Raw genomic sequence first — 72,089 nt, 5'->3', positions numbered from 1 at the left:
CCAATCGAGGAATTCAACCCTACGAAAGGCAGGTTCGAACACATTCACATGGATTTGGTCGGACCATTGCCCCCGTCAGAAAACATGTCATACCTACTAACAATTGTGGACCGATTCGCAAGGTGGCCAGAGTGCTACCCGTTAAACGATATAACTGCACCCACAATAGCTAGAAAATTCGTTGACGAGTACATCTCACGTTTTGGCTGCCCAGCAGTTATTACCACCGATAGAGGTAGACAGTTTACTTCAAAGCTATTCAACGGGCTTACGCAAATAATGGGAGTGCACCATATTAAAACAACAGCATATCACCCCCAGTCAAACGGCATGGTGGAGCGTTTCCACAGACATTTAAAGGAAGCAATCAAGGCAAATGAAAACACCAATCAGTGGACAAAATGCCTACCGTTGATACTTTCGAATCAGAGTCGCTTTTAAAGAAGACCTTGAAGGCGCACCTGCGGAAATGGTCTATGGCCAGAACCTGAGGTTACCTTCTGAAATATTTACCCCATCACAAGACAACTGCTTGACGGATCTAACAGAATTTATCAAAGATTTAAAAGAAAAATTTAGATCGGTGAAACCAAAGACCCCAAGGTACGATCGTCAACAGCACGTTTACTTTCCAAAAACCTTAGAGGATTGCAAACAAGTGTATGTTCGAGTTGATAAAGTGAGAACAGGACTTACTACACCATATGAAGGACCCTACGACGTTATAAGAAGATGTCGAAAATACTACATCGTAAAAATTAACGAGAAAAACGAATCAATTTCTGTTGATCGGCTGAAACCAGCGTTCGAATTGGAAGAGAGCCCAGACATTGTAAAATCACCAACCTCACTTCCGGTTTGTCCTTCCAGAGGCGCAAGGAAAAAAACAGTCCGTTTCAAATGATACAATTGTCAGGAGATCGGATGCGCCGATCTAGCTGCTTTCTTTTTTTTTATTATTTTTTATTAGTATTTCGCTGTCCTATCTCAATCCCTACATCCTACGTCACCTCTACTCTTAATCAACAAATATGGTACATTAGTGTATTTTTGAATCTTTCTTATATGCGAATGTCTCTCTTAGGTCTAGCTTCTACATTGTTTCTATTATCGGTAGCTTGTTGTGAAACAGACATTGGTAGCGTTGTAAAACAATCTTCCTCTGTTAATCCCTGATCCTCGACTGAAGAGTTATCACTGAAATTTGGAACGCGCTTGACATCTCGGACATTTCTAGTTAGCTTATTCCCGGACCCGTCTACGATAACAACCTTGGCGCCTTCTCTCATTAATACCGTGTACCTTTCGTTGGAAAAGGTAGTATCGGTTTTTGTTCTTTGAGAAGTAACTGTTAAAACTATGTCGCCGGTTGCGATGTCATTTTCTTTTGCTCCTCGATGTTTGTCTGCGTACTGTTTACTTATTAGTTTTGATAAGTTGTCATTTTCCCGTACCTCGTCTCTATCCGGTTCGTACTTGGACCTCCACAAGCAAGGAAAGGTGCCTCGATACCGCCATCCCACTAGCAGTTCAAAGGGTGTTATTCCCAAACGCGAGTGATGTTTTCGTGTGTTATGAGTATGGACGCACTCGTCCAATGCTATTCTCCAGTTCCTACCTTCTGTTTTTGCTGCTGCTACCGCCTTAATGACACCTTGGTTCTGTCGTTCTACCTTTCCGTTCGACTGTGCGCTTAGGGGTATTGATTTTCTAACCCTAACCCCTTTAGCTTCCCAATATTGAATAAATTCCGAACTCTGAAAAGGAGGCCCATTATCGCTTTGGACGATTAACGGCAACCCCCATATTGAAAAGACTTTAGATAGGGCTGCGTTGGTACTCTTTGTAGCAGATTTACTGCTAACAGTAGTTCAAACACTACTTAAAAACACTTTAACAGAATTACAGTTAAAAGTTGAACCACCTCAAAAAGCCACCTTAACATAATTGTTGCTTACCGAAACCATCCAACTAAAAACACATCCAAATTAACCAACAATCGAATCAGGTGAGACAGAAAACTTACCATGCAATAAATGCTTAGGATACACAAATCGTAGCACAGGAAGCGCGAACCGACAACTTATAAAAACATAACACGGCGGTAATATGAAACGCGCCTCGCAACTCAGAACGGCTGTAAAACGATTGCGCAACAATAACACCAAGTGACAAACAAACACCCGGACATTGACTTTATATTTTGATGAACGAACCTCAATCCAGGAAGGTTAGCAACCATCTAATGAAAGTGGGTCAATATTAGTCGTAAACATAAAATAAGTGTAAAAAAAACATTGTCTCATCACTGTTTAAGAATGCGTTATAAATAAAGCTTATTCGAAACAGTGAGACAGTTCACTAGTTTCATACACGTAGATCACTCGTGTTTAGTGTTTCTCCCCATTAGCAGATGCCGCCGAAGGCTCTGCCCAATTGGTAACCACGTTTGGTTATCAGCTCTTCAGTCGGTTGACCGATCAGCATTACCCTTTCTACGGAAGAGGTGCAAGTTTGCACCTTAATCGGTTAATACTCCCGCAGCGTTTTAACGCCGCCTGGAATCCGATCCTTCGCGCAAGTAAAGTTCCGTAGTTCCACCCGCCCGTTGCATAAGTGTAACTTGACCATCTCTTCCTAACGGAGTGAACGAATGATACAATTCATTCGCAATTAAACCAACTACGGTACGTTCTCGCCTCGATACCCCGCCTCGTTCTGCACTATTCCTCCACATTCCGCGCATCGACTTACCGCACACGGTTCTGGTAAGCAAAATGCGCGCCGAACCTACCACATCTTAGCATTTGTCAGTCTCATTTCTGACACGTGCAAATAACGAGAATACGTATCTACGACCAGCAGAAACTCCCCCGATTAAAAACCAGTCGGGATAGGAAATCGATCTGTAAAATCTCCCACGGTCCGTTAGGAAATTCTCTACATGATAAGGTTCCTTTTCGAGACTACGATACAGGTCTCGCAATTACTCACGTAATCCGCTGCTTCTTTCGACATATTCGGCCACCAAAAGAATTCTCGCAGTATCTTCTTTGTATCCCCACAACCGACGTGACCTCGATGGGCCGCTTCTATTGCTCTAGCACGAAGATTTATAGGTAGTACTCAGTGCTGCAAAATGTCACCATCAATATCACAAAAAAACTGAGTGAAACAAAAACCTTGTCAGCGTCACGTACTCAATTGCGATTATCACAGGTGAAATTCTCAAGTGGTTGTAACGAGTGATATGATTGGTGACAATTTGGGAATAAACTTTTAGTCAATCACTTTCTTATGACATTTTCTGAACCAGGAGCAGCACTGTAAAATATCACTGTTTCAGTCACCAACGCTCATGACTGAAACGAACCTCAAATCAGCTCACGTACACAAGTGCGATGATCAGACGCAAGATGAACATAGTCGTTGTGACGTGTGACCAGATTGGTGACATTGCAGCAACCACCTCTTGGTCGGTCACTTTGACGTGACTTTGTTTGTCTGTGATCAATTTCGAAATGTCACTGGTTCTATCACCAGCACTCGTGATTGAAATGAAATTCATTTCGGTTCACGTACACATGTGCGATGATCAGGGGTAAGACGCACATGGTCGTTGTGACGTCTGATCTGATTGGTGATATTTTGGTAACCAACTCCTGGTCAATCAGTTTGTCGTGATTTTTTGGTATTTTATTATCGCGATAGACTTAGAACATACGTGGCGCGGGCGAGTGGTGTTTTATTAACCATGTGCATATGATTAGAAGCAGCAGTCGGTTCTGCTAGCAGGTTAAATGATCCCGCATCCTACAGATATTGCCAGACTCAGTTTGCTGATCCAAACGTTTATGTATGAACTCTCGTAAGCAGTGCACATGCAAAGATTACCGCTTCATAATGTATTTATTAATTACTCTAGAAAAACACTTTAGACCCACAAATAGCTGGCACTGGGATTTGAGGCGATTTGGAAGAAAGGAAGGAAGAGTCAGTACGACTTTTAGCGGACATTACCTAAGTTTCTTGTCCAGATGACCAATTTTACCCTGTTCGATGGTAACGGGAATCCTATGTTAATGGTGATCTCCGGGGGCGGATACACGGACTGTTGTTGGTGGCAGTGGATAGACGCTAGGTGTCAGCATGCCGTGCCCGTTAGAAAATCCGTACCCGTGCGCGGTGTCAATTGCACCAAAGGTGGATTATGAAAGGTGCTGGAATTTGGTGGCTTTGTCTAGAGTTAGTGCTTTTGGATATGAAAATAATAAAACCAGGATATAAAACAAAACTATCCACCTTTTCATCCATCTACAAAACATCTTTTTATATTTGCACTATGGGGAAACTAACAAATTACACACCTCGTATGCTAAGAATATCGCCGATTCGATTAAAATTATTACACTAACAACACAGTGAATGAGGAGGTGTCGCTGAAGTGAGTTCACATCCGAGGAGCTCTGCTTGATCGTTTTCCAACCGAAATCGAACGCCGACGCAAGTACTGGAAAACTGCCTACTTTATCTTTTTGAGTCGACCGGATTCTTAGGCCGGTTCCTTGGCCAGACGCTTTACTTCATTTTGCCAAAATTCTCGATCGGACCGACCATGTAAAAGGCAATCTCCGTCAGTTGGTCGAGTTTGCCGTTCATGAGCATGGTGTAAACCTTAATAATGTTTTCTTTGTTCACCAGCTTGCCGGCATAGCCCGTGAACACTTCTGTGACCTGAAACGCCTGCAATTCGAAACGCTGGAAACGGCGCATCATGCGCACAGCACATCATATTATGCGCGCATTACAACACAGCGATTAAAGTACGCGACTGTGCGGAAAGTTTTACATGGACGTGGAAAAAAAATGGAGACCAAACCTCAAGAGCTCAAAGAGCGGACAGGGCTCAAAAACTCAAAGCGCATAGCACGTCAAGAGCACAAAATGCGCACCGTTCTCGTAGACCAAACTGTGCGAAAAGTGCTAGCACAATGCACTATGTGCATCACTACGAACAGCTCATTCATTGTCAGGATGGAAATTATTTCCTGGAGCGTCCTGTAGTTCTTCAGGATCCGCTGCACGCCACGGTAAATGTTATAATGCTCAGCGTCGGTAATGTTTTGGGTTCATTATACGCGATATCGAATCCAGTGGATTCACAGCTAAGTAGATGCTTATCTCGGCGATGGCATGCAACAGCATGGTGACATCAAAGCGAGCAAATGTGGTAGTCAAAACAGGATCGGTCAGAGAATCAGCCGGCACGTCAAATGGCCTGCACCGTCGTAATCGTGGCAATGCACTCCTGTATACATCCAGCGTTGGTTAGTAACCGACAGCGAGCGGGTATCCTTTGAAACCGGCAACACTCGTAGAAAAAGCTACATCACACTGTAGAAGCTGTTGAGACGCAATCTAACTAAGCTGGAAAAACTTCGCTCGAGCTTTATACATTATAAACCATTCCTAAAAATAGCAAATAATAATGTTTATCAATCAATCAAGTGAAAGAAAGAAGCAAAACTTACCATGAATTAAGTATGAGTGCTAAGTATGACACCAGCATCCAACGCTGGTGCATGGCTCCAAAATATGAAGCCGTTACTTCGATTCCATTCTACGTGTAGTTTGACTTGCTGATATGTTAAATGGTGTGAAACACGAACCGTTCGAAATTTTATCTCCTAGCTTCGAATAACAAACCAAATTGTTTTCCGCTTGCTATGCCTCTTGAAATGTAGGGGAAAGCGGGGCAAAATGGGCATGTGGGGCAAAATGGGCACCCTCTATTTAAGCATTATTTGACTACAAAGATACTTTCCAATGCTCAAAATGTATTCATTGGAGTGTTCTATGAGCACCATATAAGTTTCATAACCCTTACATGACAAAAAACCAAGAAAAATGCAAAATAAGGTTTAGTAGCATATTGATGTAATTTTTGCCACTGCGAAAATAAGCTTAAACCAGTGTCACAGGGATGCGTTGAAGTTGTACATGATATATTTTTAAAGATAAGATTTTTCTATATAATTTGTCTGAAAGAAGCAAGGCGATTGAATGCGTATTTTTACTAATATAACAAAAAATACAAAAATGCTTCACGTGGGGCAAAATGGGCAGTTACGCTTAGGGCAAAATGGGCAGATGCTTTTGACATACGGCGCTTGGTGAGGCTATGGTGTTGTATTTGTCGCCTCAATAATGATATCAGGCACAGATTAAAAACATTGGATTTTGTAGATTTAAACGTGTAAAAACTGTTTTAATTTTGATAACATATTTTTGGAAGAATTTTAAGGGCTTTTCTGACGAGCAAAACAAAAGATAGAACGAAAATACATTTCACGAAACGTGCGCAAAACCATAGACCATTACCTAAGCGCAGTTGTTGTGGCCCATTGTGCCCCAGTGTTTTGACGTTTCACAGTTTGTTTACATATGCCCATTTTGCCCCAGGGCTATGCCCATTTTACCCCGCGTGTCAAAAATGCTTCTCGTAAAACATCAACTTTTATTTTACATTATTTACATGTTTTTAAGTTGTTTTCATTCTATGTGGCAATTTAAATCCATAGATAAATGGTGGAGGCATGCAATAATGAAAGAAAAATTGTGTTTTATGGCATATTCAAAGGAATATTCAGTAAACTGCTTAACATGCCCATTTTGCCCCGCTTTCCCCTAAATAGTAAACACACATCAACAACAATCGTTCTCCAAGCCCAAGGTGTATGGAGACCAGGCTGCTCATAGCCTGTTTTTTAATTTCCAAATTTGTACGACACATCTTAATATTAGTGACTTTATAGAATGGCATATTATGGTTGAAACCAAAGTGTATGAAGATCAGGTGGTCTCATAGCCTGTTTTTTATAGCAAAAGTTGAACGTCACTTTTTGACAGCATGGGTGAAAACATTTCCCCAAACAAGCTTTCTGATGACTTGCCTAATACACGAACAATCTTCTTCTTCTTCTTCTTCTTTTGTGGAGCAGGATGTAGTCTTCTATGTTTTATAAAGCCTATGCTTAATAAAGCCACATTCAAAGACGTACCGCTCTTAGGTTTTCGACTGCCTGAGTCATATACCTCTCCAATGTTGGTACCGTTGTATTTGTGTTGTTTACTTGCTGATGGTTTTGACATTTCTATGTTGTGTTTATGATTTGTCTTTCAAAGTTCATATGATCATGTTGTCTATGTTTTTGTGTGCTGTTCAAACTTGCGGTTTTTTCCATTATAGGGAGAGTTTTTTGTCTTGTATGAATCTAATTATTTCCTTTATTATTTTTTCCATCATTATTTTTCCAGTGTTTGCGAAATAGATCTTCTTGGATGTTGGGGTATTTCTGTCTTTCATTGTTGTATTTTGTACAGTGAAATATTTGGTGTTTGCCCGTTTCCTGTACTTGGCAAACATCGCATATATCATTTTCTTCAATTTTAAGTATTTTTAGCCAGTATTTGGAGAAGTCATGTCCTGTTAGTATCCGATTCATAGTCTTTATTTCATTTGCATTGATATTTATCGTTTTATGCCAGTTATCTATTTTGAATTCTTTCTGGTATTCTGCGAATTTTTTCCCTTTATGTTGTATTTCCGTTGTGTACCACTTTTTCTTAATTTGTTTTCCATAATGTTGTCTGCCGTCACTCCCTTTTTTGCTAAGGCATCCGCCTTTTCATTACCTTCGATATCGATATGTCCCGGTAACCATCTGATTTGTGCATTTATTTTTAAACTGTTTTTAATAATATTGTATGTACTTTCCTCTATATTGTTGTTATATTGTTCCCTTTTGATGATGCTGCAAGCCGCTTTACTATCCGTATAAAGTATAGGATTTATTATGTTGTTTTCCACTGCTATTTGTAGTGCCTTATCTATTGCAGTCAGTTCTACTGAGGTAATGGGTGTGTTGTTTTTTAATTTATATTTGTAACTCCAGTACATATTTTTGTTGTTGTGTGGCTTGATGTATATACCTATACCACAACCGTCATCTGTTCTGCTTCCATCCGTGTAAATAATTGTGTTTGTTTTTCTAAAAAACTCTTTTTCTTGTTGGTAATGTCTTTTGAGGGTTTGTTTGTTTGTGTCGCCCGGCCTCCGTCGTGCACCGACCAGCCGCGAAGGTGACTGGTCCTGGCGATGCCGTCGGCTTCCGTGCGGCAAATATATGCCCGCTGCCTTCCCGTGCTGTCGAAGCGGATGGACGAAGCGGACCCGCCGACCACGGTCTTGCACCAAGTGCCTCCCTCCCGCAGCGTCTTCACCGACAGAGATTCGCGCCTCACGGCTGCCTTCCAGCTAGTTGCCCCAAGCTTGCGGGGGCCTATGCGGACGGAAGGGGAATCCTGCCAATGTCGAACACCTTGGTCAGTTGACACGAGGGAACGAGCCCGGGTAGTAAAGGAGAGGATGGTGACCACGCCTTCTCGCCAAGTAGTGTCCAGTCAAGATTGCCTTGGGTAGGATCTCGAAGGGAGTACAGGGCTTGTGTGGAACGGATCTTAATACTTTCGGAATAATCGGAAGTAATAGTCTCTTGCACAAAATTTCTCCTTTTGCTACTAACTATTTTATTTTTCTTCCACTGGAGTCGTTTACAAGCAACATGCTGCTCTAGCGATTGCCTAGAGCATTTTCCGCGAAAATATAATTATATTTAGTAAAACGTTTTTTCCGTATTTTAGTGTAATCCTGTTCTGGAACGTAAGACGAAAACAGTAATCGCTACGCGGAATCGAACCAGGGTTCCTGTGCGCAAGTTTGCCAACTTGCGCTTGTTGCCGCGCAGCACTGATGCATGTGTTCCGCAAGGAAACAGTTTTGTCGGCTTAGTAGTAGTGGTACTACTAAGCTCCGCCTACGCTCACCGTAGGCGCCTACGCATACGCTCACCGCCTACGCATACGCTCACTGGTACTCACGTCGCGTGAGCGACATCCTTCCCCTCGTAATCCAATCGCTTGAATTACCACCTTGAATCGTCATCCTTACTGCTGATTTGTTGTATCCTCCATTTTGTTTCGTTTCGTGATAAGGTATTGTGCCATACTAATCTTCCTTTTGGCTGGGTTTGTGATGAGCAAGTGCTCCTTATCCTTCACGTCTACCACTGCTATTTTAACCACTGGTCTAGTTAAAATTCCCTTTAAGGTATTCACCTCAACAGATCGGACCTGTCCATCCTTAGCAAGATGCACCTTATTCACCCGACCTTTTATCCAAGATCCTGGAGGAGCGTTGTCATCAGTCAGTACAACGACATCACCTTCATTCACTGGCACCACCTTATTGGTCCACTTATCCCTTTTTAGGAGCGTAGGCAGATACTCCCCCTTCCACTTGTCCCAGAATAGCTTCGCGTTATGCTGGACTAGTTTGAACTGCTTGTGGTCGATGCTGGAGGTTGAGAGCGTCCACGGCGGTATAGCGCTACCGCTTCGCCCTAAAAGGAAGTGAAAGGGTGTTAGTACTTCCTCCTCTTTGTTATCCACTGGTATATGAGTCAAGGGTCTTGAGTTTAATATAAACTCAATTTGCAGCAGCGTAGCGGTCAATCTTTCTGGCGACGGTTTGCGCAGCTTCCAGTCTTCCATCATCTGCTTCAGACCTTTTTTGATGGTCTGAATTTGCCTTTCCCATAGTCCGCCGAAGTGTGGTGCCGATGGAGGATTAAAGTGCCATTCTATCTGGAACTCACTGGCTGCTTCTCTTCCCATTCTATCGTTGATTTCCTTCGCTAGGTTGCGAAGTTCCTTTTCCGCACCAACGAAGTTAGTGCCATTGTCACTATACATGTGACTAACCTTCCCTCTCCTGTGTTGGAAATTCTTAAGGCACATGAGAAAGCTGTCTGTGTCGAGTTTCGGTGCTACCTCCAAATGTATGGCACGTGTGGACATACACACGAAAATCACTCCGCACCGTTTCTCAGTTGATCGGCGGACTGCTACTTCGAACGGTCCGAAATAATCGACTCCGCAGTGAGTAAATGGCGGGGTGTACGGTTTTACTCGGCAGTCTGGTACTGGTGCCATCATGGGTGCCACCGGCTTACAGGAGTGTAAGATGCACCATTGGCAGCACTGCTTGACGTTATTAAGCGCCGCCCGTATGTTGATAACCCAAAACTCTTGCCTTAGCTCTGCTATTACCACATTGTCTGCTTGATGCATACACCTTTCGTGGCGATCGCGCACGATGAGTTTCGTCAAACGGTGCTTTTGTGGCAAAATAATAGGCAATCTTGCAGTCGATGGAATACACTCCGCATTGCAGAGTCGGCTATTGCTGCGCATTATTCCAACTTTGTCTAAAAATGGCGTCAGCGTTCGCAGTGAACTCGTCTTGCCCACCATTTCTCCCTTCTCTAAGCATTTTATTTCCTCTGGAAATGCTTCTCGCTGCGCCTTTTTGTAGAGGTACCCTTCAACTGCTTCTACGTCACTCATTCGAATAACTTTAGTGAATTTCTTCCTGTCTGCAACGTACTGCGAAAATTTTCTTAGCATTAGACCGTGACGAACGAACTTTTTCCATTCGGAGTAACGTTCTATGTTTAAAGGGTCAGTATTTTCCGAATGGCAGTTAACCACTTCATCTTCCGTGGCCAGTTCAGCACTGCTCATAGGCCATTCATCCTCACTGCTAACGAGCTTCCCCGTGGGATTTACTCCGAAATCTTCAGTCGAGAAGTTTTTTAGCAACATCTCGTCCATACAATCTTCTTCCTTAAAAATCATCAATCGTTCCAGATGATTTGAAGCTTCTACTCCTTCTTTCCCGAACACGACCCATCCAAGCTTCGTCTTGATCGCGACTGGTTCATTCGGTAGTCCCGCCTTCCAGGCAGTCGGTAGTATTAGATGGCTATTGTTCAACCCAATTAAAATCATCGGACGAGCGTAGCTATAGCTTTCGATCGGAGCATCTAGGAGGTGACTGTATTCCTTTGTTAACCTCGCTGCGTTTAGTGATTGCACGGGGAGGTTTAAACGCTTGACGGTACGCACGTCTTCTATCGAGTACTCCTGTTCCGAGCTTCCTTGTATTCTGAGTTTTACTCTTCTACTGAAACTCTCACACCTCTCAATGTCCCCTGTCCATTTCATAGTGAGTGGATCTCGCACACCTTCGAGTTTCATCCGTTTCGCCATACTTTCTTCTAATAGTGTCACTGACGATCCGGCATCGAGAAACGCATATGTCTTGATTTTGGTCAAACCGTTTCGCAACGTTACTGGTACTATCTGGTAATAGATACACTTTTTTGGTGCTGCTCCGTGGTGATGAACACCTTGTTCGGGAACGTGTTGTACCTCTCTCCTCGTGTCATGCATAATTGAGTGGTGTCTTTGGTTGCAACCATTCACCCCGCAACCCTTCCATAGTCGACAATCTCTTATTTGGTGATTTGTGTACTTTAAACAACCGTGGCAAATACCTGCCTTTCTAACGATCGTCCATTTTGCACCAATATCTCGTTCGCAAAATATGGAACAATCTATTAGCCAATGATCGCCCTTGCAGTCTGAACACAATTTCCTCTGCTTCCGAATGCTCTCTCGGTTAATTGGGGTCGTGACAGTATTTTTTGCGTCATCTCCGTGCATCAATACCCTTTCACGGCCAGGTAGTGAGGTTATGCGGCGAATTTTTCGCGCCGCTGTCTTCAGCCAGTCATTTACATCTTCCAATGTAACGTCGTCTCTCACGCTGTCTTTATAATCAAGCCATTTTTCCTGGTACGTCATGTCTAGTTTCGCTATTATATCATCGATCAGTCTAGCGTCGTTTAGGTATGACGTACATTTTAGTACGATCATGTTAGTAACCAGATTATCAATGGCGTTTGATAATTCCGGTATTTTTGTTGCATGATCAATACGTACCTTCATCACATCCTTCAACAATTCCCTGTACACCAGTTCAGGTCTACCGAAGCTTTCTTCTAGCCTATCGATTATCGCAGCCACATTTTTCGAATCGAGTAGCAGTGGTCTTATGCATTTTGCGGCTTCGCCTCGCACATATCGTTGGATTCTGTGGAGATTCTCCAGCTCGGTAAATCTACCTTGTTTGGTAGTTTCCGTCAGGGTTTGCTTAAAGAACGGCCAATCTCTCGGCCTTCCGTCGAACACAGGAAGTTCGACCAGTTCGTCTTTTTTTACAGCTGGCGTGGTGGTGGTTTTTGGCTCACCCTGCAGCATTTTCAATGCTTCCACAAGCTGCAATATTAACGATTGCTCGGGCGCTATCTTCGTTCCCGCTACCGGCTCGTTTGTCTTCGAAGGCCCCGGAACTTCTTCCATTGGGCGCTTATCGCATTCAACACACAAAAATGGCTCGCTTTCCGTCGGTAGCTTGGATAGCTTTGCACAGCCCAAGTGGAACCAGGTGTCGCAGTCATCACACTGCACCATTTGGTCCAATTCATCTTTCCTCGTGCATAACCTGCACGCCCCGTTCGGGTTTACTACAAAGAGCTTTCCCGAACTCTTTCCTCTCGTCTCCATATCAGCGGCTGCGATTCGTCGCTCTGGTCTTCTCTTCTCTTCCTCTATCTGCTGAACCAGATTGAGCCAATCGTCTCACGTCGCTGCCTGTTGCTGCCGAGTTGCCACCAGTCGGTTCACGCGATGGTACTTGTCCGCAGGCCAGATAACGCGATCACTTGGCGCGTTCTTTCGCCTTCCGGAAAACCTGCTCGAACGTCCACCGGTCCGATGGAAGCACTTCCTCGAAGCACCCTTGCGCCTTGATACAGTCCGTATCTGTACGCCTCACGATGTAGAATCTAGCGGTTGCTAGTCCTCTCTGGAGCCACCAATGTCGCCCGGCCTCCGTCGTGCACCGACCAGCCGCGAAGGTGACTGGTCCTGGCGATGCCGTCGGCTTCCGTGCGGCAAATATATGCCCGCTGCCTTCCCGTGCTGTCGAAGCGGATGGACGAAGCGGACCCGCCGACCACGGTCTTGCACCAAGTGCCTCCCTCCCGCAGCGTCTTCACCGACAGAGATTCGCGCCTCACGGCTGCCTTCCAGCTAGTTGCCCCAAGCTTGCGGGGGCCTATGCGGACGGAAGGGGAATCCTGCCAATGTCGAACACCTTGGTCAGTTGACACGAGGGAACGAGCCCGGGTAGTAAAGGAGAGGATGGTGACCACGCCTTCTCGCCAAGTAGTGTCCAGTCAAGATTGCCTTGGGTAGGGTCTCGAAGGGAGTACAGGGCTTGTGTGGAACGGATCTAAATACTTTCGGAATAATCGGAAGTAATAGTCTCTTGCACAAAATTTCTCCTTTTGCTACTAACTATTTTATTTTTCTTCCACTGGAGTCGTTTACAAGCAGCATGCTGCTCTAGCGATTGCCTAGAGCATTTTCCGCGAAAATATAATTATATTTAGTAAAACGTTTTTTCCGTATTTTAGTGTAATCCTGTTCTGGAACGTAAGACGAAAACAGTAATCGCTACGCGGAATCGAACCAGGGTTCCTGTGCGCAAGTTTGCCAACTTGCGCTTGTTGCCGCGCAGCACTGATGCATGTGTTCCGCAAGGAAACAGTTTTGTCGGCTTAGTAGTAGTGGTACTACTAAGCTCCGCCTACGCTCACCGTAGGCGCCTACGCATACGCTCACCGCCTACGCATACGCTCACTGGTACTCACGTCGCGTGAGCGACATGTATGTTGATTTTTCGTTATATTATCCGAGGCATTGGATATTATCGATACTCTTTTAGTGTTATCATTTATTACTATATTATCCATTTTGTTTATGATATTTTTGTTTTCTTCATACAATTTTTCGTAATATGTTTTGTGCTTGTTGTTGTTGTTTCTGGTGTTGTGATTTTGGTCTGTGTCACATAGTAGATTTCTGTGAACTTTTGAATGTGCAATCTCTTTTGCTTGCTCATTGCTCGCGAGGTATTTTGCTCTTATGCCTAAAGGAATTTCTGCCGCTATGGCCATTAATGAGGGTATAGGAGTTGTTTTGGTACATCCTGTAACATTTCTTAGAGATTGATTTTGTATTGTATCTAACTGTTTCAGTAGTTCTTTTTTGCATTTCTTATTGATGCTGTTCCTATTTCTAAGTTGCTTCTAATAAAACTTCTGTGAATTTGTATTGTTTTGTTAGGATTTAATTTATTGCGATAATTACAAATTCTTTTTATCGTCATTAGTCTTTTTTGTGTTTTTGTTTTCATAGCATCTATTTGTTTTTTGAATGTTAGTTTATTATCTAACCATAATCCTAAGTATTTGTAGTTATTAACTTTCTTTATTGATTTTCCTTTTATCCTTATTTTTATATTATTATTTTTCGTATCAAAAATCATAAATTTAGTTTTTTCTGTGTTAATTCATCTTTGGTTGAAACACCGACAAACCGACGTGACACTGGCGTTACAAAAGTGTCCCACACGAAAGTACTGTCATTTACCAGTGAGGCCAAAGTGTATGAATATCAGGTGGTCTCGTCCCATACAAATTGACAACTAATTTCGGAATCAAAAAAAGCTCTTTTTGACAGAATGGGTGAAATGAATTTCCATAGGAACGGTTCGCTTTGTTCTTAGCAACACATACGTAGTACACATTGGTGTCCTCATCGACGGCATTATTTTGATCCAAAAATGGATTTTAATTAGTTCAGATTTGGTTTAGCTTACAGTACCAAAATTTTTTAGTGCTTTTTAAGGTATTTCAGTGCAAATAACGAAGATTCTAAGATTGTTCGTGTATTAGGCAAGTCATCAGAAAGCTTGTTTGGGGTAATGTTTTCACCCATGCTGTCAAAAAGTGACGTTCATCTTTTGCTGTAAAAACAGGCTATGAGACCACCTGATCTTCATACACTTTGAGTGAGGCGATCACTTCTGTCAAAGTAAGCGTTCACTGCTGCTTCGATGTTAACAACTTTTCTAAATACAAATTGCGAAGGAAGTGTGAGGCAAGATTTTGTGAGAATTATTGAATAAAACACCCAGGAAAATCATTTTATAAGTTTCCAAATCAATGTAAAAGATGTGAGAAGTACATAAAACAATACGCATTGGAATTTGCGAAGAAAAACAAAAAGGGGATTTAGCAGTTTCTTTTCTGTGTCAGTGTAGTAAGCGAATCATTATAAAGATGGCGCTAGTGTTTAACGTATTTTCATTTGAAATAAGGAGACAACTTTTGAAGCTCATTTTGTTCGAAGTGTCGGTGGTTGAAACCCGTAACCGTTTAAATAGACTTAAAGCGACAACGTTTTTTGCGACAATTTTGCTCTCGTTTTTGATGAATTGCATTGATAAATTTGACACCGAGTAGATCAAAGTAGCTCAGTTTACCAAGTCAACCTGCTTGTTTTTTGTTGAAAAACAATAAAAAAAAGTTGAATTGTGCTCAATTTTATTTTTCTTTTAGTTTGGCATTAATCTGGCTGGTATACAAACTGAATAATTTGATTCTATTTGGTGCAGCAGAACTATTGCGCGAGGCAAGTAGCTCTGTTTGCAAAATTGGGCTACTTTCTGTCACACTGCTTCTAGACGACCCACAAAATCTTCCGCGACAATTTTTGCGAGCTCTTTGTTCTAAAACAACTTCTCAGTTTTAGAACTAAATCAGAGGCAATCGTGATTGTCGCGGGTTTGTGAATTTTTCACAGAAAGGCAACGCTCGCGGCATCATTGCATGTGCACTGCTTACGAGAGTTCATACATAAACGTTTGGATCAGCAAACTGAGTCTGGCAATATCTGTAGGATGCGGGATCATTTAACCTGCTAGCAGAACCGACTGCTGCTTCTAATCATATGCACATGGTTAATAAAACACCACTCGCCCGCGCCACGTATGTTCTAAGTCTATCGCGATAATAAAATACCAAAAAATCACGACAAACTGATTGACCAGGAGTTGGTTACCAAAATATCACCAATCAGATCAGACGTCACAACGACCATGTGCGTCTTACCACTGATCATCGCACATGTGTACGTGAACCGAAATGAATTTCATTTCAATCACGAGTGCTGGTGATAGAACCAGTGACATTTCGAAATTGATCACAGACAAACAAAGTCACGTCAAAGTGACCGACCAAGAGGTGGTTGCTGCAATGTCACCAATCTGATCACACGTCACAACGACTATGTTCATCTTGCGTCTGATCATCGCACTTGTGTACGTGAGCTGATTTGAGGTTCGTTTCAGTCATAAGCGTTGGTAACTGAAACAGTGATATTTGGCAGCACTGTACACAGCCAGCAATAGTCATGATTATGCTTATGCGAGCATTAAGCTAAGCTTGTCAGTCAGAGTATCGCGTTGGACTCAAGAATTCACATGTCGTGTTCAGCATGTCAAGACGCACTTTTATTGACTATCAACAATGAGCATCAAGCTACCACGGATATATTCATTCTTTTCGCTGGTGAAAATTTCGTGATACTCATGACATTTTGCAGCACTGGTAGTACTATAAGGTCGCCCTAGGAAACGATAGGTCCTAATGTTTCGAGGTTTTTGCTTTCTGCTTCATTTCGCCGGAGGGGTTTTATCCACTTCTCGTTTTGAATTGCCGTTCTAACAGCTTGCAGTTCTTCGTCTGATTCAGATGATGTTTGTATATCTGTCCATGAGATATTCATATCGCCAGCGTCCAGTGCATATAGCAAATGTTTTTCGTTATCTTCATCGAACGCGTCGTCTGTTTGAGACTTACCGATCAATCGTGAAAGTGCGTCGGCAACGTTCAAATCTCCGGGTATTCTAGCTATATTAAATTGATAAGGAAGAAGACGTAGAGCCCATGCTTCTGCCCTTGTAATCGCTCTTTTACCCGTACGTTGGCAGCTGCCGAATATAAACTCATTATCCTCAGAGTCTGTTCTAATTGTGAAGAATTTGTTTATCAAGTAATAGGTAAACCTTTCTACACTCCATACTATTGCCAAAGCTTCTTTCTGCGTATTCATTTTTTCTGATGATGTGAGTGATTTGGAAGCGCAAGCTATTATACGAGGTGTTTTAGCGTCGTTACACTGTACAAGTAATGCACCGAGTCCTGTTGGGGACGCGTCAACATAAAGTTCTGTGGTATCCTTTTCATCAAAATATCCGAGTCTATTAATTGCGTTAAGAGCTTCGCTAGTCAGAAATTGAAATTCATTTTCTTCTTCCCTCGTCCAGTAAAAAGTCTCTGATCTGGCAAGAGTTCTTAGTCTCTCTGTTTTTTCGGCTCTTTTAGGGATGAAACGTTCTGCAAAATTCATTAGCCCTAAGAAACTTTTGACTTCAGATAAACATTCCGGTCTACGAAAGTTCTCGATGGCTGTTCTCTTGTCGTCCTCAACTCTCCATCCGTCACCAGATAAGTTGAATCCCAGAAATTTAACGAACCTTGCACTGAATATAAATTTGCTGTCGTTTAAACGGACATTATGTTCGCGCAATCTTAAAAGGGCTGAATCCAAGTGTCGATCGTGTTCTTCCTTAGTAGAGCCAAACACTAGAATGTCGTCTAAGTAATTAAGGACTCCTGGGCAGTCAGCCAGGACAACGGATTGTGAAAGTTCCTGGAAGATATCTGGTGAGTTGCATAATCCGAACGGCAATCTTTTGAAACGGTAAGTGCCGTTACCAGCGAAGAAATTCGTTAGATGACGACAGGATTCGTGGAGCTCAACGTGAAAAAAGGCACTAGTCAAATCTATGGTCGAAAACCATGATGCCCCGTTTAGTTTTGATAGTATCGCCTCCAACGTTGGCATTCTGAACGGCGATCTTACGATACATTTATTTGGTCCTCGAAGATCAACGACTAGTCGGATGTCGTTTTTACCCTTCGGTACTACCAGGAGTGACGAGCAAAAAGACTTGTCCATTTGTTCATTTACGCGTTCTATAATCACGGAGGATAAAAGATCCTCTGAACGCTTTTCTGTTTCGTTTCTGAAAGCGATTGGTATATTGGTAAAAAAGTTTCGAGATGGTGGTAAACTTCGATCGTATGAGAAGACTACAGGAGCAACGTTGAATTTTGGGAACTCTCCCGACATTGATATCGCCAGTATTTCTCAAGGTAACAACCGATTATAGATTTCTTATGCGCCACATTTTACTGGCACGTTCAAGCCCAATTGCAGCACGCTATATCTAATTGCTGTACTTCTACTAAGCAAAGCCTTTGCTTTTGCAATAACGTAGAATTTTTCTAAAGATCTTGGGCATTCTTCAGATATGTAGAACTCGGCTACGAAGGAAGCAACCACGGGAATTTCCTTCTGTACCCCGTAAGCTTTCAATGTCCGATCGGTTCCATCTTTTATATTGTAGATCGGGTTCGTTCTAGGGTCACTTCCTCTTAACTCTTCATAAATATCTTCAGCTACTGTGTTCACGTCCGCTCCGGAATTAATCATGAAATTCACAGGAACGCCTGCGACATATCCGACAATAAAGCCTTCGTTGTCGATTCCCTTCTCGACTGAGCACAACTGGTCATTATTTATAGCGGTTGTCTATTCAGGGGACTTTGTTAACTGTAAATAGCTGTCTTTACTCGCCACTTTCATAATATCCAGGAAGTACATTAAAATTCAGTATGTATTAATCTGGTTTATGTATCAACGTGTGGGCATATAAGCGCCCGCCCGCATATATATACGTGTACGCCGTATACCCGTGTATATATGTCCGTATGTCTATACATACAGCATGTACAGTATCGGACAGAATGATCCCTATTCAAAAATGCAATAAGCTCAGTTTTTGATCTTATTGTCGTCGCCCACGATGACATTTATCATGCGTTGACGCATCGACATCACCAGATTCTAGATCGTTTCAGGTGGAATTTTGCTCCACACCTCTTGCATGTGATCGAAGAGGTGATCCAGATCTTCCGGTATTTTTTTACCCCGCCTCTTCTTGAAAATTGCCCAGAGGTTCTCAATGGGATTGAGATCCGGGCTAAGGGCAGGCCACTTCATTGTTTTGACATTGTTGTCAGCAAGCCAAGTTTGGACAGTCCCGGAAGTATGCTTAGAATCGTTGTCTTGCATAAACATCCAAGACCGAGGAAGGTTCTTCCTAGCATGCGATAGCAAATGAGTATCAAGAATGTCTCGATAGCCAAAACGATTTAAATTACCGTGGATTCGAACCAACGGACCCATCCCATAGTAGAAGAACCATCCCCACACCATGAGACTACCACCGCCATGCTTGAAAGTTTTGAAGCAGTACTTCGGAACAAGAGCACAATTAACAGGGCGCCGAACCAACCTGCGTCCGTCCGACCCCTGTCGATTGAATTTCGACTCGTCTGACCACAAAACCCTGCGCCAATCCTCCTCATCGAAGAACATGTGCTCAATTGCAAATAACACCCGTGCGTTTTTATGCGCAGGTGTTAAATTGGGCACTTTGCGTGGCACTCGCGCGAGTAGCCCGGCACTGACCAATCTTCGCTGAACTGTTCTCGGCGTCACCGCCAATTTCAGTCTGCCTCGGATCTCTGGTGCCGAGCTAAACGGATGTTTCTTCGATACGTTTCTTACGGTCTTCCTCCGTCGTGGTCTTCCGAGGACGTCTGAGTGACTTTCGCGTCTGAGTGACGTTCACGCTTAATGATATGGCGCTGATAATCGGTACAATGTTTACCTCGACCCATTGTTACTAAAATTGCTTGCTTAGACCGTCAAGAACACACTGGTTAAAAACTTGGACACGACTGATGCCGTGCACTGCCTGCGTTCTGCTTTTATACGCGATGAATCACATTGTTGTAGAGCAGCAAAAAAGCGTATTGATAAAAACTATCAATGAGTAAGCGAGTGAGCATCTACCCATTCAAAACCAGAACAGAATACTGCCGCGCTCATGAAACAAAACGCCCATTGAAAAGAACACCTACGCTCTTGCTCAATGCACACACAAAGTTTCCCATGCGCACACAACGTTCAACGCAAAGATGCACGCATGCCTTTCAATGGCGTGCACTGGTGAAACACCTGTGAGGGAATGCCGAGTTCATTGCTATTGTGCGCGTTTTCATTTCGCACCGGTGTCGTATTCAGATTCATGAAACAGCACACCTGCGTTCTCGTCCGAGGAACAAGCGCTGCTGTCGATGCAAACTTTAGCTTTTATCCAAGTGTAAACACACGCTGTTTCACATGATAACACACATAAACAGAACGCTTTCAACGCAATATGAAATCATGTCAAGCTACGTTTCTTCAGACAAAAACCCGCACACACACACACACACACACACACACACACACACACACACACACACACACACACACACACACACACACACACGTGGCAACGTGGCAAAACAAGTGCACGGTGCGTTGAAAACACCAGGGTTCTATCTTAATGTCCGATACTGTACCTGTATAAAAGATTCCTTCAGATACACTGGTGGACATAAAAATAGGAACTTTTTTCTGTGACCGAAAGACATAGTTCTTGTCAGAAATATTTGGTAGCCCTGAAAAGGACTGTTTAAGTGGTTTTTGGGAGGAGGTGTTGCGGTGTTCCACAGAGCGAAAACACATTCTAACGGTCAATGTGGTGACCGTTATTCGCTATCACTTCCTGACAGCGTTTGGCCATATCGCCGATGAGCTTACGGCATTCGCTACTGGGTATGTTTTCCCACATAACCTCGCAGCGTGTCCATAAATCATCGGCTGAACGTGCAGGCTGGTTCGTAAGCTGACGCTTGAGAGTTGACCAGAGATTTTCAATCGGGTTGAGGTCAGGACTCAAGGCAGGCCACGGTAGAACTTGCATATCCTGGTTTGCCAAATAACATTTAACTGTTCGCGATGTGTGCTTAGAGTCGTTATCATGCTGAAAGATGTAATGCTCTTCGTCTCCGAATTTTTGTCGGGCGTATGGCAACATCTTACGACTAAGTATTTTTCTATACCCTTCCGAGTTCAGTGTCCCGTTGATACGGAACAAAGGACCCGGGCCGTGCCAGGAGAAGCAACCCCACACCATTACGTGGCCGCCTCCGTGACTTCGGGTTTTTATCGTATTTTTCGGATGATACGCCTGATTAGGAAGGCGCCAGACGTATTTAATGCCGTCCGAACCATCCAGATTGATTCTGGACTCATCCGAAAAAATGATTTTGCTCCACCAAAAGATGGATGCAGCTAAATGTTCTTCGGCAAACCGAATGCGCGCTTCTACGTGGTGCGGCAGCAGCTTACGAACCTTCCGCGGTCTCCGGGCACAGAACCCAGCGGCGTGTAAACGGCGAGACACCGTTTTCGCCGAAACTTGCAAACCAAGCTCCTGCTTGATTTGAGCGCAAGTTTTGAAAGGATCCGCCTTGATTATCTCAACAATCTGCGCGTCAACGTCGGCCGTTGTTTTTCGCGGACGACCTGTCGATTTACCCGTAGCCTCGCTACGAATGGCGTTGTCCACAAACGTCCGCGAACGGCCGAACGCCTTGCAGATTGTCTTGATCGGCACGTTCTCACGATATAGCCCCTGAATGTGTTTTCGCTCCTCTGGTGTGCAGTGTTTTCCGCGACCGCGATGATGATTTTGTGGAATTTTTAAATAGCAACCTTTCACCTTGACCACTGATGGAAGAATTTTTTTTTTTTTTTATTGATTTTTATAGAGACTTTGAGCCTTTCGGCTTCATTCGCCTCTTCGTAAACTACTTAAACCTAACAATCTTCTTACCCAGGGCATTTCCTCCCTGTGTAAACCTTAATCCGAGTTTGCTCGGTTACCTTAAAACTAAGCTTAAAACTAAAAGGAAGATCAATTTATTAAATTATCAATTTAAGATCAATATTAATTTACGACACATATTACTCTGATAAACTAAATTTCTTCATAAAGATTTGTCATACGGAGGAATTTGAGGAGTTTTCGCTGACATTTGGGGTCGGGTGATAGGATGATGTCTATGCTGGTGTCAAGATGGCATAAGGCGCGTTCGGTGGTGTATCCATGGCAATCGGTGAGAATATGACGAACAGTAATGTTTACGCCACAAAAGCTGCATAACGGTGGACTGGACTTTTCTAGGAGATAGGAATGTGTAAGCCGGGTGTGTCCAATCCTGAGGCGTGATAGCACTCGTTGGTTCTGGCTGGAGTGTGTGTCTTTCCAGGCTGTTGCTGATGGTTTGATGGTTCGAAGAATAGAATTTTGTTTCCGGTGCCAGGTGAGGTTCCATTTTTCGTCAACTATTGTTTTGCTCCATTTGTTGAAGTCTCTGCGGGCTATGGTTGTGTTGTTTTCTGGAGGACGGAGCCGACCCTGGTTTGCAAGTTGGTCAGCTTTTCTCGTTTCCGCTGATACCCGAGTGACCAGGTATCCAGCAGAATGTTATAACCGGGGAGTTATCTAGTTGATCTAATAGTTGGATGTGCGGATCTCGGATGTTACCATGTTCTAGGGCGGCTAAAACACTGGCACTGTCGGTGAAAATAATATTTGGTTTATTAAGGCAAATACCTTCTTGCGCGGCGACTATCATGGCTATTGCTTCAGCTGAGAATATAGAGGTATGGTCTGGTAGTTTGATGGCACAACTGTTGTTGGAGGAGAAAATACCGAAACCGGCGGATTCGTTGAGGACAGAGCCGTCGGTAAAGATATGATGGTGATTCTGGTATTTGCTTTGGATGAGACTGGTAAAATGATGGCCGGCGATATGGCTGCAATTTCCTGCACGTAGTTTATCTTTTAAAGACCAGTCTATTGTAGGCGGTTGACGATACCAAGGGCGTCCTCCGCGTCCGGTAAGCTTGCTGATATGGGGAAGCTGGTTGTTGGTAAGGGCATGAAATTGTGCATTGACTCTGTTGATAAATGATTCGGCTTTGATGTCCTTCTCTAGGATGCGTCCTGCTGCTGCTGTTAATCTGTTGGTGATAATGTAATCAAAAGGAAGAAGTCCGCTCTCACAAAGTAGAGAGAGGATTGGACTGGTGCAGAAGGCTCCAGTTGAAAGGCGGATGGCTGTATGGTATATGGGAGCAATACGCTTCTCAAAGTTTTCTCGTTGCCGAGAGACAATCTCAATACCGTAGAGAATTTTGGGAAGCAGCCAGCTATTGAGGATCTGCAGAAGTGTTAGACGTGATGCACGATGTTGTCCAGCTCCTAACATCCTAAAGAGGTTCAGTCTGGTTTTTGCTTCTTTTCTTATCCGGTTGGAGTGGGGAATGAAAGTAAGTTTTGTGTCAAATGTAACACCTAATATTTTCGCTGAGTTTACATTTGGTATGATGTGGTTGTGAAGTTTGATTGGTAGTTTGCGATGAAAGCCCATTTTGCAGATATGAAGGATTTGAGATTTGGAATGGGATATTTCATGACCTGTCCACCGAGACCATTGCCTTATCTTGTCAACTCCTTTTTGGAGAAGCTGACGAGACGTGCTAACAGATCTCGATGAAGAGACCAGAATGATATCATCGGCATAGACAAAAGGTTTGATTTCATATGGAATGGAGCAAAACAGAGATTCTATACTGATAAGGAAAAGTGTAGGAGAAAGGATGGCGCCCTGAGGGACACCGTTTTCTAGAGGATATGGATTAGAAACACTATTACCGATTAGGACTCTAAATGATCTGTCTGTAAAAAAATTGTCTATGAAATTAGTGAGCCGGCCACCAAAGCCCCAAAAAGCTAGTTGAGAAAGAATGGAATGGCGCCAAGTGCGATCAAAAGCTTTGGAAATATCTATGATGGCAAAGTCTATGTGATGATCCTGGTCTATTGATTTTTGAATAGTATCATCTAATTTGGCAAAATATGTTTTCCGTGCCCAACCCGCTCCGAAAAGCGTGTTGGTCAGAGCTAAGCAGGTTTCTGTCTTCTAATTCTTGCGAGAGGCGGCGATTAACCATGCGTTCTAAAACTTTACCCATGCAGCTAAGGAGGGAGATTGGACGGTAGCTATCAACGTTGTGGTTAGGTTTGTTAGGTTTGGGTATGGGGATAGTTAAACTACTTTTCCAATCATTAGGAATATTACCAGAAGACCAAATACTATTGTAAATGTTAAGAAGGGTGGATTTAGATTCTACAGGAAGGTTTTGCAGTAAGGGATATCCTATGTTATCGGGACCAGCAGATCTGCCTTTACATTTCCTTAGTGCCCAATGGAGTTCAGTTAATGTGAAAAGACTATTGTATCTATGTTCAGTGGCATCAGGGAAAGAAATTGGAACAGATTCAGTGTTAAGTTTATGGGTTTGAAAATTACTCGGATAATTGTGTGTGGCAGAAACATCAGAAAAGTGGATGGCAAAGGCTTCAGGTACTTCAGCAGGGGCAATGATAGTGTCCTGGGTTTTGAGAACTATTATGGAGCTTTGTTGATTTTTACCATTCAAACAACCGACTCGCCTCCACACTTCCTTGCTAGATAACTGAGGATTAATTTCATTAATGAAATTATCCCAGTAATTCTTTTTGGCAAGACGAACTGCTTCCTTGGCAAGTCGATTGGCTGTACGAAATTCCTCAGCAAAAATTGGTGTGAAAAAATTATCTGGATTTTTGCTAGCTCGGCGGAATTTACGCAAAGTAGCTCTGCGAGCTTTAATAGCTGCAGCAACTGTTGCGTTCCACCATGGCTCACATCTTTTTCCAGGTTTTCCAGTTGTACGGGGAATACTCCGAGAAGCAGCGTATTCAATGCATGCAGTAAAGCGAGAGAGAGGGGGATTTTCATCAAGTGGAAGATTGAATATTATTTCTCTTTGATATGCTGCCCAATTGGCCTCCTCATATTTCCACCTGGGGCGGAGAAGAGGCCGCTGGGGATTTAAACTACTGTGGATTAAAAGTGGAAAATGATCACTGCCATGAGTGTCATTAGAAACTGTAACTGTGAACTGCTGTGCCATAGAAGATGACACAGCGCAGTAGTCAAGTATGGAGCCTTTGCCGTTTATGGGAGAAATACGTGTAGCGGATTGGTTTGAAATTACTTCCAGACCAATTGTTTCAAAAACACAAGCAATGCTGTTCCCTCTGTTACATGAGGTCGAGCATCCCCAGGTGGTATGTTGGGCATTAAAATCCCCTAAAACAATTAAATTATTATTAATTTGCTGAAAGGTACTAGCGAGATCGGAAATTATTGTAAAAGGGTTGATTGAATGAGAAAGATATAAACATACTATGGAGCATTGTACGGGAGAAGAAATTTCTACAACTACTGCGGGAAGATTAGTGGATATAGCTATTCTATTTGATGGAATGTGTTTTAAAATGCCTACAGCTACACTATGATGAGGTATGGTTGGGTGTATGTTAGTGTACCAATTGTATCTATTAAGAGGAGAGCTGAGGAGAGAGGGAACTGTCATTACTTCTTGAAGGGTGATTATTGTTGGATCGTGTCTATTGATTAGTAGTTTTAGTTCTTCTATATTTTGGTTCATGCTTCTGATATTCCAGGATAATGCAAATATGGATGAATAGTTATTCGATTGATATGATGAATTGAATTATGTAGTAAAGGAAAAATGGATAAAAGTTAATGCTTATAATCAGAAGGATATTGTTAATATTGAAATTATAAACTAATCTACAGATTTCGTGTTAGACCTAAGAGTTTTTTTAGAGGCAACAGAGGGAGAAGGATTGGATATGGGAGGGTTGGGGGATTGGGATGAGGGAGAGATGGGTATGATTTTTCGGGGTTGGGATTCCTCTTCCGAGGAGGGGGTGTTCTTTTGGTGGGAACGTTTCCGTTTGTTAGTGGTGTTATTTTGTTCGTCTGCGTCATTTTGTTTTACATGTTTTACTTTTTCTACTTTTTCGTCTTCATTATCTTCTTCAGTTTCTTCTTCAGTGCTTTCTTCCGTGCTTTCTTCCGTGCTAAAATCGTCTAATTCTTCTTCACTTTCATCCTCTTCAATTTCCATTTGAGATTCTATTTTCTTTTTTTCAAAACTCTTTTCAAAATTCTTGCACATTCTTTTCATAGTTTTATCCTGATCTTCAATTTTTGTTGTTAGATTAGTTACTGTTTGTGTAAGCAAAATTATCATTTTTCTAGAGATTCATTCTTTTTCTTGAGTTCTTCAATTTGGGTGTCTTTTTCATCTACTGTGTGTGTCTGTTGTGCATATGTGATGCGGTTTTGAATGGGACTAGAATTTGTGGAATGGGTAGCATTAAGCAGAACTTTACGTGCCTCACCGTAAGAACAGTTGTTGCCGATCTTGTACATGATGACCTGTTCTTCTTGGAGGTAGCGGGGACAGGTACGAGACGTGGTGCTGTGGTTGTCCTTGCAGTTTATGCACACGGGATCTACGGTGCACTCTCCATGCGCAGGGGTACCACAGTTAGTGCAGGTAGGCGACAGTTTACAGTGAATCTGTGTATGTCCAAACTGTCCACACTAAAAACACTGCATTTGTTTCGGGTAATAGGCTCTTGTTTTTACTTGTAAAGCACCAAGGCGAATAAACTCCGGAATGGAGGTAGCATTGATTCGAAGCAGAAAAATATTTGTTGGTACAATTTCACCATTCACTTTACGCGTAAAACGCCGAACATTCATTACTTTTTGGTCACTCAAGTTCTCCAGAATATCTTCATCACTTAATCCTTTTAGATCCGGGGCAAAAATTACACACTGAACACTATTGAGGGTCACATGAGGAGCAACTTTCACAAGGGTTCCATCGATTAACTTTGTAATTTTTTGAAGCTTCTCGAAGTGGCTTTGGTTCCTAGTTTTCAGCAAAAGCTTCTTTCCACTGTCGATTTTACGGCCAAACTCACTTAGATCACTGCCAACGGCGTCCTTGATGGTTTTACCTACGATGAACGGGTTTACGGGCAAGACAGAATCATTAGCCATTTGAAGCACCAAATACTTAAGTTCACCATTCTCATTGTCTTTGTCCATCCACGGGGGCATAGGTCTCACTCTACGAGTGGTCCCGGGAGGGGGAAAATTCCCCCCTAAGGGGGGAGGGTCTGACATGTTGTCGGCCCAATGTAAAAATATTTCTTTTAAAACAATTATTTATTTCAATTTCAAATCACTGTTTAAATCACAGAATCACCACACCAACAAACACTTCACTGTGATACAGATATTATCCCTAACCACGTAAAACTAGTCCTGAAAAGGACTGCATTGAACGGCTAAAAGTAACACTTCACAGCAAGGTCGCACACGAAACAAAGAGGAAAAATACCGGGTAACAAATCACAGACTACAGAGCAGGAGGTATAAGAAATACGTCCGCACACTTCAGCTGTCACAAGTCGAATGTGACTGATGGAAGAATGACTGATGGAAGAATGAAGCGCAACACGGTTTGGCTCTCCTTTTATACTGCCGCAAAACGCTGCCGGCACTCAAAACTCAGGATAAGTAGCGCACCAAAAATGAGAGTATAAAAGGCAAAATTTGGCTATTGCAAATTCAGTACGCCTCGAACTGTTGGCGATGACACACCTAGTGAAAGCAAAAAAAAAACACACAAATTTTTTTTCCTATTTTTATGTCCACCAGTGTAGAATATAATAACTATCCTATAATTAAAGTACAATTTAATATCGTTCCGTTCCGGTATCTCGTCCCGGACTAATAATAGGTATGTTAGGTGTACCATGTTAAATATAGTTGTAGCTTGTGGAAAATATTTTTAACAAGCAACTGTAAGTACAGTCGCTGTATTAATATTATTTATTTTTATTTATATATAGATATATTTTTATTCCTAATTTGTCAGTTGCAAACCATAACAAATTTTAAGATGTTAATTCTTGGAATTCTCTTTTGTGAACAATTTAGAAGAGTGAATAAATTTAGAAAGTGAGTGAATGTGAGAATCAGTTAAATATCAAAAGAAGAAGATGGGTGGCTTTCGGTTAGTTCGCTTTATTTTTCTCCAATTCGCACGTCCTTCACCTTCGACATTTCGCGTTCAACTGACCTACCGACCCAGCAGCGCGCGCCGCTTAAATACCCTCCTTCGCTCACTCGGCGCTCGCCACGATATCGCTATCTCTTTTCCCTACTTCACACGGCCTTTCCTCGACCGATCCTTTCGCCCCGAAGGATCCTCACCGCATTAAAACCGATAGGGTTTCATATGTGACGAAGCCGTCGACGTCACTTTTGGCCCTTCGCCATTGATCTTTTCCACGTCATAGCGATCATTAGGACGAACACTGGTTACCTTATATGGTCCAAGGTACTCAGCCGCGTACTTCCTTCCGGGCCCGAACTGCGTCCGCTTAATCACCACCAGGTCGCCTTCGCGGTAAGTTGTAGCCGACCGCGCTCGTAAGTCGTACGATCTCCGTTGTTCTTCTTGGGCTTTCTCGATAGAAACCCTGGCACCAGCTCGAGTCTGCTCTCGTTGATCGTGATGCTGGGCCACTCGAATTTCTTCCATCAGCTCACCTAGTCGTAAATCTCCTTCGTGTCTCATCGGTACCCCAAACATCGCTTCAAAAGGGGTAACACCGATGCTCTGATGTGGGCTAGAATTAATCCACCGCTGAATATTGGCAACGTGCTTATACCACTTCGTGGGATCGTTTACACTCATCTTTCGCAACATAGCAATAATCACTTGATTTACCCTCTCTACCTGCCCGTTCCCGCGCGGAACACCTGTCGTAACTTCCACACGCTCGATATCCTGATCCTCACAGTACCGCTTAAAATCGTTTGACGTAAACGCAGCCCCTTTATCGCTAATAATACGCCTTGGATTACCAAATACCTCGCTCTGTGTCGTTAATCGCTGAATTACTTCAAATGAATTCGTCGTTTTAGTAGGATATATCAAAGTAAACTTACTAAACGCATCAACTACTACAAACAAATATTTATACTTTTTCTCTGTAATATCCATTGGACCCAAATGGTCTACGTGATACGTGTCTAACGGAACGTCACCTTTCGCGATTGGGTATAATAAACCGTCAACTTTTCCCCTTTTACGCTCTGCGAAGATACATTTCACACAACACTCAATCGTTTGTTTTATTTTCTCACTCGCGTTTGGAATGTAAAACTCCTGTTCGATAATACCCTCTATCTTACGAGCTCCTAAGTGACCCTTTTCGTGTATCCTACGTATCAAATCGCTTTGCATCCCCCATGGTACCACAATCACTTCCCTACCTTTCACTACTTTCATCAGCAGCCCATCGCACATGACAAAATCTTCAAAAGATTGTGTTTTCAACAATTCAATAATTGCCTTCGCACGCTCGTCACTTTGTTGCATTTTTCTGATCGCTTCTATCATAGGGTCGCTTTTCACAATCATCACCGGTGCCCTGCTCAACGCATCCACATGCTTCATCGATGAACCTGGCCTATGCACCACTTCATATTCATACTCTTCGAGCATCAAAGCCCATCTCGCGATTCTTGCTGACAGTTCTTTCGATTTTAAAGTATGCCCAAACGCTGCACAATCTGTAACGATCTTAAACTTGATGCCTAAGAGATACACACGAAACTTCTCAACAGCGCGAACCACCGCTAGCACTTCCAAATGATACGCACTATAATTCTTCTCCGCGTTTGATGTTTGTTGACTCATGAAGGCAACAGGATGAAACTTGTCGTCGCTCTTCTGCATAAGCGCAGCACCATAACCGTACTTCGACGCGTCCGTATGAAGCTCGGTTTCGGCACTTTCGTCGTAGATCTTTAACACCGGATCGGTCACCAAACACCGTTTCAACTCATCAAAACTCGAACGCTCCTCTTCACCAAACACAAACTCAACACCTTTCTGAAGCAAACTTGTCAAAGGCTTCGAAATTGTCGCGTAACCAGCAATAAATTTTCGGAAGTAACTCGTAAGTCCCAAAAATCTTTGCAGCTGCTTCACATTTTTCGGTTCCGGAAAAAGCTGGACCGATCGCAACTTACTCGGCGCTATGCGATAACACCCGTTGCGAATCACATACCCGAGATACTCCACTTCATCCTTTAAAAATTGCGATTTTTTCCAATTGAACTGCACACCGTTCTCACTCGCGACATTTAACAATTCCTTCAACGTTTGAAAATTACTCTCCTCATCTAATGAAGGAATTATTAAATCATCCACATACACCAACACACGCTCACTCTTGATGAATTCCCGAAACACATCCGCTGCAAACCGGCTGAAACTCGCTGGACTATTGACCAACCCGAAAGGCGTTCTAAGAAACTCGTACTGGCCTGTGTGGGTAACAAAGCCTGTGTACCGCTGGCTCGACTTTTCCACAGGAACATGAAAAAACGAATTTTTCAAGTCAAGTGTGGTAAAAACTCTGGCTAACTTCAAGCGATCGATTTGATCTTCTATGTTCCTCATGGGAAAACAATCCTTAATCATTTTTCGATTAAGTTCGCGATAATCAACACAAACGCGTAAGGAACCGTCCTTTTTTCTCGCTAACGTTACCGGACTCGCAAAATCACTCTCACTTTCTCGAATTATTCCCGCGGCTAACCACTCGTCGATTGTTTTCTCCAGCACCGCCTTTTCACCCGGAGCAAAACGCCTTAGCGACGAACGCACAGGCGTCTCGTCATGCAAAATAATTTTCGTCTCAACACGACTATTCACGTTTCCCGCAGGTTTGTACCCCGAAATAACAGCCTTTACTCTTTCCGAAAATCGAGGAGACACATCCAAATTGTCTTCATTGTCACACACACACAATAGAAAACATTTCATCCGTTGAACCATATGGCCTGACTTTGACACCCGCCGTTGTCATCGTAACTTCAAAATAGTTCAAGGAATCTCTGCCCAATACTGCATCGTAAGACATGCTTTCATTTGGCACCACAAAAATCGCACACCACTAAAAACGTTATCATCCACAGTAACGTCGACCGTGAACATGCCGATCGCCTTTGTTCTCATGCCACCAAAGCCCTGGAACCACATCGAAGTATCGATCAGCGGTGATCCCTCGATTCTTTTGTAACAACCTATTGTCACCAAGTTTTGGTTGCTTCCACTGTCAAACAATGCCTTGACCGATGTTTTGTTTAACACGACATCAACCATTCCCACCGATTCTTCCGTCACGTTTATTTTCGCAGGAACGACGCTTTTGTTCCGCGCACACTCGCTCGCCTTATGACCGTACTCACGACACGAGAAACATTTCGGACCACCCTGTGTCTGCGCGCACGCGCGAGCTTGGTGTCCTTTGTTTCCGCAATTGTAGCAACGCTGCTCCGCCCGTTTGTCGACGCGGCTACTGGATGACAAAACACGTTTGTTTTCTTCTTTATCTGTCGTTTTCTTCTTTCGAGCCATGCGCACTTTTTCAAAATTGAGCAACTTTTCTTTTAACACTCGAATTGTTTGCGCCTCGTACAGCAATGATTTGAAAAAATCATCGTCGGTCACACCGTTCACGATGTACTCGCACAAGCTTGGTTCGTCTAAATCAATTTGGGCAGCAATTCGTTGCAATTCGTAAACGTACTCTCGCATCGTCTCGGCCGTTTCCTTCTTCCGATTTGCGAGAATCCGATGCACATCACTCGACCTCACAAATGGAGCAAATTCCGTGATCAGCTCTTTTTTCAATCTCGCATAAGTTTGCACATTACGCAAAGACGACACGAACTTTCTTGCGATTCCCGTCATCTTTTTACGTAACATGATTAGCTTTTGTTCGTCATTCCATCCTGCTGACTTTGAAACGGAATCGAGGTGTGCCAGCCAAATACGCACATCATGCCCATCCTCTGCTCCAAACGTCTCAATGCTATCTTCCACATCTCGAAATGCGTAAACGCGTTGCGGTCGTTTAGGCGTCGAGATTCGCACAGCAGTTTGAAAAGGGTCTTCTTCCGTTTCATCGTCATCCTCGGCAACAAAGCTATCACCTTCTTCCGGAAGATCCAGATCCGCTTTTTCCTCGGAATCATCATCGCAACTCTCGTACGGTTGGTTACCCACGTAGTTTTCGACGTCGTCTATGGCGTTAGCTGGTTCTGCTCTGTGTCCACTCCCGGACGGACCGGCGTTGTCCCCTGACGCAACCGTCGCTCGGTATTTCACAATTCGATTTGCGATTTCCACTTTTCCTCCACTGGTTTCTAGGCCAAGCCTCTCACACTCGCGCACCAACCCAAACTTCGTGAAATCTTCACAAAGCTGCTTGACCGTTGCCATTCTATCTCTCTCTCTCGCGGTACTTTCACTCACAAAGCCGACACACACTACCAGGCAATTCGCGACTTCCCGCACTCACGCACAAAATGTCACACTAGTTGACTCGTAAAATTCACACAGAATTTTCACACGCAGATTGCTGTGAAGCCTCGCTTAATTTCTTCACTCGGTGTGCTTCGAAAAGCCTCGCTATCACTCACGGATTCTCACTGGTTGCTTAAAATAAAGCCTCACTAATTGCTTCACAAGCCTCACTGATTCGCACGGATTGCTACGAAAGCCTCACTGTTCATCTCTTTCACAAAACGTCTCACTATTTGCCTTCATAAAAAAGCCGCACAGTTTTTTGCTATTTAATCACAAAATAGCCTCACGAAACATCACACTATATCGCACCGATTGCTTTCATCACAAAAACCTCACTCGTTTGGGAAAAAAGTATCCCGGTTGAGCCCCCATGTGAGAATCAGTTAAATATCAAAAGAAGAAGATGGGTGGCTTTCGTTTAGTTCGCTTTATTTTTCTCCAATTCGCACGTCCTTCACCTTCGACATTTCGCGTTCAACTGACCTCCCGACCCAGCAGCGCGCGCCGCTTAAATACCCTCCTTTGCTCACTCGGCGCTCGCCACGATATCGCTATCTCTTTTCCCTACTTCACATGAATAGAAAAATCATAGAATTCAGTATAGTAATATATAATTTGATCGAGCGGTCAGATGAGATCAGATGATTGTATATCACTTACGATCTCTTTATCACTGGTTGTTTCCGGCATTTTATTGCTGTCCATAATTGTTGCAATCTTCCGTGTCTTAATTGCTGGTGATTCTGCTTCTTCTTCCTCTGCGCGACGTTTGGTTTTATCCTGAAGCCCCTGACGGCATGCACGTTCGATGTGCCCTACGGTGTGGCAGTTGCAACATCTTTTGCTGATGGCGTGACAGTTCTCAGAAGAATGATAGTTGCTAGTGCATCTTCTACATTGTTCGCGACGACCTCCGGAAGGTCTATTTGATGAAAACCGCGATGGTGTTAGTCTAGATGCTCCCCTTCCGCTTTGCATGCCCCAATATTTCTGATGGTACAGAGAGCTACCCTGAAGCGCCAGAGATGACACTATGTGTAAAGACGATCATAATTCGATATGGTCAAAATGCGTCGATTATCGTTTCATTTATCTGGTAATGATGTTTTCACTTCATCAAAATTTTAAACATTAACAACTAGGCGAATAACAATAGTTGAAATGTAAATCAGAATAAAATCAATTCATTTGAAGAAAATAAATTCCATTATACTTTATTTTGACCATATGATCAACACTTGTACATAGTGTCATTTACTTTGTGTTCTTCACTCTCGCGTTGTGTTTTGATCGTTCGAAACTCATTGCCAGAACGAATGCAAATTTCATTTGGGAAGGATCGGTGCCGGAAGATGCAGTGAAAATTATAAAATGTTTATAGAAAAGTGGTTAAGTAAATCGTGAAAGATGTCAACGCATGCGTAAATGCAGTTTGTTTTGTCACTTGATCTACGGGTAAGTGTATGCATAAAAGAAGAATCTTGCAAATGATGTTTGTGTTCTAACAATCGTACTGCTTTTAATGTTTGTTTATTCTTCTATTATTTTCTATCTCACCTAGCAATTTCATTACCAAAGCACCTGATAACCGATCAAAGAAGGTGAATCGGGCATACAGAGTCGCCGTTTAACTTCAAATATCTTCGTGATCGGTAAGTTTTAAAAAGTCCTAGTTTTGTTCATCATTCTAATGCCCGATATATCTTTCATTCTTCAGGAAAACGCATCAAACAGCAAGTGTTTTTCTTCCATCAGCACGCGCCATCGGTGGAGCAAGCAGCTAACGTTTCGTTCGTCTAGCACGCACCATCAAGAATTGAAATATTCCCGAATAGCTCTGTGAATAAAAAACTGCACACTTACTGTCCGAATTTCCTGGAATTTTTTGATCGGTCTACGCTCGCGGGAATGGTGGGTTCGTTGAGGAGAAGGAAAGAAAGGGTGGGAGCGAGGATTAACCAAAAACGCGGCATTGAGAATGAGGGGAGGTGCGCTCAGCGCTCACGCTGGGACACTCACGATGCTTGAAATAAAATGTTAACAAGCATCGATTTCAAGCATGCATGTCGAGCGACATTTTGCCAAGCGGGGATGGAATCCTCCCATACGAGGCCCATTGTTATGCCCAACCGACATTATCGCGCGACGTTTTCAAATTTTGTATGAGAAAAAACGGGCTCAAAACATTCTCAAATCGTGCTCATTAGCAGCACTAAAGAGCACGTTTCTGCAACGGTGCGACAGCGTGTATCATACATGTAGTTTCTGTATGCTACATTATTGTTCAATTTCTTTCATTCTCTCCTCTCTCCCAAAACAAACACAGACTCTCTCTCATTTTTCCGTTCTACACATTCGCTCTTTATTTTACCTCTTTACCTCTACTCACACATACACTTTTCAATACTCACACAATTCACACTGCCGAAAACCCGTGCGAGATACACACTTTCCCGTCTTGCCTGCCTTCTCTCTTCGTTCTTCCTTTAATCCAGCGTTGTCTTCGTCGAATGGTGTCCACACGTTAAAAATTCTTCCTGCTTGTCTCCCTCTCGCTGCTCCCACATGCTGCGCTAGCGTGATGGATGATCGTCCCTACCTTCCTGCCACCTCTCCTCTACCAGGCGCTAGCACGTTGGAGGATCGTTCCTGCCTTCCTGCCGCTTCTCCTTCGTCCGGCGCTAACGCGTTGAATGATCGTTCCTGCCTCTCCTGTCCTTTTGTTTTTGGCACTGCTGGTGAAAGAGGGAAATATTATCTATTTTGAAAACCGCTGTTCCATTTAACGCGAAGCATGATACTTACCAACCAATTGATTACTTCTATCGTGGTCCGTGCTCACTTCCGTTTGTGCGTGTGTTACGATTTGCTATAGAAAACGAAATTGATTTGATATCACCAATTATTAATACCATTCAGTTTGATACAGATTGATATAATCCTTTATTAAACGCTGTACTTACCAAATAGTTTTTTCCGTACTGGTTTCACGAGAGAAAAAAACGGGCACGCATCGACGTAGCCTACCGCTTGCAAACTTGATATCACACTACCACATTTTCATGTGAACGCGAAGCAGCGCCTTCTTTGGGTGACTATACAGGTATTCCCCGATATACGCCATACTCGAAATACGCGATTTAGCTGTACGCTTTTTGTCTAAATTTGACAGTTCTTTGATCAAATTGTACTAATTTGAGAAATGGAATGTCAAATGGAAAATAAATTCCCTTTTGGTTGAATATTAAAAACCATTTCAAAAGGTATAACATTGTAATCTTCAGTTGAAATCAGATCAAATAACTAATTTAGTGGCTAAAACCTACCACTTCATGCAAAATTATACAAAAATAAGCCATAATTTGACTGAAAACCTTGAAATTTGACTTTCTCTAATACTCGAGATACGCTATTGCCTCCGGTCCGCATTGATAGCGTATATCGGGGAGTACCTGTACAATGATACAAAGAGCGGGCGAGAGAACGCTTGCGTGAACGATTGGTGTAGCAAGCGAGATTGGATAAGTCCCAGAAAAGCGAGACGCAAGAGTTTCTCTCTAACGATGGAAAGAGAAGAGCCATATGAAACATGAGAATGTTTGATGTGACACAGAAAAGTTGCAAGCAAAACCAGACCAACACCCAGAAGAGCAAGACAGAATGAAAATTTTTCTGAATGTTAGAATGAGAAAAATGATAGATACACATAAAAATCGCGCGATAATGCCGGTTGGGACAACACTGCACAACACAAGGCCGCAGATACTCGGCACTTTCTTGAGCCAGATCGCAGCACGCCAACCTGTACCTCGAGATTTGCCAACCTTCTCTGGGAATGTGGATGATTGGGCGGTATTTATCATTTATCTTAATAATTCGCTTCTAAGGCAGTTTTTAAAGGATTGCACTGAGGTTCCAAAATCAAACAAATGACGAACTTCGTTAAACACCCTAATCATGGAGTTGAGGGGGTCTCTAGATCCATATCCAGTTCGAACCGGCTGCAACACGCGTTAAACGGGCCCGCGTTGGAGGCGGTTGGACACCTCCTATCTTTCCCGGGCGGGTTGAACGAAGCGATCGAGACCCTCAAGTCTCGCTATGGAAGGCCCGACTTGATAGTTGAGTCCGTTATACGAAAAATAAGGTGTATGGCCGCTCCTAAGATAAACGATTTGTCCAGCTTGGTAGAGTTTGGGTTCGCTGTGAAACGTTTGCTCGGATCAGTTAAGGCGTCGCGGCTGCATGCCTATATGTACGACGTCACGTTGCTGAAGGAACTTGTGAAGAAGCTGCCACCGGTCATCTGTATCGATTGGGCGAGGACCACAAGAAGGATGCGTGAGGTAACGTTGATGGAGTTTGGACGGTGGATTGGTGAGCTGGCGAGCGATTTGTGTCGTGTCATTGATATGACGCCCGTCTTTGGGGGACACGATGCGGCACCTCGACATCCTGACCCGCTCCCAAAACGACAGCAGTTCCAACCCCAACCGTTCCAGAATCGTCGAAATCCGCCTGAGCGGTTCCAGTCCTCTCGACCGACCCAGATGGAATCGAGCGGCACGGGGCGAGCACATCCGGCCTACTGCAACGCGACGGTCCTGCAAGAGAAGAAAGTTAGTGACCCAACGCCAGAGATCGACATACCTGTGTCGATGCCAGCCTGCGTCGTCTGCGGTGAGAGTTGCGGATCGCTGTCACAGTGCGAGAAATTCCTGGGAACTACCGTAGCTGCAAGGAGAGCATTTGTGAACGAGCGAAGGATGTGCAGGAAATGCCGCGGTTACCACGCTGGCATATGCCGTGCTCCGCCGTGTGGAATAGATGGATGCGGCGTTCAACACCATGAGCTGCTGCACGCTGAGGACACTACTGCACTCCACTCCAGCAGCTACGAGCTACAACGAAGTGGGCTGACAGGTAACGTCCAGGGGTCTAGTGCTAATATTCTAACCCATACAGGAATGGCTGACGGGGTGATCCTTAAGTACGTGCCAGTGTCCCTACATGGACCCGCTGGGCGCGTAGATACATACGCATTCCTGGACGATGGGTCTACGTCCACGTTCATGGATCATGGTCTGCTGGCAGAACTAGGCGTATCCGGAACACCGCATCCGTTATGCCTTCAATGGACCGGAAACGTACAAAGAGAAGAGAAACATTCGATGAGGTTATCTGTTTGTATATCCGCCTACAACGAACCACACAAGATACACGAATTGTCGGAGGTACATACCGTCAACAATCTAGCGCTGCCTACAATCCATGGATGTGACTCGTCTAGCTGCAAAATATACTCACTTCAGGAGCCTTCCATTGGGCTCCTACGTAAACGCTATGCCTCGCGTTCTAATAGGAGTAAATCCTGACAGCCACCTACTGTATGCAGACGACGCGAAGCTGTTCCTGCCTATCCGTGACCGGTCAGACCAACTCCGCCTTCAAGCCACTCTAAGTGCCTTCCAGTCATGGTGCTCTTTGAATGGTCTTGAATTGTGCGTCGAGAAGTGTGTTGTCGTTACGTTTGCGAGAAAGCGGTGCCCCTTAGTGTATGACTATGCGTTAAATGGATCTACCATTGGTCGCAAAAGCTGTGTCACGGATCTAGGAGTGCTCCTTGACGAAAAGTTGAGCTTCCACGACCAGCTAGAACACGTTGTCACTAAGGGTAACCAATTGATCGGCTTACTAAAACAAATAGCACGAGACATCACTGACCCGATCGGCATCAAGACGCTATACTGTGCTTTGGTGCGACCAGTGTTAGAATACGCTTCAGTAGTATGGTGGCCAACAGCTGCTCGCCCCCTAGCTCGTTTAGAGTCGATCCAGCGCAAATTCACGCGGTTCGCTTTGCGCTCCTGGAGTGTCCAACTTGACTATGAGGGACGCTGTGCGTTGCTTGGCATCGAGACGCTGAAGCAGCGGAACTGCAACGCTCAGAGGCTGTTTGTCGCGGGACTTCTTGACCCATCGGCGGCCGCTACGAAACTGGACTCTTATGGCGTTATGATGATCCCGACCTACCCTGTAACAAGGCTGCGGCGATGAAACGGTATGTATGCCTAAAACAAAAATTAAGTAAAGATCCCGTTCTAGCTGAAGCCGTGCAGGCCAAGATGGAGGAGTACTTAGCTAAAGGCTACATCAGAAAGCTCGCTGACACCGTTTCGATCGCGCGCCAGAAGAACGATTGGTACTTCCCCATATTTCCGGTAACCAACCCCAACAAGCCGGGATAAATTCGCATGCTCTTCGATGCAGCGGCTAAGGTAAGCGGGGTAAGCCTGAACTCTCGTCTGCTTCCCGGTCTGGATATGCTTGCCGGACTGTTAGCGGTGCTGCTGAAATTCAGAGAGAATCGTGTAGCTATTGCTGGAGATATACGAGAGATGTTCCATCAAGTGGCCATCAAAGAAACGGATCAATGGAGTCAGATGATCCTTTGGGACAGTGGACGTCCCGGCACCGGACCGGCAACTTACGTCGTGACCGTAATGACTTTCGGCGCAGCGTGCTCCCCCAGTAGCGCTCAATATGTTAAGAACTTGAACACGGACAGGTTTTCAGATGCATTTCCAAGAGCTGCAGAATGCATTAAGCATGAACATTATGTCGACGATATGCTCGCAAGTGTCGAGACCCAGGAGGAAGCCAAGGAATTGGCCGATGCAGTCCGGTATATTCACGCCTGTGGCGGGTTTGAAATCAGGAACTGGATTTCGAATTCTCGCGAGGTAGTCCGACACCTGGAGGGAGATTTAGAAGAAGAAGAAAACGTCAACATGAGTCATAAGCTGCCAAATGAGAAGGTATTGGGAATGTGGTGGAACACATCAGCCGACACGTTCACCTTTCGGCTAACACCGAAACATGACGAGGAGCTTCTGTCTGGGAGAAAGGCGGCGACCAAACGTAAAATGTTAAGAACGCTAATGAGCATCTACGACCCATTGGGATTGTTCGGTAACTTCCTAATGTATCTTAAGTCATTATTACAAGAAGTCTGGCGTGAGGGTATTGGTTGGGACCAAAAACTGAGCAAGCGGACCACGGAAAAATGGGTGAGATGGTTGCGGGTGCTTCCAGAAGTCGAAAACGTGGCCGTTCCCCGTTGCTATCGACTTATAACTTCTGCAAGTGCCAATGTACAGCTTCACGTTTTCTGTGATGTAAGCGAGAACGGTATGGCCGCGCTCGGATACTTTCGGTTTGAAGAAGGAGAAAATATCGAGTGTACCCTGATAGCGTCGAAAACGCGCGTAGTGCCGCTTAAGTTTATATCTATTCCTAGGCTGGAGCTACTATCACAAGAGATCATCGACTGGAGATCAAACGTACTATCTTCTGGACTGACTCAAGGAATGTATTAAGCTGGCTCCAATCCCACCATAGACGATATAACCAATTTGTGGCATTTTTTTTTTTTTTTTTTTATTAATTGCTCGGCCACGTTGGGTTACAGTAATAGTGCTTACTGACTATAGTATACAATTATTCACGAAGGAGTAGGAAGGAGTTTATGGTACGGAAAAGGAGCGAAGACGGGATCGGTAGACAGGATAGGAGAGGACAGCAGGAAGGGAAGGCGGAAGTGATTACATTAGTAAATGCTGCTACAGCTTGATTTATGTCACAGTCAGCATCAGTAAAGGACCAATCGATACAGGTCGACGGTAAGGACGACGAGTGGAACAGGTGAAGCTATGACGGGGGAGCAGCGCATAGCATTGGCAGCATTGACCTTCTGTCCAATTGACTTCCGCGTATATTTTTTATGCCAGATAATTGCAGCAAACCGTTTACCGACATTCCATCAAGCAGAGAAACATTTTCACGAGATACACCAATAGGAATGAAGTGATTAACCCACGATGCAAACGGTTGCCAGGAGAGTGATGGTGAATTCAAATCACCAAGTAACATCATAAGATCATTTGATTTAAGTTTGCCAGCAACGAAACTAACACTCTCATGCAAATCGTCAAGGACTTCTTCGGAAGAACGCAGATCGGGTGGAATGTAAACGGCGCCGATATAGATTGCAAGGTTTTGAAGCTTAACAATTGTCCAAACAGACTCCAGCGTGTCGAACGGCAGTGATAAAGTTGACGTGTTCAGCACGGAAGAGCAGCAATACACCACCACCACGGCAACGGTTACTGCTGAGAGAATTTCGGTCGCAGCGATAGATGACATACGCATCCTCCGAGATAAGAGAGGACGAAATTGAGCCATCGAGCCATGTTTCAGTTAACACCAACACATCCATATCAAGTTCAGATAGACAGAGAGGCGTAACTCGTCTAGTTTTGTGCGCAATCCTCATACGTTTTGATAGTAGATGTTTAGTTGATCGATCGAAGGGATGAGAGAGCGAGATGCGCCGGGAGTGCTCTCGCTGCAAGTTATTAACGGCGAATGAGAGTCGGACGGATTATGTGTATTAGATGCAGGGTTAGCTTCCATCAATTCGGGTAAAGTCGGTAGTTCATGAGAATCTTCAGCCGGATCAGCCGGTTTACGCTTGCTGAAAGTACTGCGTATAAGGCAAGCTCATAGGGCCATGATCTGGCGAAATAGTGAAATCAGCGTTTCGCAGTTGTGTCGTGTGGTTGATAGAAGATGGCGATGAAGGATGATCCGATTCACGAGTAATAGGCGCAGAAGGTGCAAGGGATGCTGCAGTAGTGGGTCGCCAAACATTGACGGAGCGGGGATTAAGGTCGATGAACTCCTTAAAAGAGATCCCGCGAGGCCAGGTTGAAGCAGCCAAAGCAATAGCCCGGTGCGAATCCGGTACACCAATTTTAAAAAATACGCTTCAATCGGAGTATCAGGAGCAATACGGGAGATAAAGACCCAAGCACGGGGTGGGCGATCAGGAACGGTCGTAATATTATTGCAGGACAACCCTGTACCCGATGAAAGCATAGCGCGTGTAACGGTATTGGTAGGCGATGGATCGGGAGAGCGATCCAACAATCGACGTTTAGAAGGATTCTCACCAACAGCTTGATGGGTGAGCTTAGAGGCCGCAACTGGAATCGTGGTCGTTGAGTGCGTAGCAGGAATCGCAGAATGGTGAGCACTCGATGTAGTGGTATGCGTGGCAAGATGAGAGTTGAGCTTGTTCATTAGTGAGTTGAAGGAAGTGAGAAGCTCACGGTGCATGAGATCAAGCTCCTTGATGCCATGCTTAACTTCATCAAGCGTTGTGAGTAGTGGAGCCTGTGAGTAGTTGCGTTCCATTGAGTGAGAAGCAGTAAGTGAGTCGATGAAATCTTTCACGGAACGAATTGACGATGCTGATTCCTGTTTCATCAAAGCTATCTCGTTTCTAAAACAATCCAGTGAAGAGGAAAGTTCAAGTCGCAAGCCAGCTGATGTCGCCTGCACAGAACGTGAGGTATCGCGGAAATCGGACTGCAACGATTCCAACAGGTAGGCAGCGTCACGAGAAAGGCCGTGCGAGAAGCGTAAAGTGTCAACGGCCCGCAAACGCTGAGCACAATCCGCGCAAGCCCAGAATAAATTTTGTGACTTTTTAAAATCACGCAGGAGCGGGGTTGAAAGTCCAATGCACTTATCGTGGTAATAGTGTTCACAAATACCGAAGCACGGAATTGGATCGTTGCTAATAGCACCTTCACATTTCTTACAGATCACAGACGCCATCGCAAAATAGCGCAAAGTTCGACTGAACAGTGAGTGGTCACAACAACCGCAGGCGGATTGCAATGTTTATATGTTGAACCGTACAATTCACAGGTGCCGCACAAATTTTTTGATACGTGAACGCGCGAGTGCAAATGAACCGAATTAAAACAATTCAAGCCTTAAACACCAAGAAAATCGCGGTAAAAAATCAACTTAGAAATAGGAGAGTGAGAGTGCACAACCAGCCGCTTTGAGTGACAAGTGACAAGTGCATTTCGAGTAGGAGAACTCCTGGAGGCCACTAACGTAGAACAGTGGCATTGGATACCGACCATGCAGAACGTCGCCGATGAAGGCACAAAATGGTCGACGAGGCCAGATCTATCGGCGCAAGGACGGTGGTTTCGCGGACCCTCCTTTCTTTGGGGGCCAGAAAGTGCCTGGCCAGATCATGATGCCACACAGAAAGACACTACAGAGGAGCTTCGGAAAAGTATTCACCTCCATCAGGTGGTGGAGCCACTGGTACGGTTGGAACGGTTCTCTAGATGGAACCGAGTGCTCCGAGCCACGGCGTACGTGACGCGCTTTATATCAAATGCGCGTGGCTCGGTGAAAAAAGAACCGAAAGTGTTTGGCCCGCTAACACAAGATGAACTCAGGAGAGCGGAATGCATTCTCATCCGCATAATCCAACAAAACGCATTTCATCGCGAGATCAACAGTCTGCAGAAAGGAAGCATGGAGAAACATTCCTGGAAGAAAGGAATCGAGAAAAGTAGCAGCATTTATAAGCTATCCCCTATTCTAGAGCATGATGGGATCCTCAGAGTGGGGGCACGTTTGACGGAGTGTGTAGGGATCAATGTGCACTTACGCAACCCTATAATTTTGCCACGGAAGGAATACGGCACAGACCGATCCGGAACCACCTCTGATGGGTAATGTACCTTTTCAACGTGTTGCTATTGGTCAGCGTGCTTTTTCGTTCGCAGGAATTGATTATTTCGGCCCCTTTCTAGTAGCCATCGGACGGAGGGTAGAGAAGCGGTGGGGTGTTATATTTACCTGCCTTACAAGCCGAGCAGTCCATTTGGAGGTAGCGGCATCGCTGAACACAGCGTCATGCATCCTGGCAGTCCGGCGTTTCATCGCTAGACGTGGGACGCCGCTCGAGATGACCAGCGATAGAGGCACTAACTTCGTTGGTGCTGCGAGGGAGCTGGACGAAGCTATACAGAGGATTGACCACGACGCTCTTATGACAGCCTTTTGCGGCGCTCCACACTTCGGCGGTTGCTGGGAGCGTTTAGTCCGCTCGGTGAAGACGGTGCTGAACCAGTTCGTTTTCCCTAGACGACCGACGGATGAAATCCTGATGTCAACCTTCGCCGAGATCGAGTTTATCCTGAACTCGAGGCCTCTCACCTACGTACCCCTGGATGACGAGACGACGGAGCCGATAACGCCAAACCTCCTGCTGCTAGGGAGCCCGGATGGAAGTAAGCCCCCGGCCATACTTTGCGACAGTCCAGCGGCGGTGAAATCGACCTGGAAGATGGCACAATACGCAGCAGATTTATTCTGGAAAAAGTGGGTTACAGAATATTTACCAACACTCACCCGGCGAACCAAGTGGTTTCAACCTGTACAGCCGCAAGAAGTGGGAGATTTAGTGATCATCGCAGACAATAACTTACCTAGGAACTGCTGGCCAAAGGGCCGCGTTGTATCGACGGTTTTAGCTAAAGACGGACAGGTTAGGCAAGCTACGGTGCAAACAGTGAACAGCACATACATACGACCAGCGCATAAATTGGCCAAGCTAGATGTAGGCGTGAAAAATAACAACCAGAGGGAGCAAGGAATATGCACGGAAACCAATTGAAATTATATACCCAAGCACGAGGCCGCACTAAAGAGGAAATGAAATGTAAACAAATGCACGCGTTTTATGACAGGTCGAGCAAGGAAGTGAAGCCACAGCTAAAATGACGCGAGGTGATTAAAGGCAGATAAGCTGTAGTACACTTGGGGGGACAATGTTGGAATCTCGCGTTCCAATTACCTGTCATAAACGGGACGTTTTAAAACGAGCGACCAGTACACGAACAAGGCACGAAGCGTAACAGAAAAAAAGCGTTAAAAAGGGCCGCAAGATAGGAACGAGCCCTTTTCTAAACCAATCGCGGAAAAACGGACAAATTTTTTGGCGCGTAATAGTACAATAAATCGTCTTTGGCAAGAAATTTAATCCGCCTTGGTTTTAGTTTCCAACACCACTAGTGAAGTGGGCTTGGCTTTCAGTGACTTATTGTTACCATAGCAGGATAGTCAGTCCTACGTATAGGGGCACGGTCTTTTCGGGACTTGAACCCATGACGGGCATGTTGTTAAGTCGTTCGAGTTGACAACTCTACCGCCAAACCGGCCTAGTGGAGTGGAGTTGATTACGCGGGGCCTATTATGATACAGGGAACACATCGCCGTGCAGCATCGAAAAAGGGTTATATTTGTTTGTTCATCTGTTTTGTAACCAAGGCTGTCCACATTGAGTTGGCATCAGATTTAACATCTATTGCATTTTTAGCCGCCTTAAGACGTGTCGTTGCCAGAAGAGGACTAGTCGCTGAGCTAAATTCGGACAATCGTACGATTTTCAAGGGTGCGTGTAGCCAGCTGCAGGAAGTCTACAAACTGCTGAACTCTGATGTACATCGGGAGAATTAGATGGTGCGCGGACCATCAAATGGTCTTTCATCCCTCCTGGACCACCACATTTTGGAGGACTGTGGGAGGCCCCCGTAAAATCCATGAAGCATCATATGATTCCTAGGACGCGAATGGTGAGTTGTAAACACCTAGTCCGGTAATCGAGCCTTTGGTGCCATGAGCGAAGTGCAAATCGTGAAATTTTGCGCTGGATTGATTCCAATCGAGCTAACGGACGCGCTGCAGTTGGCCACCATACGATATTTGCATATTCCATCAACGACCGGACATTCCATCCATCAACGAAGTGAGCAATAGAGCGCCTTGGTGCAAGGTACATCATTAAGCTCGCGAGTCATATTGATAACTAGTCCTAGCATTCTATTGCTGGTGGCTACTACGTGATCCAGCTGATCCTTAAATGATAGTTTTGTATCGAGCAAAACACCTAGATCCTTAACACATTGTTATCGCGCCAAGGACTGTCCATCAAGCGCATATTCATACAATGATGGGCAGCGAGAACGACTGAAAGTGATGGCTTCACATTTATGTATCTGTGCATAGGGATAAAGCATTACGGTTGCACCAACACTGGAACTCATGCAAGGAAGTTTGCGGTCGGGCGTGGTCTTCTGGTATACGAATAACACGAAAAATTTTCGCGTCATCTGCGTACGATAGATGATTATCAGCCGGAAGGATCAACGTCACGTCGTTGATGAAAAGAAGGAACAGCAAAGGACCCAGGTTGCTGCCCTGCGGGACTCCAGAAGATGCATGCACTGGACTTGACATGTACGGGCCTAACTTCACAGAATATTGACGATCTGTAAGGTACGATCTAAGCCACATTATCATAGGGTTTGGGAGACCAAGTAAGTCGAGTTTCACTAGCAAGATGGAGTGCGATACACTGTCGAATGCTGCCTTGATATCCGTATAAATAGCATCTAGTTGTAAACCGTTATCGATAGATTTATGGCATTTGCTAACAAATTCTAGTAGATTAGTCGTTGTAGATCGCCTGGGTACAAAACCATGTTGATTCACACTAATATAGTTGCAGGCCGAGGCCAACAATTGCTCGTAGATTAGCATTTCGAACACCTTTGCACACACGCTGAGTGAGGTTATGCCACGATAGTTTACAGCATCATTCTTACAGCCCTTCTTGTAGATGGGTGTCATCCAGGAAGATTTCCAAGTGGCAGGAAAGGTTCCACATCTCAGGGACTCCTTAAAAATCTTCATCAGCGAGGGAGCAAGCGCAGAAGCACACCACTTTAGGATAACGGCCGGTATACCATCTGGGCCAGGGGTATATGAGGATTTGACACGTTTGATGGCAGAGGTGATCGTATCGACAGTAATGACTGGTAGCATAGGGAGCAGTGCACCAACAGGTGTGTTAGAGAGAGCATCGGCCACATCTTCTGGGCCAGTAGTTTGAGAAGCAAAGTTGTCCTTGAAGCGCAATGCAAACAGTTTACACATTTCTGGCAGGGAACAGGCACTGTCACCGTCATAACGTATAATGCTTGGCAGCCCAGCAGATTTTCGTTTTTTGTCCATATAACTCCAAAAGCGCCTAGGGTACTTGCAGAGGGAACGTGCAGTTTGTTTCAAATAACTTCGGTGACAGGATCTATTATATCGGCGATAGAGAGAATGAACTCTGTTGTAATAAAGACGTGACGTGCTGTTTCGTTCTGCTCGTTGATCAGAATAGGCTTTTCTTTTTTCTTTTTTTAATGCATTTAGTGTGCGATCAGCCCATGGTGGTCCACGACGAGGAATTTTAACAGGAGTGCATTCACATATAGCAGATCTCATGAACTCACAAAAAGCCCCTGTGGCATCGTCAATGGTTGAATAGTCCGAACAGTTAAAAGAATTGTCAAAAGATAAAATCAATCGCTCCAATTTTGGAAGGTCAACACGAGCATATTTCAGCCTTTTATCAGCATCAATGGCTGTAGCGATCGTAACTGGGGCTACGTTGTCCAAGTCAAAGACAAGCGGAGGGTGGTGTTCGTCGATAGTAGTGAGGGGATATTCACAGACACGTATTGAAGAACATGTAGATGCAGCTGGCCAATTTGCGTAAATTAAGTCAAGTATTCGCCCCGATGAGTTAGTATTGAAGTTAAGCTGGTATAGTCCACTCTGATGCAAACCATCAACGAACTGGACACTGCGCGTGAAGCGTGCATGAGGCTCATAGAAATCAAAAGCAGCTCCATTTTCCTCTGACGCCGATGTCCAGGATAGCGTAGACTGGTTGAAATCACCAATAAGCATGAACCTGTCTCTCGGACCAAGAGTAGTGCAGATATTAGCAACGAAATCGATCAATGCACTTATTTTCTCCTCATTCATGCTATGGTTAGGAGGCAGGTAGGCAGCGGCAATAAACAAACGGTGGTCGCATAACTGAATACATACGCAAGTGAGTTCTAACAGTTGCGGCAACGTAGGAAGCACATAAGAGAGAAGAGAAACGTTGCATGCAATTAAAACACCACCCCCACGAGAGTGAGAGCTGTTAGTGGCATCCCGGTCGCATCGGTAAACACGATACTCATCTCCTAGGAGGAGAGCGGTGGGAATACAAGGATCGAGCCAAGTTTCAGTGAGTACCAATACATTGTATTCCGTCTCAAGAACCGACAAACGGAACTCATCGGCTTTAGAACGCAGGCCACGCACATTCTGATAGTACACAGTGATACAAGCCGCTCGATCAGTGGGTGCTTGTTGCATAGTGTTAGTCAGCGCTGTGGTGTTGCAATTGAGCGAGCTTATCGTAGAAGGTGAGTGTATTGTGTTTGTTGTCGAAGGATTTGCTCGAGCCGTATGCGCAAAATATGGGTGCGCTGCTGTAGTGCGGACTTCGGAAAAAATTGAACCAGTGTAGTTTGAAGTGTTTTTGAACGTGACGTGGACGGAAGAGTGGGTGAAGGGAGAGTGCAGTTCATATCGGTTGGTGATTGTTCGGTTTGTGTTCGTGCGGGTTCATGGATATGTGCAGGTGAGTATGGATTATTGTGGGGATTATTGCGTTGGGTACAAGGCTGCTGTGGTGCCGGTGAGTGTTGAGTGCGAGGCTGTAGTGGTGCCGGTGTCTGCTGATTACGGGGTTATTGCGGTATCGGTGTGTAAGTGTTCGTGTGTTGTGTTCGTGAATGTAGAGATCGCGGCGGGAGCGAGATGAACTCACGCACACCGAGCCCGACCGGCCAGGAGGCTGCCAGGAGTGCCTTACTACGAAGGGCAGCAGGGATTCTGACCTTGAACGATACAGCATTCAATGGGCTAGGAACCGTTCCTGCTTTTAGCAGACTAAAAGCAATTGCGTCTGCAGTGTCCAACTGCAAACACACCAACGAGACAACTTGCTCTATGGTGACGGACGCAGCCAACCTTGAAAGATGCAGCCACAAATAACCGGTTCTTGATGTCTATGAAACAGTTGGTATTGAAGCGGAGGTTGTATTAGTACCTGTGATTATTGGTGGTAGTGAAGGACGATCGATCCGGTGAGTGTTGTTTGTATTTGTGTTGTTTGAGATTGCTGCACTGTCAACAAACACAGCATCTGAGGATGCAACTGCATCACGAAATAATCTTCGTCTTTTTCCGTTTGGTAGTGCATCTGGGAGCAATTGATTGCTATGTTGCAAGGATGCCGAATGGGCCGTGGCGATTCCGGCAAAGCCATCCCGAATCTCCTGTATTACCGGTGGGACCAAGCTAGCCTTCATGGCATCAACAGCAGCTGTGAGGGCTGCCTGAAACCCAACCTGCATACCCATGCCCTTGATCGCCTTGCTACGCGGATTCCCGATGACGTTAGTACACCCAATGCAACTCCAGTGCAGGGATGCCATCCGTTTCACTTCGTCGATGACCGATACAGGCACCTTAGTGCACGCCAGATGGTATGTACCCTCACAATATAGGCACGTAATTGACCCTTCAACCGGGCCCAGTGCTTCAGAACATGCATAACACACATCCTCCATTTTAGATGCCGCTGCAGATGAACGTCGAAGGAGCCACAAATAAAATCCAAATATATCGCGAACACGGTGGTTTTCGTCAGGAACACGATGGCAGGGTCACGAGACTACACTTATGGACACACTAAAACCCGTGTTGATTATAGCAAAACCAGATTACACCAATAAAACAGCGGATAAATGCGGAGCGATAGCAGTAGACACGCTATGTTGACAACTGTCAATGTGTATAGCACCCCGAGAGCAGGTATAACAGTGTGATTTGTAGCATACTAAACACCTGAATTTTGACATTTTAGTTTTCAAAAATCCACAAAAAATTAGATAGTGATCTTTTCGCCAAATACTACCGCAAAAAGAATAATCCTTGAATAAAAATCAACGATTTTTTAAAATACCATAAGATTTCGAGCACATGAAATCTTTCGCAACCCTCGCAATGTTTGACGGGACGCGAACGCAAAAACACACACACAAAGCCACGCACGCACGCAGGCAAGCACACAAACACACACCCCACTCCTCCCCCCTCGTGTTTTCGCAAGGTGATTCCGTAGGAGATCGCGAAACAGCAAAAAACACACACACACAACCACGCACGCACACATACACACACATACACATACACCTACCCCTCCCCTTCTCTTGGTGTTTTTTGCAAGGTGATCCCGTAGGATCTCGTTAAGCGAAGCGGCAAAAACACACACAGCCACGCACGCAGGCATGCACACACATACACACACAAAGACACGCGTGCGCATGCACGCACGAACGCACGAGGGAGTGTAAATGAAGAGGTTCTATACGTTGCCGGTCTCCCCCTCCCGTGTTCTCGTTCTCCGACAAGGCTGATGTGTGCACGTTTGTGCGTGTACCTTTGCCGTCCCTCCTCTCCTTCCTCATCCGTTGACCGTTCGTTGTAAGCTGGAGGATGAGTTCAGCGCTGTTGAAGAAATGAATGTTAAGAATAAGATTACTCACTCTTTCTTCGTATGCTTTGTGTAGCATATTACTTTATATATACACCTTTGGCGTTACATTGACCTTATGGAATTGTTAATTGGGTTGTCGAACCCCGAGACACACACGCAGTCGAGACGCACGAAGACACGACTGACAGGATTATTCATGTAAGACGACCGACAGCAGCGGACACGCTACTATAATCTGGCGACGAGGATTTTGGAATTTAACGCAGAAAACAAGGAAAAAAGGTGAGGAATATATAATTTTCTCCTAAAGTGAATAAAGTTAAAAGTTTTATACGTGAAAAAGTGTATAATGAAGCTGTAATCGTAATGGACAAGTTTGGAACAATAAGCGGGAAAAAAGTGTGGTTATGTGAAGCGTCGTTTTCGCTAACACACAAAATGTCATCGAACCCATCGTGGAAAGGTTGGAATAATATGGATTATTCTATTGTGAAAAGTTAAAATGGGCAGCATCATTAGGTAAAGCGTCATTTTTACCAACAAGAAGTGGCGAAAACTAATAGTTTTCCAGGAAATGTGCGAGAATTGAATTAGAATTCTCCAGGGTTGCTCAAAGGAGGTTGGCGGAAATCAATGGATTTCTCCACAAGTAGTGCGAGAATTGTTTCAGAATTCTCCATGTTTGTGCAAAGGAGGTTGGCGGAAATCATTGGATTTCTCCAGGACAAGAGCGAGACTTGTAAGAGAATTCTCCATGGTTTGAAAACGGAGGTTGGCGGAAATCAATGGATTTCTCCAGAAAAATGCGTGAATTGTAAGAGAATTCTCCATGAAAAAAAGGAGGTTGGCAGAAATGAATGCATTTCTCCAGCATAGGTGCGAGAATTGTAAAAGAATTCTCCATGTTTATTACAGGCGCAAGGAGCTGAAAAAAAACAATGGCTATTCCCAGTGTTAGTGATAGTAAATTTCTCCATGCTACGAAAGATATTTGTGGTTGCAGATTGATTTAACAGTTGATGTTAAGACTGATCTGGACACTAGTAATTAAGTTTCTGATTGATGAACACAAGATTTATTTAGTTTTGTGTTTTTTATTTGTTTTTGTTCTTGTAGATACAAGAAATGCGACCAGTACCAATGTTCCTGTGCGATAAAATTGAAACTGCTAAACTCGCAACAGAATGGAAAATTTGGAAGGAAGCGTTGGAATGCTACTTTGCAGCGTACAACGTAACGGACCAAACGGAGGAAAAATCAAAAACTACTACATCTCGGAGGACCGGCACTGCAGCGAGTGTTTAAAAATTTAAAAGATCATGATCATGTGTCTTTGGTTATGTTGGAACCGCGCTGGTATGACAAGGCAGTTGAAAAACTGGACGAGTTTTTCGGACCGCAGTATCAAGCTACAACGGAGAGACGCAACCTGCGAATGATGAAACAAAAACCAGGTGAACGTTTTGCGGAATATTTGATTCGTTTAAAACAACAGGCATCTCAGTGTGGATTTGACAAGTACAGTAAAGAAGCTCAACACTGCGGGAAATATACTTAACAGATGCAGTAGTTGAAGAATGTTCTTCCAATGAAGTCCGACGGAAAATTTTGCAGAAAAATTTGAAGTTTTCGGAAATCGAAGACATGGGAGTTGCGCAAGAGAGCATAGATAATCAAACAGCTGAAATGGCAGCTGGACTATCATCTAAAAAAGTGTTTAAAATCGAGCACGGCGGAAGAAAAGGAAATCCCAGAGCGGAATACAAGGGACCCAGACAAGTTGAAAACAGGCGTAATGAAAAGGCTTGTTTCAATTGCGGACGTGTAGGACACTTTGCGGCATCTTTCAATTGCCCTGCTCGCGGGAAGGAATGTAGAAATTGTAAGAAACTTGGTCATTTTGAACAAATGTGCCGAAAGTTTATGGAAAAGGGTCCGACTAAACGTCAAATAAGAGCAATTGACGAATCATCAGAGGCAAAACAACCGAAAACTGAAGAGGAAACAAATAGTTCGAAAGTGTATTATGCATTCTATTCAGGGAATGAGTTAAACGTAATATCTTGTATATCTTGTAATATCTTGGTGGAGTTTCTCTTGAAATGATGGTCGATTCAGGCGCTGATGCCAATTTAATTCCTAGTGAAATGTGGGAGGAATTAAAAAATCGGAACATAGCGGTAGTTTCATCAACGAAAGGAAGTTCGAAGATCTTGAGGGCATACGGAAGCAAAAAACCACTCACAATATTAGGCACTTTTGTTGCGGAGGTTGCTGTAGGGGGCCAACGCATTCAAGCGGAGTTTTTTGTGGTAGAAAAAGGACAACGTTGCTTACTGGGTGACAAGACGGGTAAGCAATTAGGTATTTTGAAAGTCGGGCTAGACATAAACAGAGTGCAAGTAGATCCGTTTCCAAAAATGAAGGGCATAACAGCAAAAATCAAGATGAATCCACAGATCATCCCGGTCTATCAGCCGATGCGACGAATTCCGATACCTTTGGAGGAGTCAGTAGATCGGAAGTTAGATGGATTGTTAAAAAGGGATATAATCGAGATAAAGACAGGCCCGACGACATGGGTTTCGCCATTGGTCGTAGTGGGAAAGTCAAACGGAGAGCCTCGTTTGTGTCTTGACCTCAGAAGAGTCAATGAAGCGGTATTAAGGGAACATCATCCAATGCCTTCGGTGGACGATTTTTTGGCGAAATTAAGACACGGACAGCTGTGGAGTAAACTTGATATTAAGGAAGCATTTCTTCAGATCGAATTAGACGAGGATTCGCGAGACGTGACAACTTTCATAACCCGACGAGGGTTGTACCGTTTCAAGCGGCTGCCGTTCGGTTTGGTGACTGCTCCAGAGTTATTTCAAAAGGCGATGGATGAGACTCTATCTGGTTGCGAAGGAACAATTTGGTATCTCGATGACGTGCTAATTGAAGGTCAAAATTTGCAGGAGCATGATGAACGGTTGAATAAGGTAATGGAATGTTTGAATTGAATTGAATGTAACAAATTTATTGAATAAATGGGTCTTTTCTATCATATGCAGGTTCTTAGTCGATTAAAAAACCGTGGAATAGAATTGAACTGGGAGAAATGCCAATTGCGAGTATCGGAGATAGAATTTTTAGGACACAGTCTTAATCAAGAGGGAATTATGTCATCAAGAAACAAAATTGAAACTATTCTATCGTTCCGTGAACCGCGATGTGAAACAGAAGTTCGTAGTTTTCTTGGGTTGGCAAATTACATGAATAAGTTCGTACCGATGTTAGCCACCCTCGATGAACCCTTACGGCGATTGCTACATAAGGACACAAGATTTGGATGGACAGAAGAACACGCAAAAGCATTCAATGCCATAAAGAAAGCAATGGGGAATATTGATAACTTGGGATTTTATAAAGTCGAGGACCGAACTGCCATAATGACCGACGCTAATCCGCATGGATTGGGCGCTATCCTTATTCAGTTCGATAATAGTGACAAACATCGTGTTATCAGCTTCGCTTCCAAAGCATTAACGGACACAGAACATCGTTACTGCCAGACTGAAAAGGAAGCACTAGGTATTGTTTGGGGCGTTGAACGTTTCCAATATTATTTACTAGGAAAAGAATTTGACATATTCACGGATTGTAAGGCATTAAACTATCTCTTCTCGAAAAGATCAAAACCGTGTGCGCGCATAAAAAAATGGTTATTGCGTTTACAAGCATTCGACTATAGGATCGTGTTTATGTCAGGGAAAGATAATGTAGCTGATGCATTATCTCGGCTTCCAGTACAAAATGCGATACCATTCGATCCATCAGAAGAAATATTCGTAAGAGAAGTGGCTACTCATGCGGCAAATTCTTCAGCGTTGAACTGGCGTGATATAGAAACAGAAAGTAGACAAGACGTAGAAATTCAAGAAGTATTAACGTTATTGAACACGGGAAAAACACAAGAGCTACCTATCGAGTACCGTGTGATTGCCAATGAATTATGTGAACTAGGAGGAGTTCTTCTTAGAGGAGATCGGATTGTCGTACCATTAGCTTTAAGGGATAATGTGCTGAAAACGGGCCATGAGGGACACCCAAGCATCACTATGATGAAAAATCATCTAAGATCTCATGTTTGGTGGCCAAAGATGGATGGACAGGTGGAACAATTTGTTAAGAATTGCTGAGGCTGTACACTTGTAGGGGCACCAGCACCTCCGGAACCCTTACAACGAAGTAAATTACCTGTTTCTCCTTGGCACACAATTACCTTAGATTTTCTCGGTCCTCTCCCAGAAGAACAACATCTCCTAGTAGTAATTGATTGCTACAGCCGATTCATGGAAGTGTGTGAAATGGAAACCACAACTACCAGCGATGTTATAAAAGAACTTTCAACAATGTTTAGTCGGTACGGCATTCCAATTGCACTGAAAGCTGACAACGCGCCACAACTTAGCAAAGAATGTACGGAATGGAAGGAGTTTTGTGAGGCGAATGGTATTAAACTCATGAATACCATTCCCTATTGGCCTCAATCGAACGGAGAGGTCGAACGTCAAAATCGATCAATTTTAAAACGGTTGCGTATATCCCAAGAACTTGGACAAGACTAGCGTCGGGAATTATATCAGTACCTACTAACATACCATTCAACCAAGCATCCGACTACGGGAAAATCTCCGGGAGAAATCATGTTTGGTCGACGGATCAAGGGCAAATTACCGTTATTGTCATCTTTTCAGGAGAACCCGGAAGTAAGAGATAGAGACACGTTTATAAAAGAGAAAGGGAAACAATATGCTGATAAGCGACGGGGTGCGCAAGAAAGCTCGATTGAAGAAGGGGACGAAGTGTTGGCTAAGAGAATATGGAAAACGAACAAACTAGATACGGAGTTCAGTAACGAAGAATTTATCGTCCGTCATAAGATAGGTACAAACACAATTATTAAATCGAAGGAAACAGGGAAAGAATACAGGAGAAGCTCCGCACATCTCAAAAAGATAAATGAAGCTTCTTCAAGCGGATTATTGCGGACAGATTCATCTGCAGATAACATCCTTGGTTCGAGTAGCAATTCGCCTAAGACGCTATCAGAGCCTGGTTCATCCAAACGGGTGGTCCAACCTCCAGTAAGACATCGTGACTACATATCATATTAGCTTTTTCACTATGATACATTTACTGTTATAAATGTTACACCTACAGGACAAATAAAGGGCAATATGGAATTTCCACATTATGATTAGACACAAATAAATATTTATAAAAAGGGGGGGATTGTAGCATATTACTTTATATATACACCTTTGGCGTTACATTGACCTTATGAAATTGTTAATTGGGTTGTCGAACCCCGAGACACACACACAGTCGAGACGCACGAAGACACGACTAACAGGATTATTCATGTACGACGACCGACAACAGCGGACACGCTACTACACTTTGTGTGTTATCATAACTTACCTTATTGCAAACAAAATCCGGAATGAAGCTCCTCGTTTAGAATATTCCGCATTCGATCACATCCTCGGCGATGCTCGACGCCATCAGTGGATGAAAGCAGGAAAAGATACAAAGAAAAGCATCAGTCACCATCAGCATCATCTTACTCTCACACTTTTACATCGGTTGATGATTCTTACCTTTTCAAATTCACCAAAACAAACAGCGATGGAACTAAATCCAGAACACCAAAATCACACACGATTTCTGGAGCAAACCGACACATCCTCCCCCTCCAATTGTTTGCCACAGACTGACGTGTGTGTGAGCAGCAATGTTCTTGATGCGGTGAGCAACGGTAAAGCACACACAAGAAGAAGCGAGACGGCTATACGAGTAGCGACTTACGCCGCCGCACACACAGCGTGTGTCATAATTTTAAGCGCGAAAATCTTAAAATTTAAGTTATTCATGACAAATTGTATCGACATTTTCATACTCTGACGAACTTTTACGAAAGATATGTAAAAACTTAATGTAGCTCAATTAAATTTAGTGCAATATCATTAGCAGAACATAACATTTTGATATTTGTTTGTAAGTTCAGATCCTAAGAGCTACTACTTTTTTGAACAATAAGTGTAGAAACATAAATTTTGTCTGAGTCCAGAACATACAATGATACAAGGATACAATGCGTGTAGGAGGGGGTAAAATCGCTTGGCTCATTGGTACCTACCCCCAGGACAATCGCATGGCAATCGGATTGAACGCGCAACATTTTCCATACAATCCGCAGTGTTGCGTTTTCTTCGCGCCAACTTTGCCTGTATTTTCAATGAGCCAAGCGATTTTACCCTCCTACACGCGTTGTATCCTAAAGCACGCTTGTCGCGGCAACGTTCACCACATACACACACACATCTCCACACTCAGGGTACGACATCTTCCCTGTTGCTGTTCTGGACTTAGACAAAATTTGTGTTTCTACACTTATTGTTCAAAAAAGTAGTAGCTCTTAGGATCTGAATTTACAAACAAATATCAAAATGTTATGTTCTGCTAATGATATTGCACTAAATTTAATTGCACTACATTAAGTTTTTACATATCTTTCGTAAAAGTTCGTCAGAGTATGAAAATGTCGATACAATTTGTCATGAATAACTTAAATTTTAAGATTTTCGCGCTTAAAATTATGACACACGCTGTGTGTGCGGCGGCGTAAGTCGCTACTCGTATAGCCGTCTCGCTTCTTCTTGTGTGTGCTTTACCGTTGCTCACCGCATCAAGAACATTGCTGCTCACACACACGTCAGTCTGTGGCAAACAATTGGAGGGGGAGGATGTGTCGGTTTGCTCCAGAAATCGTGTGTGATTTTGGTGTTCTGGATTTGGTTCCATCGCTGTTTGTTTTGGTGAATTTGAAAAGGTAAGAATCATCAATCGATGTAAAAGTGTGAGAGTAAGATGATGCTGATGGTGACTGATGCTTTTCTTTGTATCTTTTCCTGCTTTCATCCACTGATGGCGTCGAGCATCGCCGAGGATGTGATCGAATGCGGAATATTCTAAACGAGGAGCTTCATTCCGGATTTTGTTTGCAATAAGGTAAGTTATGATAACACACAAAGCATACCAAAAAAGAGTGAGTAATCTTATTCTTAACTTTCATTTCTTCAACAGCGCTGAACTCATCCTCCAGCTTACAACGAACGGTCAACGGATGAGGAAGGAGAGGAGGGACGGCAAAGGTACACGCACAAACGTGCACACATCAGCCTTGTCGGAGAACGAGAACACGGGAGGGGGAGACCGGTAACGTATTGAACCTCTTCATTTACACTCCCTCGTGCGTTCGTGCGTGCATGCGCACGCGTGTCTTTGTGTGTGTATGTGTGTGCATGCCTGCGTACGTGGCTGTGTGTGTTTTTGCCGCTTCGCATAACGAGATCCTACGGGATCACCTTGCAAAAAACACCAAGAGAGGGGGAGGGGTAGGTGTATGTGTATGTGTGTGTGTATGTGTGCTTGCATGCGTGCGTGGCTGTGTATGTGTGTGTATGTGTGCTTGCATGCGTGCGTGGCTGTGTATGTGTGTGTATGTGTGCTTGCATGCGTGCGTGGCTGTGTATGTGTGCTTGCATGCGTGCGTGGCTGTGTGCGTGTTTTTTGCTGTTTCGCGATCTCCTACGGAATCACCTTGCGAAAACACGAATGGGTGGGGGGGGAGGAGTGTGTGTGTGCTTGCCTGCGTGCTTTGTGTGTGTGTGTTTTTGCGTTCACGTTCTACGGGATCACTTTGCGAAAAACACTAAGGGGAGGAGGAGGTGTGTGTGTGTATGTGTTTTTTTTTTCTTTGCCGATTCTCTCGCGGATCTAGTTGTGTGCGTTAGTTTTTTTTTAGTTTCTTCAAAAAATCTTCGAAAAATACCAGTGGGGAGGATGTGTGTATGAAAGAATGTACTTCAGAAAAGAAAGTTAAAAATAAAAAACGAATATAAAATATGTTAAACGAAGTTTTAAGTGTGTCTGAACTCATTGCAATCCGAAAGAAAGCGAGGGGGGCTCTTAAAATGTAGTACACATGTATGCAACATGTATCGTGTCGCCGCGACGGTGTATCTCGCTCAATCCGTTAAGCCTGAAAAGTGCTTCTATCGGATCGTCTAATCGGGCGCCATTGAATCAATCCGTTAGCAAAAAGTCGCATGGATTTTGGTACCGGGGTACCCCCAGGACAATCGCATGGCAATCGGATTGAACGCGCAACATTTTCCATACAATCCGCAGTGTTGCGTTTTCTTCGCGCCAACTTTGCCTGTATTTTCAATGAGCCAAGCGATTTTACCCCCTCCTACACGCATTGTATCCTACAGCACGCTTGACGCGGCAACGTTCACCACATACACACACACATCTCCACACTCAGGGTACGACATCTTCCCTGTTGCTGTTCTGGACTCAGACAAAATTTGTGTTTCTACACTTATTGTTCAAAAAAGTAGTAGCTCTTAGGATCTGAATTTACAAACAAATATCAAAATGTTATGTTCTGCTAATGATATTGCACTAAATTTAATTGCACTACATTAAGTTTTTACATATCTTTCGTAAAAGTTCGTCAGAGTATGAAAATGTCGATACAATTTGTCATGAATAACTTAAATTTTAAGATTTTCGCGCTTAAAATTATGACACACGCTGTGTGTGCGGCGGCGTAAGTCGCTACTCGTATAGCCGTCTCGCTTCTTCTTGTGTGTGCTTTACCGTTGCTCACCGCATCAAGAACATTGCTGCTCACACACACGTCAGTCTGTGGCAAACAATTGGAGGGGGAGGATGTGTCGGTTTGCTCCAGAAATCGTGTGTGATTTTGGTGTTCTGGATTTGGTTCCATCGCTGTTTGTTTTGGTGAATTTGAAAAGGTAAGAATCATCAACCGATGTAAAAGTGTGAGAGTAAGATGATGCTGAAGGTGACTGATGCTTTTATTTATTTCTTTTCCTGCTTTCATCCACTGATGGCGTCGAGCATCGCCGAGGATGTGATCGAATGCGGAATATTCTAAACGAGGAGCTTCATTCCGGATTTTGTTTGCAATAAGGTAAGTTATGATAACACACAAAGCAGACCAAAAAAGAGTGAGTAATCTTATTCTTAACTTTCATTTCTTCAACAGCGCTGAACTCATCCTCCAGCTTACAACGAACGGTCAACGGATGAGGAAGGAGAGGAGGGATGGCAAAGGTACACGCACAAACGTGCACACCTCAGCCTTGTCGGAGAACGAGAACACGGGAGGGGGAGACCGGTAACGTAGGTTCTATACGTTCTTCATTTACGCTCCCTCGTGCGTTCGTGCGTGCATGCGCACGCGCGTCTGTGTGTGTGTATGTGTGTGCATGCCTGCGTGCGTGGCTGTGTGTGTTTTTGCCGCTTCGCTTAACGAGATCCTACGGGATCACCTTGTGAAAAACACCAAGAGAGGGGGAGGGGTAGGTGTATGTGTATGTGTGTGTATGTGTGCTTGCATGCGTACGTGGTTGTGAGTGTGTTTTTTGCTGTTTCGCGATCTCCTACGGAATCAAAAGGGGGTGGGGGGGAAACACGAGGGGGGGAGGAGTGAGGTGTGTGTTTGTGTGCTAGCCTGCATGCGTGCGTGGCTTTGTCTGTTTGTGTTTTTGCGTTCGCGTTCTCCTACGGGATCACCTTGCGAAAAACACCATGGGGAGGAGAAGGTGTGTGTGTGTTTTCTCTTCTTTGTCGTTTCGCACTCTCCCGTGGGTCTCCTTGTGTGCGTTAGTTTTTTTATTTTTCAAGAAGAAAAAAAAATACTTCGAAAAATACCAGTGTGTGTGTGTATGAATGAAAGAATGTGCTTAGAAAAAGAAAGTAGAAAATAAAAAAAAATGAACAACGGATTCGTAAGTGTGTTTGAACTCATTGCTATCCGAAAAAAAGTGAGGGGGGGCTCTTGAAATGTGGTATACATGTATGCAACATGTATCGTGTCGCCGCGACGGTGTATCTCGCTCAATCCGTTAAGCCTGAAAAGTGCTTCTATCGGATCGTCTAATCGGGCGCCATTTAATCAATCCGTTAGCGAAAAGTCGCATGGATTTTGGTACCGGGGTAACCGGCATTATCACGCGATTTTTATGTGTATCTATCATTTTTCTCATTCTAACATTCAGAAAAATTTTCATTCTGTCTTGCTCTTCTGGGTGTTGGTCTGGTTTTGCTTGCAACTTTTCTGTGTCACATCAAACATTCTCATGTTTCATATGGCTCTTCTCTTTCCATCGTTAGAGAGAAACTCTTGCGTCTCGCTTTTCTGGGACTTATCCAATCTCGCTTGCTACACCAATCGTTCACGCAAGCGTTCTCTCGCCCGCTCTTTGTATCATTGTACAGGTACTCCCCGATATACGCTATCAATGCGGACCGGAGGCAATAGCGTATCTCGAGTATTAGAGAAAGTCAAATTTCAAGGTTTTCAGTCAAATTATGGCTTATTTTCGTATAATTTTGCATGAAGTGGTAGGTTTTAGCCACTAAATTAGTTATTTGATCTGATTTCAACTGAAGATTACAATGTTATACCTTTTGAAATGGTTTTTAATATTCAACCAAAAGGGAATTTATTTTCCATTTGACATTCCATTTCTCAAATTAGTACAATTTGATCAAAGAACTGTCAAATTTAAAAAAAAAGCGTATAGCGAAATCACATATTTCGAGTCTGGCGTATATCGAGGAATACCTGTATATCTACACGAGGAAGGCGCTGCTTCGCGCTCTCATGAAAAAGTGGTAGTGTGATATCAAGTTTGCAAGCAGAAGAACCGCGTGAAATCAAGTTTGCCAGTCGATGCGTGCTCGTTTTTTCTCTCGCAAAACCACTACGAAAAAACTATTTGGTAAGTACAGCCTTTAAGTAAGAGTTACATCAATCTTTATCAAACTAAATGGTATTAATAATTGTGATATCAAATAATATTCGTTTTCTATAGAAATCCTAACACACGCACGAACGGAAGTGAGCACGGACCACGATAGAAACAATATTCAATTGATTGGTAAGTATTGCGCTTCGCGTGAAATGGAACAGCTGTTGGCAAAATATTTAATATTTCCCTCTATCCCTAGGAGTGCCGAAAACAACAGAACAGGAGAGGAAAGAAGGCAGGAACGATCCTCCAACGTGCTAGCGCCTGGTAGAGGAGAAGCGGCAGGAAGGTAGGGACGATCATCCAGCGCGCTAGCGCAGCATGTGGGAGCAGCGAGAGGGAGACAAGCAGGAAGAATTTTTAACGTGTGGACACCATTCGACGAAGACAACGCTGGATTAAAGGAAGAACGAAGAGAGAAGGCAGGCAAGACGGGTACGTGTGTATCTCGCACGGGTTTTCGGCAGTGTGAATTGTGTGAGTATTGAAAAGTGTATGTGTGAGTAGAGGTAAAGAGGTAAAATAAAGAGCGAATGTGTAGAACGGAAAAATGAGAGAGAGTCTGTGTTTGTTTTGGGAGAGAGGAGAGAATGAAAGAAATTGAACAATAATGTAGCATACAGAAACTGTATGATACACGCTGTCGCACCATTGCAGAAACGTGCTTTTTAGTGCTGCTAATGAGCACGATTTGATAACGTTTTGAGCCCGTTTTTTCTTATACAAAATTGTTAATTGTCGCGCGATAATGTCGGTTGGGAAGTGACTGCTGCCCAACCGGCATTATCGCGCGATTTTATGTATCTATCATTTTTCTCATTCTAACATTCAGAAAAATTTTCATTCTGTCTTGCTCTTCTGGGTGTTGGTCTGGTTTTGCTTGCAACTTTTCTGTGTCACATCAAACATTCTCATGTTTCATATGGCTCTTCTCTTTCCATCGTTAGAGAGAAACTCTTGCGTCTCGCTTTTCTGGGACTTATCCAATCTCGCTTGCTACACCAATCGTTCACGCAAGCGTTCTCTCGCCCGCTCTTTGTATCATTGTACAGGTACTCCCCGATATACGCTATCAATGCGGACCGGAGGCAATAGCGTATCTCGAGGATTAGAGAAAGTCAAATTTCAAGGTTTTCAGTCAAATTATGGCTTATTTTCGTATAATTTTGCATGAAGTGGTAGGTTTTAGCCACTAAATTAGTTATTTGATCTGATTTCAACTGAAGATTACAATGTTATACCTTTTGAAATGGTTTTTAATATTCAACCAAAAGGGAATTTATTTTCCATTTGACATTCCATTTCTCAAATTAGTACAATTTGATCAAAGAACTGTCAAATTTAGACAAAAAGCGTACAGCTAAATCGCGTATTTCGAGTATGGCGTATATCGGGGAATACCTGTATAGTCACCCGAAGAAGGCGCTGCTTCGCGTTCACATGAAAATGTGGTAGTGTGATATCAAGTTTGCAAGCGGTAGGCTACGTCGATGCGTGCCCGTTTTTTCTCTCGTGAAACCAGTACGGAAAAACTATTTGGTAAGTACAGCTTTTAATAAAGGATTATATCAATCTGTATCAAACTGAATGGTATTAATAATTGGTGATATCAAATCAATTTCGTTTTCTATAGCAAATCGTAACACACGCACAAACGGAAGTGAGCACGGACCACGATAGAAATAATCAATTGGTTGGTAAGTATCATGCTTCGCGTTAAATGGAACAGCGGTTTTCAAAATAGATAATATTTCCCTCTTTCACCAGCAGTGCCAAAAACAAAAGGACAGGAGAGGCAGGAACGATCATTCAACGCGTTAGCGCCGGAAGAAGGAGAAGCGGCAGGAAGGCAGGAACGATCCTCCAACGTGCTAGCGCCTGGTAGAGGAGAGGCGGCAGGAAGGTAGGGACGATCATCCATCACGCTAGCGCAGCATGTGGGAGCAGCGAGAGGGAGACAAGCAGGAAGAATTTTTAACGTGTGGACACCATTCGACGAAGACAACGCTGGATTAAAGGAAGAACGAAGAGAGAAGGCAGGCAAGACGGGTACGTGTGTATCTCGCACGGGTTTTCGGCAGTGCGCATTGTGTGAGTATTGAAAAGTGTATGTGTGAGTAGAGGTAAAGAGGTAAAATAAAGAGCGAATGTGTAGAACGGAAAAATGAGAGAGAGTCTGTGTTTGTTTTGGGAGAGAGGAGAGAATGAAAGAAATTGAACAATAATGTAGCATACAGAAACTGTATGATACACGCTGTCGCACCATTGCAGAAACGTGCTTTTTAGTGCTGCTAATGAGCACGATTTGATAACGTTTTGAGCCCGTTTTTTCTTATACAAAATTGTTAAATGTCGCGCGATAATGTCGGTTGGGAAGTGACTGCTGGTGGTTGTGATACGGTTGTGACACTGCCGTTTGAAATCGTCCGACGCCTTGGTGAGCAACAACCGACTTCAGTAGCATATTCGCCGTTGCAAGTAGCTGCTGGTGGTGGTGTTACTGTTGTGACACTGCCGTCCGGAACTGTTCGATGCATTGGGGACCAGCAGCCGAGTTCAGTTGTATATTCGCTGATGCAAGCGGTTTCTGGTGGTGGCGTTGCTACTGTGATGCGGCCGCCCGGTACCGTTCGACGCATCGACGGACAACAGCCGAGTTCAGCTGCACGTTCAACGGTGCAAGCGGCTTCTGGTAGTGGCGTTGCTGTTGCGGCACGGCCGCCCGGAATCGCTCGACACATCGGTGATCTGCAGCCGAGTTCAGCTGCCTATTCATCGTTGCAAGCAGCTGCCGGTGGAAGTGTTGTTGTTGGTGCACGGCCGCCCGGTACCGTTCGACGCATCGACGGACAACAGCCGAGTTCAGCTGCACGTTCAACGTGGCAAGCGGCTTCTGCCCAACCGACATTATCGCGCGACATTTTACAATTTTGTATGAGAAAAAACGGGCTCAAAACATGCTCAAATCGTGCTCATTAGCAGCACTAAAGAGCACGTTTCTGCAACGGTGCGACAGCGTGTATCATACAGTTTCTGTATGCTACATTATTGTTCAATTTCTTTCATTCTCTCCTCTCCCAAAACAAAAACAGACTCTCTCTCATTTTTCCGTTCTACACATTCGCTCTTTATTTTACCTCTTTACCTCTACTCACACATACACTTTTCAATACTCACATTTCACACTGCCGAAAACCCGTTGCGGGATACACACGTACCCGTCTTGCCTGTCTTCTCTCCTCGTTCTTCCTTTCATCCAGCGTTGTCTTCGTCGAATGGTGTGCACGCGTTAAAAATTCTTCCTGCTTGCCTCCCTCTCGCTGTTCCCAGATGCTGCGCTAGCGTGCTGGATGATCGTCCCAACCTTCCTGCCGCCTCTCTACCAGGCGCTAGCACGTTGGAGGATCGTTCCTGCCTTCCTGCCACTTCTCCTTCTTCCGGCGCTAACGCGTTGCATGATCGTTCCTGCCTCTCCTGTCCTTTTGTTTTTGGCACTGCTGGTGAAAGAGGGAAATATTATCTATTTTGAAAACCGCTGTTCCATTTAACGCGAAGCATAATACTTACCAACCAATTGATTATTTCTATCGTGGTCCGTGCTCACTTCCGTTTGTGCGTGTGTGACGATTTGCTATAGAAAACGAAATTGATTTGATATCACCAATTATTAATACCATTTAGTTTGATACAGATTGATATAATCCTTTATTGAAAGCTGTACTTACCAAATAATTTTTTTCCGTACTGGTTTCACGAGAGAAAAAACGAGCACGCATCGACGCGTCCTTCTGTTTACAAACTTGATTTTACACTACCACTTTTTCATATAAACGCGAAGCAGCGCCTTCTTCGGGTGACTATACAGGTATTCCCCGATATACGCCATACTCGAAATACGCGATTTAGCTGTACGCTTTTTGTCTAAATTTGACAGTTCTTTGAGCAAATTGTACTAATTTGACACATCGAATATCAAGTTCAAAATAAATTCGCTTTTGGTCGAATATTAAAAATCATTTCAAAAGGTGTACAATTGTAATATTCAGTTGAAATCATATCAAATAACTAATTTAGTGGCTAAAACCTACCACTTCATGCAAAATTATATGAAAATTAGCTATAATTTGACCGAAAACTCGACATTTGCTAATATTCGAGATACGCTATTGCCTCCGCATTAATAGCGTATATCGGGGAGTACCTGTACAATGATACAAAGAGCGGACGAGAGAAGATCGCTTGCATGAACGCTTGGTGTAGCAAGCGAAATTGGATAGGTCCCAGAAAAGCAAGACACAAGAGTTTCTCTCGAACGATGGAAAGAGAACACAGCCAAGTGACACAGCCAAGTTGCGAGCAAAAAGTGACCAACACCCAGAAGAGCAAGACAGAGTGAAAAAATTTCTGAATGTTAGAATGAGAAAAATGATAGATACACATAAAAATCGCGCGATAATGCCGGTTGGGTGGTGGTGATGTTGCTAGTGTGACACGGCCACCCGCCCAACCGACATTGTCACGTTGCAACTGGTTTTTTTTGTATTGAAAAAGTGTTCTCTATAGCGCGGTCAAATCGTTCTCGATAGCAGAACTATAGAGAAGGTTTTTCCAACCGTGTGACAGCGTGTATCATACATTTGGTTTCTGTATGCTACATCCCTTCTCAATTTCTTTCATTCTCTTCATTCTCCCTACAAAGCTCTTGCTCTCATTTGTCGATTCCGCACATGCTTACGCTCTTTATTTTACCTTCTTACTCGCACATACAAATTTACATACTCACACAATTCACACTGCCGAAAACCGGTGCAGCATACACACGTACCCGTCTTGCCTGTCTTCTCTCCTCGTTCTTCCTTTCATCCAGCGTTGTCTTCGTCGAATGGTGTGCACGCGTTAAAAATTCTTCCTGCTTGCCTCCCCCTCGCTGCTCCCAGGTGCTGCGCTAGCGTGCTGGATGATCGTCCCTACCTTCCTGCCGCCTCTCCTCTACCAGGCGCTAGCACGTTGGAGGATCGTTCCTGCCTTCCTGCCGCTTCTCCTTCGTCCGGCGCTAACGCGTTGAATGATCGTTCCTGCCTCTCCTGTCCTTTTGTTTTTGGCACTGCTGGTGAAAGAGGGAAATATTATCTATATTGAAAACCGCTGTTCCATTTAACGCGAAGCATGATACTTACCAACCAATTGATTATTTCTATCGTGGTCCGTGCTCACTTCCGTTTGTGCGTGTGTTACGATTTGCTATAGAAAACGAAATTGATTTGATATCACCAATTATTAATACCATTCAGTTTGATACAGATTGATATAATCCTTTATTAAAAGCTGTACTTACCAAATAGTTTTTCCGTACTGGTTTCACGAGAGAAAAAAACGGGCACGCATCGACATAGCCTACCGCTTGCAAACTTGATATCACACTACCACATTTTCATGTGAACGCGAAGCAGCGCCTTCTTCGGGTGACTATACAGGTATTCCCCGATATACGCCATACTCGATATACGCGATTTCGCTATAAGCTTTTTTTCTAAATTTGAAAGTTCTTTGAGCAAATTGTACTAATTAGACACATCGAATATCAAGTTCAAAATAAATTCCCTTTTGATCGAATATTAAAAACCATTTCAAAAGGTGTACAATTGTAATCTTCAGTTGAATCAGATCAAATAACTATTTAAGTGGTAAATCCTACCACTTCAAGCAAAATTATACGAAAATTAGCTATAATTTGACTGAAAACTCGACATTTGCTAATATTCGAGATACGCTATTGCCTCCGGTCCGCATTAATAGCGTATATCGGGGTGTACCTGCAAGATGATACAAAGAGCGGACGAGAGAAGATCGCTTGCGTGAACGTTTGGTGTAGCAAGCGAAATTGGACAAGTCCCAGAAAAGCGAGACACAAGAGTTTCTCTCGAACGATGGAAAGAGAAGAACCATATGCAACATGAGGATGGTTGGTGAAACACAGCCAAGTTGCGAGCAAAAAGTGACCAACACCCAGAAGAGCAAGACAGAGTGAAAAATTTTCTGAATGTTAGAATGAGAAAAATTATAGATACACATAAAAATCGCGCGATAATGCCGGTTGGGCGGTAGCGCTCGGCACAACGACGGACTACAGTCGAACTCAGCTAGATGTTCAACGGTGCAAGCGGCTTCCGGTGGTGGTGTTGCTGTTGTGACACGGCCACACGGTACCGTTCGACTCATCGAAGGGCAACAGCCGAGTTCAGCTGTCCATTCGTCGTTGCAAGCGGCTTCCGGTGGTGGAGTTGCTGGTGTGACACGGCCACCCGGTATCGCTCGACGCAACGACGGACAACAGCAGAGTTCAGCTGCACGTTCAACGGTGCAAGCGGCTGCCGGTGGTGGTGTTGCTGTTGCGGCTCGACCGCCCGGAATCGCTCGGCGCATCGGGGAGGTGCAGCCAAGCTCAACTGTCCATTCGTCGTTGCAAGCGGCGGCATCCGGTGGTGATGATGCAGTTGTGGCACAGCTGCTCGACTCACTCGTGTCAGATGATATGAGTGTTGATGCGGCTGATTGACAATTGCAAAACACATCGGCTTGTTTTAACGAGAACGAGCCGACGGTGTCTGCTGCACAACCAGAACCGACTGGTATTGTCGGGCGACAGCAACCGTTGACTTCAGCTGTGCTTTTGCGTGACACAGTTGCAGGGAGTTTGGATTCCCCAAGTATGCCATTGCCCTCCGAGTGCCATGGACATAATTGTTGCGTGCGCTGCCGGAATACGCTCATTAGGTTGAATGCTCGTAACGCACAAATTTTGGTTTATACGATGGACATACTTTCCATCGTACAACCAATGCAAGGAACGCGCAGAAATACTCAGGCCTTTGAACTCACTGTTGTATCGAGCGAAGTTCGATGACGTTGAACAAAGATTAGGAGCTGATGATTTTTTTTCTATTCTTATATACATAAAATAGATTCTCAGATCGACCGTCAAGATGCAAACAATAGGCTACACCAGGCTATAAATATTTTATTTGAAAAAAAAATCTTTGAAACGTGCAGCTGGGACGGTTCGGCTGGAACAAAAATTCCTTTCGAACGATACATTAATGTATTGCGGCTTATGAAAGCTGTCGCCACTAACCATTTGGGAATTGAAGTGGACATGAATTATGTACACGATTTTTTTAAGCGTAAACTTAAGCATGCACATGAACGTATTAACATGAAAGACGAGCGAAAGAGTGTATGTCATACTAGGCGATGAGTGATGAGTTACTGTTTTTTAAACACGTGTATAAACTCTATTATTATCTAATGAGATCAAACCGGAATAGAATAACGAAAAATGTAAATATGCTATGATATTTATTTAATTTTTTTCGGTATACTTTTGTTTTATCGAATGTGAAAATTAAATCACTTACTGTGATCGGGAAATATCAGGGTAAACATATTTTAGAACTACAAGAAAACAAAGGAATATTTATGTGATAACTCTGGTTATGATAATTATATGTAATGAAACGTTTACTTAAACCTTTTTTTCTATTTTGTTTCATGCAACAGAAACATATCGATTTACAAACATTTATGATTCTAAGACTGTGATAAAACGAACATCGTTAGTACATAGTATTAACATGTGAATATGCTCGATGTTATTTCTAAAAAATAGTTTAAATTACATTTTACCTCTAATTATTAAATGTTCTAAGAAATGGAACAAACACTAAACTGCTATTACCTGTTTAATTAGCTACTAATTTACGCTTCATATCTTTGGTTTCGATTCACCAAAAAAAGTTGCCAACCATCAATACTGGAACTTCCGGCATTTCTTGAATGCTCATTAATATGGGCCAAAACTGTTTTCCAGTGCTCTTGTGCAGTGGAAGTCCATCAATTGAAGAGGTTCAACGAAAATTTGCTGACTCTTGGTGGCACATCGCTGTAAAGATACAAAATGCAGACAAAAAACATATAATATTAATTAAAGTAACCATCGTATTTAATACTATTGCTTTCTTACCGAAAGTGATCCTAGAGAACCTATCGTACCCCAGGGAATCAAAATTCTCCCCCTGCTATAGGGGGTACGTTTCTTTTCCACATTGCCTTGTCTTAAGCAACGTGCGCGCATCTTTCGGCAGCTGATAGTCCGTTTTTTACGTAAAATGTCTAATAGTTGATTTAGAGCTTGAAGTGTTTGGTATGTTTTTAATGATCAATTTCGAATAAGCTCATCAAATGGTTCCTCCTCGTGTTGAGACTCTTGTGTACAGTGAATAGTTTCCTCAGCTTCATCTTAATCTTCGTCGACCTCTTCATGTACTTCCGTATCGTCGAATGCATCGATAGTAATCAAATCACTGACGTATTCATCTTGCAAGATGTATTCATCAAATGGACAAGGATGGTTCTCTGCAATGAGTAGATAAAGAATAAGTATTATTTATTTATTTATTTATTTATTTATTTATTTATTTATTTATTTATTTTTATTTTATTAATTGCTCGGCCACGTTGGGTTACAGCAATAGTGCTTACTGACTATAGTATACAATTATTCACGAAGGAGTTGGAAGGAGTTTATGGTACGGAAAAGGAGTGAAGACGGGATCGGTAGATAGGATAGGATATGTTGAAATCGAACAGATCAGAAGTACTATTAAAAGACGACATAGCTCTTACAAAAGGCTCATTGCGAGCAAAACGTGTACGACATATAGGTAACTGGAGACGAAAACGATAACGTAAGGTGCGACAAGGTGCATACAAATGTAAGCGCGACAGAAGTGAAGGAGTATCAATCGTATTGAGCAATATGCCAGCGACGAAAGAAGCCTGAGCGACCGAGAGGCGGTGCTCCAACTTGGCAAGGCCTAATAGAGTGCATCTATCGTCATACGAAGGAAGCGGAATAGAGTGATGACCCAGCGACCTACGAAATACGATCCTTGTAAAACGTCTCTGGATCCTCTCAATCCTTTGGAGCAGAGATAGTTGAACAGGAGACCAGATGACACAGGCATATTCCAGTACGGAACGGACCCAACAACAATAAAGGGACTTAAGACAAAAAGGATCACGAATTTCAGTGGACATGCGACAAATATAACCAAGACTTTTGTTGGCCTTGTTGATGACATAGTCCGTGTGCTCCTTGAAAGAAAGACTCGGGTCAAAGAAGACGCCAAGATCCTTAGACAAGGACGCACGGGGAATAGGGGCATCACAGACACTATAAGCATGAGTTATACTTGTAGAAGATCGGAAGAAAGACAAGACAGAACATTTTTCAGGACACAGGACTAAACCGTTAGAAGCACACCATGTAGAGAATTTATAGAGCCAGGATTGAAGGACTAGACAATCAGCTGTAGAAGATACAGGAAGAAAAATTTTAACGTCATCCGCATATAGCAAGAAGCCGTTAGGAGGAAGGATCGAAGTACAGTCATTGAGGAAGAGAATGAACAGTAAGGGACTAAGGACACTACCTTGAGGGACACCCGAAGAACTAAGAAAACATTCAGAGAAAGAGCCACAGATTTTAACTGCATATGAACGATTCTCAAGATAGGAGTTGAACCACGGCAATATAGAGCCACCGAAACCTAGTTTTCGAAGCTTAGCAACAAGTAATGATAGAGGTATACTGTCAAATGCCGCTTTGAAATCGGTATAGATAGTGTCTACTTGCTTACCACTAGACAGATAGTGATATAGAGAAGACAAAAAACACATTAGGTTGGTGGACACTGAGCGATTGGGCATAAAGCCGTGTTGTTCCGTAGAAATATAATTTTTTACACAAGGCATTACAGATAAATGGACAATTGACTCGAGGATTTTAGAACACGCACAAATAATAGAAATGCCTCTGTAGTTTGATGCTAGTGTGCGGTCACCTTTTTTATAAATGGGAACAAGCCAAGCTAGTTTCCATTGACTAGGAAAAATCCCTACACTAAGCGAGCGAGAAAAAAGACGAGTGAGAATAGTAGTGAGGGTATTGCCACATTTTTTCAAAACACAGGCAGGGACAAGGGGCTTTCACTTACAACGACTGAATTACATGATATCACATCAGAGGGCGTGTAAGACAAGCCTACGTCCAAAGGAACCTTAAAAGTACTAGGATCGACAAATACACTAGAGAAATGTTTGGCAAACAGGTTACATATATTAGGATTGGACGTAGCAGAGGACAGATCAAGAAACAGGGTGGATGGAAGGCTAGCAGAGCCTCGCCGAGAGTTCGCAAAACGAAAGAATGACCCAGGATCAATAGTGAAGCGCATTTGAAGACGCCTAACGTAGCGACGATACAGATGGCGATTAAGAAGACGATAAGCCTTAGCCGCATATTTATATACACAAAGATTGTGTAAAGTATTATTTAAACGGTAGGCGCGTTGAGCGCGGTTTTTGTCCGATTTTAATAGACGTAAAGCTCTGTTCGACCACTTAGGATTAGGAGCGGGTTTAAGGAGAGGACAGCAGGAAGGGAAGGCGGAAGTGATTACATTAGTAAACGCTGCTACAGCTTGATTTATGTCACAGTCAGCATCAATAAAGGACCAATCGGTATCGGCTAATATACGATGAAGCTTTTGGTAGTCCAATTTCCTAAAATTGAACATACGAGCCGTAGGTATTCGTTGGGAGGATGCAGGGCGAGAGTGCGTAAGCCAGCACCGAAACTAACACTCTCATGTAAAACGTCAAGGACTACTTCGGAAGAACGCAAATCGGGTGGGATGTAAACGGCGCCGATATAGATTGCAAGGTTTTGAAGCTTAACAATTGTCCAAACAGACTCCAGCGAGTCGAACGGCAGTGATAAAGTTGACGTGTTCAGCACGGAAGAGCAGGCAATGAGTACACCACCACCACGGCAACGGTTACTGTTGAGAGAATTTCGGTTGCAGCGATAGATGACATACGCATCCTCCGAGATAAGAGAGGACGGAATTGAGCCATCGAGCCATGTTTCAGTTAACACCAACACATCCATATCAAGCTCAGATAGAGAGAGGCGTAACTCGTCTAGTTTTGTGCGCAATCCTCTTACGTTTTGATAGTAGATGTTTAGTCGATCGATCGAAGGAATGAGAGAGCGAGATGCGCCGGGAGTGCTCTCGCTGCAAGTTATTAACGGCGGAAGAGAGTCAGACGGATTGTGTGTATTAGATGCAGGGTTAGCTTCCATCAATTCGGGTAAAGTCGGTAGTTCATGAAAATCTTCAGCCGGATCAGCCGGTTTACGCTTGCTGAAAGTACTGCGTATAAGGCAAGCTCATAGGACCATGATCGGGCGAAATAGTGAAATCAGCGTTTCGCAGTTGTGTCGTGTGGTTGATAGAAGGTGGCGATGAATGATGATCCGATTCACGGGTAACAGGCGCAGAAGGTGCATGGGATGCTGCAGTAGTGGGTCGCCAAACATTGACGGAGCGGGGATTAAGGTCGATGAACTCCTTAAAAGAGATCCCGCGAGGCCAGGTTGAAGCAGCCAAAGCAATAGCCCGGTGCGAATCCGGTACACCAATTTTAAAAGA

At 43.8% G+C, this 72,089-nt stretch overlaps 1 protein-coding gene and 3 long non-coding RNA genes across 6 annotated transcripts; all 4 read left to right on the top strand.

The window, feature by feature from the left end:
- The first annotated feature begins 33,312 nt into the window (after positions 1 to 33,312).
- LOC120902753 lies at positions 33,313 to 34,169 on the top strand. Its single transcript, XR_005739472.1, has 3 exons — positions 33,313 to 33,753; positions 33,860 to 33,950; positions 34,016 to 34,169. It is a non-coding gene; the product is annotated as an uncharacterized LOC120902753 (long non-coding RNA).
- Positions 34,170 to 47,327: 13,158 nt separating this feature from the next.
- On the top strand, positions 47,328 to 48,922 carry LOC120903236. 3 transcript variants are annotated; one of them, XM_040312528.1, is made up of 3 exons: positions 47,328 to 47,710; positions 48,330 to 48,620; positions 48,710 to 48,922. In XM_040312528.1, the coding sequence occupies exons 2-3, from the start codon at positions 48,354 to 48,356 to the stop codon at positions 48,827 to 48,829; spliced, it is 387 nt and encodes a 128-aa protein (XP_040168462.1). In that variant the 5' UTR covers positions 47,328 to 47,710; positions 48,330 to 48,353; the 3' UTR covers positions 48,830 to 48,922. The 3 variants fall into 3 exon arrangements, with proteins under 3 accessions (XP_040168462.1, XP_040168463.1, XP_040168461.1); XM_040312529.1 differs by lacking the exon at positions 47,328 to 47,710 and adding an exon at positions 48,152 to 48,218; XM_040312527.1 differs by lacking the exon at positions 47,328 to 47,710 and having other exon boundaries at positions 48,235 to 48,620.
- An 11,447-nt stretch (positions 48,923 to 60,369) lies between these two features.
- Positions 60,370 to 61,238, top strand: LOC120903238. The gene is made up of 3 exons (XR_005739562.1): positions 60,370 to 60,504; positions 60,598 to 60,663; positions 60,734 to 61,238. It is a non-coding gene; the product is annotated as an uncharacterized LOC120903238 (long non-coding RNA).
- Positions 61,239 to 62,035: 797 nt separating this feature from the next.
- On the top strand, positions 62,036 to 62,607 carry LOC120903237. Its single transcript, XR_005739561.1, has 3 exons — positions 62,036 to 62,073; positions 62,168 to 62,231; positions 62,305 to 62,607. It is a non-coding gene; the product is annotated as an uncharacterized LOC120903237 (long non-coding RNA).
- Positions 62,608 to 72,089: the final 9,482 nt, after the last annotated feature.

Source organism: Anopheles arabiensis, chromosome 3 (assembly GCF_016920715.1).
Source record: "Anopheles arabiensis isolate DONGOLA chromosome 3, AaraD3, whole genome shotgun sequence".
Lineage (NCBI taxonomy): Eukaryota > Metazoa > Arthropoda > Insecta > Diptera > Culicidae > Anopheles > Anopheles arabiensis.
This window is presented reverse-complemented; position numbering and strand designations above follow the sequence as displayed.

Coding starts and splice junctions, on each gene's coding strand:
- LOC120903236 (XM_040312528.1), top strand. CDS start 48,354: ATGTTGCAAGGATGCCGAATGGGCCGTGGCGATTCCGGCAAAGCCATC. Junction 48,621..48,709: donor ACCTTAGTGCACGCCAGATG/GTATGTACCCTC, acceptor CCTCCATTTTAG/ATGCCGCTGCAGATGAACGT.